General features: G+C 47.5%; 4 protein-coding genes across 6 annotated transcripts in view; 2 read left to right on the top strand and 2 right to left on the bottom strand.

The window, feature by feature from the left end:
- Positions 1-12,080: 12,080 nt before the first annotated feature.
- On the bottom strand, positions 12,081-21,770 carry kras (v-Ki-ras2 Kirsten rat sarcoma viral oncogene homolog). Of its 3 annotated transcripts, none has more exons than XM_084452665.1 (6): positions 21,546-21,770; positions 19,506-19,623; positions 18,473-18,651; positions 17,169-17,328; positions 14,109-14,212; positions 12,081-12,773 (listed from the first exon to the last, which is right to left on the bottom strand). In XM_084452665.1, the coding sequence occupies exons 2-6, from the start codon at positions 19,614-19,616 to the stop codon at positions 12,746-12,748; spliced, it is 582 nt and encodes a 193-aa protein (XP_084308791.1). In that variant the 5' UTR covers positions 19,617-19,623; positions 21,546-21,770; the 3' UTR covers positions 12,081-12,745. The 3 variants fall into 3 exon arrangements, with proteins under 3 accessions (XP_084308791.1, XP_084308793.1, XP_084308792.1); XM_084452666.1 differs by having other exon boundaries at positions 12,663-12,773; positions 14,088-14,212; XM_084452667.1 differs by lacking the exon at positions 14,109-14,212.
- Positions 21,771-25,491: 3,721 nt separating this feature from the next.
- On the top strand, positions 25,492-44,174 carry rassf8a (Ras association domain family member 8a). The gene is made up of 6 exons (XM_084452638.1): positions 25,492-25,696; positions 34,693-34,988; positions 36,854-37,689; positions 38,458-38,655; positions 39,999-40,182; positions 43,927-44,174. The coding sequence occupies exons 2-6, from the start codon at positions 34,886-34,888 to the stop codon at positions 44,046-44,048; spliced, it is 1,443 nt and encodes a 480-aa protein (XP_084308764.1). The 5' UTR covers positions 25,492-25,696; positions 34,693-34,885; the 3' UTR covers positions 44,049-44,174.
- Positions 44,175-53,035: 8,861 nt separating this feature from the next.
- On the bottom strand, positions 53,036-54,955 carry bhlhe41 (basic helix-loop-helix family, member e41; the record flags this gene model as incomplete). The annotated part of the gene is made up of 5 exons (XM_084452754.1): positions 54,821-54,955; positions 54,655-54,718; positions 54,363-54,470; positions 54,149-54,260; positions 53,036-53,964 (listed from the first exon to the last, which is right to left on the bottom strand). Exons 1-5 carry the CDS (start codon positions 54,880-54,882, stop codon positions 53,036-53,038), a joined length of 1,275 nt encoding a protein of 424 aa, XP_084308880.1. The 5' UTR covers positions 54,883-54,955.
- Positions 54,956-58,965: 4,010 nt separating this feature from the next.
- The window catches only part of sspn (sarcospan (Kras oncogene-associated gene)), a gene marked incomplete at its 3' end in the record, with an annotated part of 5,318 nt that continues 1,487 nt past the window's right edge, over positions 58,966-62,796 (top strand). Inside the window, exons 1-2 of the mRNA XM_084452601.1 lie at positions 58,966-59,115; positions 62,594-62,680. Coding sequence (XP_084308727.1) covers positions 59,056-59,115; positions 62,594-62,680 — 147 coding nt within the window. The 5' untranslated portion in view covers positions 58,966-59,055. The remainder of the gene's footprint in view (positions 59,116-62,593; positions 62,681-62,796) is intronic.

The following is a 62,796-nucleotide window of genomic DNA, read 5'->3' as shown; positions in this document are numbered from 1 at the left end:
TCAGGGTTGTTGTCCAGGAGAGTTCTTATGTTCTGTGCAGCCAATTTCAGGGGAACTTGATTATTTCTTGTTTTTCGACCACTGTAGTGGAATGTCCCAGTACTGTAGGTGCGGTAAAGTTAAAGTTAAAGTCCCAATGATTGTCACACACCCGACCTGAGGGTGGTGAAATTAGTTCTCTGCATTTGACCCATCCCCTGGGGGAGCAGCAGCGTCGCGCTCGGGAATCATTTGGTGATTTAGCCCCCCAATTCCAGCCCTTGATGCTTTTAGCTACCATTATAGCCCTGTATCGCTGACGTGCAGGGATCTGACAAGAGGCTCCCAGTTCCTTCACACCTTCCTCCGTTACCAGATTTCTTATTGCCGCCAGACCAGCCGCACTATCTTCACCATGAAGAGATGGAGCCTAGTGGCAAGGGGGAGACCCAGGACAACCAGCATCTCTTCACAGCTGTAGGAGGCTGCCGGAACCCCAATCTGTCATGGCAGATGGAGAGGTTGGTAGGTACAGTAATAAGGTGAGGTTGGACTGTAGTGTTCAGAAGCAGTTGGTACAGTAGTGTGGTGAGGCTGGACGATATATATTTAATTCAGGAAGGCTCACATCAGAGGTTGATTACCATTCATTGCCACAAATGGAATTCAGATAATTTTGGCACAGATGGCTCAGCTCTAAGCTCTTCCCTGGATTAGACAAGCAGCATGCTAAGATAAAACAGGGAGCATGCTACAAACCCCCCACAGGGACACAGAGCGGGCCGAAGTACAGTAATACATGAAAGCAGTTCAGTACAACACAATACAAACAAAAGCAAATGGAAAGTGACAGACAACGGGGCATACAACACAGCAAAACACAGAGGCACAAATTCCAGAACAACGGCAAAACAATGGAACAAATGCAAGACTGGGCGAACCCAGCAGCCAGGATAGTGCAATAGTGCAGTCCAGTCCAGAAGGGTGGAAGACAGAGAGGTGGAGGCAAGCTTGCCAGGAAAGGTAAGTACGCAGTATAGGAGACCAGAGAGCAGCGTACTAATAGGAAGTTGTTTAAATAGACTGCCTTTCTATGAATATGGGCTGTGCTTGGATAATGAATGACTGAATGATTGAAACACTGATTTGCTCAGCTGAGGCGCCTGACCCGTGTCCTGCTTGAAATTACGCAAGGCTACAAAAACAGTACCATCAAAATCACCATCATATATACTATATCCCATAGCAAGCGGATCTGGGCCATATACAGGCCAAATCTGGCCCTTGTGGCTTAGTTCCGGCCCATATATGGCCCAGAATCATTACACATCCGCTTGCTATCTGGGATACGTCACCATCCAGAGTTCAACAGGCAATCTCTTCATTCAGAATCCTGATGGTCTGAGAAGCTTCTTCTGAGTCTCTCCGAGTTGATCATATGTACGCGGTACCTCCTTCCTGACCTGAGCAGAGAGAAGAGGCTGTTGTCCGGGTGGCTGGGATCCTTCAGGATTTTCCTGGCCCTGGTCCTGCACTGCCCTGTGTATGTCCTGGAGATGTGGGAGAGTCTCCCCTCTGATACGTTCCGCCGACCATACAGCTCTCTGCAGTGCCTTCCGGTCTTGCATGGTGCTACTCTCATACTAGGAAGTGATGTTGCTGGTCTAGATGCAATAGTGCAAGTGTAGAAACTTATGAGGTGGATCAGACTCTGCCTTGACTTCCTCACCACCACGTTTGTAGTCCATGACAGATCCTTGGTTATCTGGACACCAAGATACTTAAAGTTGCCCACCCTCTGCACAGGGGGTTCCACCGATGTTTAGGGGGTTGTAGATCCTCGCCTGCCTCCTCCCGTAGTCCACTATCATCTCCTTCGTCTTGTGCCTCCCCAGATACTCCCTCCTTGCTGGGGTCCCGGCGTCACTAAACCTCTGGAGCTTGTCCAGAAAGCTGCAGCTCACCTGGTGTTCAACCACCCCAAGTTCCCCCACACAGCTTCCCTTCTCCGTTCTCTACAATGGCTCCCTGTAGTAGCTCACATCCAGTTTAAAGCTCTGGTACTAACCTATAGGACAACGAAAGGAACAGCTCCCTCCTACCTCCAAACCATGGTCAAGCCCTACACCCCCTCCCGACCACTACACTCTGCTACCTCGGGGCGATCATTTGCCCTGTCACTCCGTGGCCCCTGCGGTTGATCAACACGGTCACGGCTCTTTTCTGTCCTGGTCCCGCAGTTGTGTTAGGGACTGCCCACTGACGTCAGGACAGCAGGCTCAAAACTCACCTCTTCAAGAAGTGCTATCCGGATCCTTCCGCTTATTTATATATTTTGCTACTCTTGCACTTTGGCTTTACCGCTAGATTATGCTCTTAGTCACTTGTTTAGAAAGGAGATGCAGTTGTGAGTTCTGGTGAGTAGTAGTACATTGACTACCTACTGTGTTCCTGGACTGTGGTGGTCAGCAGCAGTAGGTACAGTAGTATGACGAGGCTTGACTGTGTCTGTCAGACTACAGAATATCCTGTCAGAGAGACACCCACAGGAAGGCTAGCTCCACACTGTTCCTAGCTCCTGAATTGCCCCTCTCTCTCTCTCTCTCTCTCTCTCTCTCTCTTTCTCTCTCTCTCTGCCCCCGAGTCCCCTCTCTCCCTTCTCTTTCTGCCTCTCTCTCTCCCTCCTCTCTCTTTTCCCTCTTCTCTCTCTCTCTGTCCTCTCTTTCTCTCCCTCCTCTCTCTCTCTTTCTTTATATGTAGCTATATCATTAAGAGGCTACCCCTCTCTACAGTATTTGTGTGTTTGTGTGTGTGTGTAAATCTTTTCTCAGCGGTGAGTGTAGATGGGTGTTTGGGGGCAGGTTGCAGAGCAGCCCAGGGGCCCCAGATGTATGGTGTGATGGTGATGGATGGAGGTAATACCAGCTTGGATGTCCTGTCCGCTGACTGTGATGGGGCTGGTATGAATCACCCATCTGGGAGCCCTGAACATGACGCCATTCACTCCCCACCTCCCTCATCCATCCATCGCTATATCCCTCCATCCCCTACATCCCTCTGTCACCCCGTCATCTCCTCTGCCCCTCCACCGTTCACTCCTTTACCTCCATCCCACGTTCCCTCCATCCCTCCATCCCTCCATCCCTCCCTCCATCTCTCTGTCCCTCCATCCGTCCATCCTTTACGTCGGTCCCTCCGCCCCTCAATCCATCCCTCCTTCCAATCTCTCCATCCCTTCGCCCCTCCCACCATCCCTCTGCCCCTCAATCCATCCATTCATTCCTCCGCCCCTCAATCAATCCCTCCCTCCAGCTTTCCACCCTTCATCCCTCCGTTATTGTAAGCTGCGTTGGATAAAAGGGTCGACTGAAGGACTGTAATGTAATGTATTGTAATTTAATGTCCATCTCTCCATCCCTCCCTCCTTCCCTCCTATCTCTCCATCTTATCCCTCCATCCCTCCCTCCTATCTCTCCATACCAGGGCATCACACCGCTGTGACTTCCCGTAATCATGGGGTCGGCACCAAGAATAAAGAATCAATTCGTTCTGTTTGTCATGAAAGATGATAACATTCAAATCACCATCTTTGTGATACATCAAAGGCAGGCGAAACAACAGCACATGAAGAATAGCTTGCTAAATGGCAGGCGTTTTAAAGCCATGCCCCTGAGCTAAATAATGGTGTGTAGGTTTGCATACCTGGGTGTCATGTTGTTGTTAATCTGGGAGCTGCTTAATGCTCTGTTATTTGCGCTCAAACTAGTTGAGTGATTACAAGGCGAGAGAAAACAATCCAATCAGCGCCACTGCCCTGCACTCATGAATAAGGGTCATTAGATTATGTGAGGGCATCTGAAATGAGGGTGTTTGTGTCACCATAATCAGGTGATGATGTGAGATGATAATTGCTGGATGTCGTGGCGTGGCCCGATGGATCCGGCTGCGAGGCCACCCTGATAAAAGAGCCGGCGGCGCCGGGGCCTTTGAAAGAGACACGGAGCTGGAGGCCGCGCAATTCATCACCGCAGCCATGAATATTAATTGCGCCGCTCGCCCTCGCCTGCCTGCGGGCTTGGCAGCAGTGCCTGGCTGTGTTCTGTCTGCTCTGTGTGGACCCGTTTGAAGACACCTGGCCCTCCTGGCATCTCATTACAGCGCTGAGCCCAGGCTGCCCCCCACCCCCAACCCCCCCCCCCCCCCCCCCTCTCTCCTGACGCAGAGGAAGCCACACTTCATTAAAATGAAAAGGAAACTCTCTCTTCCTCAGCTGTAACGAGGCACGGGTCAGACAGACGGACAGATCCGTGGTGAATTCCCCCGGCGCTGCAGTCAGGCAAGCCCATGTGGTCGTGGCGGGGTGGAGTTGCCCATCTGGACTGAGAGGGTAGTTTGTGTGGAACCTGACTGAGGCTTGTTGTTACCAATTTTGGAACATTTGCTCTTACTATGCTCTCCACCTCCCCTCGCTCGCCCGCTACCCCCCCAAACCCCCCCACCCCTGGGCCCTGCAGTGCCAGGAATTGGTTTCTGGCTGTCTTTTTAGTGCTTTATCAGACCTGCAGGCTTCTCAGTGCCATCCCCAGATTACAGCTCAGGGAGGGGGGGGCGTGACTGACAGGCCTTGGCCTAAGCTGTCCCTGGGGGGTGGGGGCGGGGGGGGGATTTGTGATGGCTGCTCTGACTTGCACTTCTCTTACAATTTTCTTCAGGCTGGTTTCAGACTGTCAGATTGAGAGAAACGCTCTCTGCATTATTCATTGGATCTCCCTTCTTTTTCTCTCTCCCTCTCACTCTCCCTCCCTCTCCATCTCTCTCTCCCTCCATGTCTTTCTCCCTCTCTGTTCCTTGGTGGTATGGTACCACACTACTGTTGTTTAGAGTAAGAGTAATGGATCTTGTCAGTGAATGTTCAGATAGTTTATTCTTCCCCTTTATGTAACAGTCTACATCCTGCTATACTGAATACTGCTACACTCCCCTTTAAATGTAACATATTGCATCACACCTGTAACAGAGATGTAGCAGATGCACAGAGACATGGACATTAAGAAACAATTATCCTCAATATCATCAATTATTTTACTAATTCAGTTAGACGCCCACTGTTCTTACTGTAACGCTTACATGCATAAAACTCTTAAGAGAACATTTATCGACGATAACTGGTGGCCAATAAACACAATCCAACCAGACACTTTGGTGTGGTTGTATTTCAGCCATGGCAGGTTCACAGCCACATCTTTATAAAGCTGTCCGGATGGGATCCCTCTGGCATTTAATACAGCACAAACCACTGGTGAAAATATCAACCCCCTGGTGTTACATGACAGCCCCTTTCACAGAAGATGACAAAACAAGCGTGCTCTTTTTCTAACGCTCCAGTCAGAGGGAGCTCTCCCTGACACCCAGGGGCAAGTCACTGGGGTAAAGTAAGTTTAGTTTTTAAGTTTTCATTTCAGTTTATGTGATTGTCAAGTTTATTTCAGTTAAAAGTAAGTAACGAGGGGAAGCCAGCCTGGTGATAGTGCTGCTAGTAATAATGCTGCAAGAGAGACTGCTGCTACAGAGACTTCTACTAGGGAGACTGCTGCTACAGAGACTTCTACTAGGGAGACTGCTGCTACAGAGACTACTACTAGGGAGACTGCTGCTACAGAGACTACTACTAGGGAGACTGCTGCTACAGAGACAGCTGCTACAGAGACAGCTCCATGAAGGACTGCTGCCAGAGAGACTGCTGCTAGAGAGACTGATGCTACAGAGACTGCAGATACTTCTGCTATGATACTGCTGCTACAGAGACTGCTACTAGGGAGACTGTTGTTAGAGAGACTACTGCTAGTATGACTGCTGATACAGACTGCTAGGGAGAATGCTGATACAGAGACTTCTGATACAGAGACTGCTGCTAGAGAGACTGCTACTAGGGAGACTGTTGTTAGAGAGACTATTGCTAGTATGACTGCTGATACAGACTGCAAGGGAGAATGCTGATACAGAGACTTCTGATACAGAGACTGCTGCTAGAGAGACTGCTACTAGGGAGACTGGTGCTACAGAGATCGCTGCTAGAGAGACTTCTGCTATAGGGACTGGTGCTAGAGAGACTTCTACTAGTATGACTGCTGATACAGAGACTGCTACAAGAGAGACTGCTGCTAGAGAGACTGCTACTACAGTGACCTCTGACTTCTGCTAGAGAGACTGCTGCTAGTATGACTGCTGATACAGACTTCTGCTACAAAGACTGCTTCTAGAGAGCCTGCTGCTAGAGAGCCTGCTACAGAGACTTCTGCTAGAGAGACCACTGCTACAGAGACTTCTGGCTTCTGCTAGAGAGACTGCTGCCAGAGAGACTGATACTACAGAGACTGCAGATACAGAGACGTCGTCTACAGTATGATACTGCTGCTACAGAGACTGCTACTAGGGAGCCTGCTGCTACAGAGACTGCTACTAGGGAGCCTGCTGCTACAGAGACTGCTACTAGGGAGCCTGCTGCTACAGAGACTGCTACTAGGGAGCCTGCGGCTACAGAGACTGCTGCTAGGGAGATTGCTGCCGAAGAGCGCTGCTATGAGAGACTGCTGCTATGAGATTGCTGCTAGAAAGACTGCTACTAGGGAGACCACTATTTCATGTCCTACGCCCTCCCCCTCCCCTCTTCCCCCGTAACTCCTCCTCCTACCCACATGGTTACTACCCGTATCCATCTCCGCTCGCTCTCCCCTACTGACTTTTCCTCTGCCGTCACCTCCGCCCTCCCCACCCCTGAATCCTTCTCTCTTCTACCCTCTGATACTGCGACTGATCTTCTCCTCTCTACTCTTTCCTCTTCTCTGGACAATCTCTGTCCCCTCACCTCCAGGCCAGCACGCCCAACTCCACCTGCCCCATGACTGTCAGACTTAGTGCGTACTGATAGACGGAGCCTGAGAATAGCTGAGCGTAAATGGAGGAAAGTTAATGATATCAGATCCTGTTTCCCGCCTCCCCTGGTCAACGCCCCGTGCACCAACCTCACCTCCCCACCTCCACCCTCTCTTCCCTCTCCGCTCCCCCCTCCTCTCCATGCCCCACCTTATCCCACTTTTCTCCCCTCTCCCCCAACAAGGTCCTCAACCTTGTAACATCTAACCGCCCCACCACATGCTCCCTAGACCCTGTTCCCTCGACTCTCTCTCTCAACAGTCTGTTGCACCCGAACTCCTTCCCTTCCTAACCCACCTCATCAGCGCATCTAAAACACTTGAACGTGCTATCTTTAACCAACTGTCTTCGTACCTCCACCAGAACGACCTCCTAGATCCCCACCAGTCCGGGTTAAAGGCCGGCCACTCGACCGAGTGCAGTGATAGAGTCACTCAATGCCGCGAGAGCGAACTCTCTCTCCTCTGTCCTGATACTCCTAGACCTGTCAACAGCATTTGATACAGTAGACCACCAGATCCTCCTCTCCACCCTCGAGGAGAAAGGCGTCGCTGGCTCTGCATGCTCCCTGTTTGCATCCTACCTGACGGGCCGCTCCTACCAGGTGACATGGAGAGGGTTGATGTCGGAACCGTGTAGTCTGACTACGGGGGTCCCACAAGGGTCTGTCCTGGGTCCTCTCCTGTTTTTCCTCTACACTACATCTCTGGGCTTTGTCATTCGCTCGCATGGCTTCTCATATGACTGCTATGCCGTTGACACCCAACTGGTCCTGTAATTTCCCCCTTCTGATACACAAGTGGAGACACGCATAGCTGGGTGCTTGGCTGACATCTTGGAGTGGATGACGACACATCACCTCAAGCTCAATCTGGACAAGACTGAGCTGCTGTTCCTCCCGGGGAAGGGCCGCCCGCACTGGGACCTGGCCATCACCATTGAAGACACAGTGGTAACCCCGACTCGGACTGCGAGAAATCTGTGTGTGACCCTGTGACCCTGAACTGTCGTTCTCCGCACATGTCACATCCATCACACTCTCCTGCAAATTCATGCTCTACAACATCAGGAGGATTCGCCCTTTGTCACTGATGAAACGGCGCAGGTGCTCATCCAGGCCCTGGTCATCTCGCGCCTGGACTACTGCAACTCCCTCCTTGCTGGGGCCCCGGCGTCAGCCATTAAACCTCTGGAACTTGTCCAGAAAGCTGCTACTCGCCTGGTGTTCAACCATCCCAAGTTCTCCCACACAACTTCTCTTCTCCGTTCCCTACACTGGCTCCCTGTAGCGGCTCGCATCCACTTTAAAACTCTGGCGCTAGCCTAGAGCAATGAAAGGAACAGCCCCCTCCTACCTCCAGGCCATGGTCAAACCCTACACCCCCTCCCGACCGCTACGCTCTGCTACCTCAGGGCGACTGGTTGCCCCGGGCACTCACGCGGTCACGGCTCTTCTCTGTCCTGGCCCCGCAGTGGTGGAATGAGCTGCCCACTGATGTCAGGACAGCAGAATCACTGCCCATCTTTCGTCGCAGGCTCAAAACTCATCTCTTCAAGAAATACTACAACGATCCTCCCTCTTAAGCACCTATTGTATTTTAGATTGCTATTCTTGAACTTTGTAAAAAAGTATGTAATGTGTGTTCTTTGTAAAAAAAAATGTAATGAGACTGCTGTTAGAGAGACTACTGCTAGTACAACTGCTGCTACAGAGACTACTGCTACAGAGACTACTGCCAGAGAGACTGCTGCTAAGAGACTGCTGCTACAGTCTGCTCCTGGAAAGACATCTGCTATGAGACTGCTACTAAGGAGACTGCTGCTAGAGAGACTGCTGCTATGAGACTGCTGCTAGAGACACTGCTGATAGAGACTTGACTTCTGCTAGAGAGACTGCTGCTAGTATGACTGCTGATACAGACTTCTGCTACAGAGACTGCTACAGAAACTTCTCCTAGAGAGACTGCTGATAGAGAGACTGTTACCAGAGAGATGGCTGCTGTAGAGACTGCGGCTACAGAGACTGCTGCTATGAGACTGCTGCTAGAGACACTGCTGATAGAGACTGCAGCTAGAGAGATTGCTGCTAGAGACTTCCGCTAGAGAGACTGCTGCTGGTAGAACCTGTTGATAGACCCATGCCTGAAAGAACCATGCCTGTTGGAGCTTGATACTTTAAAACAACACGCATCGTGGAGAGCCAGTCAGACAAGACAAGGTGTCAAAACGTCGTCTGCCGGCTCCTTTAATGATGCCCATCCCATCCAACCTCCTGGGTGTCAGACCTGCAGACCTGTCCCTCCCACTAAAAATAGGCCTCTGAAAAATTGTGTCAGAGAATAACAGAGACTAGGGAGGGGAGGGGGGTAGATGATGGGAGGAGAGGGTAGGAGGGGAGGAGGAGAGGAAGGAAGAAGAAATGGAGGGGAGGAAAGGGGACAGAGCAGAGGAGGGGAGTGGAGGGGGAGAATATCTATCAAAATATTAAAGCAGTACTAGTATCACTTCATAATAATAATCCTTTATAAGCAGTTCATAAATCAATTATACATTATCAGTAAATTATTATTGAGTATAACCATTGAATGATCGTTATTGAAATCGTGCCCAATCAAATCCAGTTCTACCTGTAGTGATGCTCTGATATCGATCAAACGCAGTTCCCCCTGTAGTGATGCTCGAGATCAAATTCAGTTCTCCCCGTGGTGGTGCACTGGTATAGAGACCATCCCTCTGGTAGACCAGGCTCCACCTTTGGTTTGATTCCTCCTGAAATCTACATCTAATCTTACATCTGGTCTGTCTTTTCTCTCTACCTGCCAGTATGTCTGTCTGTATGTATGTCTGTAGTATGTATGCATGTATGTATGTGTGTATGTGTGTATGTATGTATGCATGTATGTTTTTACTCACTTGGTGATGCAATATGCTACAAAGTACAACTCAGCGAAGCATGGAGAAACAGTGACCCCTACTGGCCAAACCCTTCATTTCAGATAAACCGGCAGTTAACAAGACTCATTACATCATATGCCAACTTGTCATCTTAATGGAGTGGTCATTCAAAACCATGTTTTCATGGTTTATTATGATGCTAGCTGTTGGAAGAGGAAACCAATTCATAATGAAGAGTGGTCATAGGTACAATACTAGAACCAAGCAGTACAGCCTCCTTAGGCTGTTGAAACAGTGTTGATGATTATCAGGGGCCAAAACATCATGTGTGAATGTAACTATTCTAGAGAATCATATAAGACAGACAAAACTTTGCAATGAAAATGACAAGTCAATTACTTTTTCTTTTTATTACACATTAAATAGGAGTGGTGAGATTCATGGCAAAAAATAGACTGATTTGAGATCAGATTACCACTCTACACACTGCCCATGGAGAACTCCTGATGGATGTGTTGAAAAGTGGTCATTCATTCACTCCCCATATACCTGGACCCACACACACAGACACTCCCCAGTCCCTCTATACCTGGACACACGCGCACACACACACACGCCCCAGCCCCTCTATACCTGGACACACGCACACACACGCCCCAGTCACGTACACAAACAGAGAGCAGTGGGACTCTGTTAAAGCAACATTCATTTAGACACACCAACAAAGTGAAGCACAATTTACAAAATATGCACCTTTCAGTATCACAACAATACAAAGGTTGTTAAAAGACGATCCAGGTAGAAATGATACAAATCAGAAAATCAGCCGTTGGCACGCAAAAAAACGAAGAGTTTTTTTAAAAACATTTCTGCGGAATTAACTTTTGAAACAGTATGGTTAATAAATGGGCTCTATAATCAAAAATGCATTAACAGTTAATATCTATGTAATGAATAACCAGAGCTAATAGAACCGGGCCAAAATCATTAAATTCTGAAAACAAGTTTTAGCATTGTTTTCTCTGTATCACTTATAACTCAAACATCAGTGTGTGTATGTGTGTGTGTGTGTGTGTGTGTGTGTGTGTGTTTGTGGCCAGGCTGCCGTATTAATTGTAGCATTTAATGCTACCATGACAGGCTGTGTGTATGAGATCTGGCGCTACCTTGGTGAAATATGTTGACCCTGAAACAACTATTAGGTTTTTTCAGACTAAAAACTAATTTAATGGCAATTATTGCCTAATTTATAGACATCAGTTCCAGTTCCATCACTCCAGAGGACACACAACCTTTGTGAAAGATTAAAATGACATAAAAATTATTTTACTGGACAGTAATTTCAGTTGAAAGGCAGCCCAGCAAACCATTCCAAGACACCTTTCCAAGCACAAACAAAACCCCTTCTTACGAAGCTCCACAAATAAAACCGGAGGAATTATAAAGTTCGTAAGAAGAATACATGTTTAAAACACCCATCCATGACACCACACTTGGGGATGCTTTTCTGGTACGACTAAAACAAATAAAAGAGAAAATAGCTTAAGAAAAGAGCTGCTGTTTGACAAAAAAAAGGCATTCTTTTTGTTGTCTAGCCAATCATCCAACTAAACCAACAGAGCTGAGGATGTTTATGACAGAAAGAAATAAGCAGCACAGGCTCAGAGACGCGCAAGGCATATTGTGTTACCCTCAGAGAGACGTGCGAGGCGTATTCTGTTACCCTCAGAGGCTTTCACTTCCACACCTGCTTCCCCAAGATAGAGAACTATACACAGAGATGGAGAATCTCTTTTAAAACGAGTGATTCTCTATCTTCAGAAGTAAACGACAAAGTTGTGTGGTTAAGATGACATAGAATCCAACTTTGTAGCATGCAACAATGGTGATGCTAAGCTACTTGTACTGTATGTATAGAACCCTAGTCTCCTCTAACCGTCCGTTTGGGTGGACTGTCCCTTTACTCGGAGAGGCGTGTCCCATATAGCGAATGACGTTGAACTAACTACAACCAAGCCTCTTCAGGTATGAACCAGAACATGATCAGCGTGAGGGAATGCTTGTTTAGTGGCTCTAACGTAGTATCAACCACCGTCTGCCACTCCCAGTTAACAGAGACCACAGTGCATGCAAAAACAAAGAATCTCTTTTAGGGCTGGATATCATTACCTACAGATTACTAAAGCATCATCGATAGGTAGATCACAGCTGAGTGAGTGAGTCAGATCCGGGGGGTGGGGGGGGGGGGGGGGGGGGGGGGGGGGGGGGGGCGTTAGACTTTCACATGAATGCTCTCATCAAAGCATGAGGTTATTAATCCGTATCTGGAGGTCTGGAGACTGGGATGGGTGTCAGTGGTCTGGACAGGATTGGATTTTGCCCATCAAGGTGTGTTGGTCCTTCCTCCATTACTAATAACTCCTTGTCCAATTGAATGGGATGGAACTCATCTTTGGCATCCCGTGCTGGGTAAGACTGATCTAAACCTCAGCAGGTCATGGCCCTCCAGCACAGGTTGTTACTAAGTGTCCAATATTTGTGCAATTATTAACTATAAATCCTGTTGTTACATAAAATCCTCCAACATGAGACAGTAGCCTCCTACATGCTTAGTTGGGCTGCTGGACCAACACGTGGGTGACTGGCACTAAACAGAAAATAAAGCTTATCGGTTTCCAAAATATCAAATAACAGAAAAGGCAGAAAAATAGGGTTGGTTTTAGTATTCAGTATTGTGGGTATTGAGATAGAGAGGCTAATAATTTAGTGTAATGTACAAAATGTATTATTTTAACGGTTGAACACATTTTTTGTTTTGAGTCTGTCTTGGAAAGGGGCGGGGTGGATATTCACATGAGTATACACTTTGTCTTGGACTTCTTCTTCTTCTTCTTGCCCTCCTTGCTCATCTTCTCCTTGTGTTTCCGGATTTCTCTGACTAACGTATAGAAGGCATCGTCAACTCCCTGGAAGAGACACAGCACAGCGTTGGGGTTAGTTTCAGCACTCATCGACCCGTCAGTTAACACACTAGAGATGCAAATGTCATGGAGAATCTGCTCTGCTTCACACTACATTCCTAGACATCCAAGGTGAGCAGCACATGTTGATTAACAGTGGGAGCTGACTCCTCCACTAACCACAGGGACACACTGCATGAGTCTGGTGGCACACAGGCAGGTGCAGAGCAGAATAATCACAGCATTGCCATTCAGAGAGTGGGACATTGCCAACCATTGCATCAGAGGGGAAACTGAGGAGGAAAGTGCCAGAAGTCACTTCGGAGTGTGACGGGGAGAGAGAGGGAGTAGGAGGAGAATTAACACACTAACAAAAGAGGGTTGTGCGTAGGGGGGGGGGGGGTTGCAGTAACACACACACACACACACACACACACACACAGTTGGGCTGGGCTTCGGCAACATCTTTTTCACCCGCCAATCACACTTCCTGGAGACCTTTTCAACACATGATTTCAGCCCAGATGACTGCAGTCTTAGTCTCCATCAATCACAGCAGTGAGCTCACCCACTCCCTCCTCCAGGTACCCTCGCTGATTGCAGCCCGTTGCAGAGCGATCATCACCCACGATACGCACAGAATCATTCACCCACAGAGGAGGAATCAGAAGCTTCAGCAGCAGGCCGAGGAGAACCCAAGAACCCAGCAGATCCCAGGTGGTTAGCTTGGAGACCCCCGGGACAGTGTCTTCATCCCCCACCCAAACCCACACAACACACACATCGGGCATACGCACACACACGCCTGCCTCCGCACACACACACACACGCGCACATACATCCGCATGCACACATCTACCCACACCTGGCAAGAGCGCAGCTGCACACACTTGCCCCTTTCACACACTTGCCCCTCCCCTTTCACACACTTACCCCCTTTCACACATTTACCCCCTTCACACATTTACCCCCCTTCACACATTTACCCCCCTTCACACACTTACCCCCTTTCACACACTTACCCCCCTTCACACACTTACCCCCCTTCACACACTTGCCCCTTTCACACACTTACCCCCTTCACACATTTACCCCCTTCACACACTTACCCCCTTTCACACACTTACCCCCCTTCACACACTTACCCCCCTTCACACACTTAGCCCCCTTCACACACTTAGCCCCCTTCACACACTTACCCCCCTTCACACACTTACCCCCCTTCACACACTTACCCCTTTCACACACTTACCCCTTTCACACACTTACCCCTTTCACACACTTACCCCTTTCACACACTTACCCCTTTCACACACTTACCCCTTTCACATCACAACACACTTTTTAAGCTTGACGCAGCGCGGGGTCTTTTCCTCCTTGCTGATCTTATTGAGCCGGTAGAGCCTGATCTCCCGTACCAGGTTGTAAAAGGCATCCTCCACCCTCTGCAGTACGAAACACAACTCCCTCAGTGTTAGGGAATACAGGGTACCTCTCCCTCAGTGTTAGGGAATACAGCGGACCTCTCCCTCAGTGTTAGGGAATACAGGGGACCTCTCCCTCAGTGTTAGGGAATACAGGGGACCTCTCCCTCAGTGTTAGGGAATACAGCGGACCTCTCCCTCAGTGTTAGGGAATACAGGGGACCTCTCCCTCAGTGTTAGGGAATACAGCGGACCTCTCCCTCAGTGTTAGGGAATACAGGGTACCTCTCCCTCAGTGTTAGGGAATACAGGGTACCTCTCCCTCAGTGTTAGGGAATACAGGGGACCTCTCCCTCAGTGTTAGGGAATACAGCGGACCTCTCCCTCAGTGTTAGGGAATACAGCGGACCTCTCCCTCAGTGTTAGGGAATACAGGGGACCTCTCCCTCAGTGTTAGGGAATACAGCGGACCTCTCCCTCAGTGTTAGGGAATACAGGGGACCTCTCCCTCAGTGTTAGGGAATACAGGGGACCTCTCCCTCAGTGTTAGGGAATACAGCGGACCTCTCCCTCAGTGTTAGGGAATACAGGGGACCTCTCCCTCAGTCCTATGTAATAGAGGGGCTATGGGTGGGGGGTTATATAGGGGTCTATATTGGTGGGGGGTTATATAGGGGGTTATACAGGGGTCTATGGGTGGGGGTGTGATATAGGAGGTTATACAGTAGCCTTGTGAGACCATCCTGATCTAGCAAGCTCCGCAGATCAGTCTGGCCTTCTCTCCATCTAGAATGATCTCAATAGGCCGGAGTACTTTCCTCGATAGACAAACTCCTTCAACCAATCAGTGTAACAAAACATTAGTCAAATCCAGTCAGAAGAACGGTGAAAAAATATTTTCCTCTGAGAAACTCTGCTAGTGCATAATCTTTTTTAACTGTTATTGAGTCTATTTCTGCAACAGCTGCACTGCTGTGTTTATTCTATTAACGTTAACATTAACACTCGTTGCTTCGGGAGACTTGTTTCGCCACTGGTCTGTATTTCATTTTTGTGCATCAACTAAAGGAACAATCGGGAAAAAAATATACTAATCACACTAGTCTTGGGCAGCGCTGAGCTTGTTGTTTTTTTATGGTGCCCATGCACAGTAGTGTCGGGGGACTGAATCCGATTGGCGCTGCTGGAATTGAGCGACACCAATGAGGCCTTTCTCAAAAACCTCCATCCTGTGAGTCAGTCTATACAGGGAGTTATACAGGGGGCTGTGGGTGGGTGGGTTGTACAGGGGACTATACAGGGGGCTGTGGGTGGGTGGGTTGTACAGGGGACTATACAGGGGTCTATGGGTGGGTGGGTTGTACAGGGGACTATACAGGGGTCTATGGGTGGGTGGGTTGTACAGGGGACTATACAGGGGTCTATGGGTGGGTGGGTTGTACAGGGGACTATACAGGGGTCTATGGGTGGGTGGGTTGTACAGGGGACTATACAGGGGGCTGTGGGTGTGGGGGCTATACAGGGTACTATATGGGTGGGGGATAATGCAAGACCTCAGTGCTAGGACATACAGGGGACTGTAGTTTGTGGAAAGTACATCAAGCTAAGTGTGTGTGTGTGTGTGTGTGTGTGTGTGTGTGTGTGTGTGTGTGTGTGCGCGCGTGTGTGTGCGCGTGTGTGTGCGCGTGTGTGTGTGTGTGTGTGTGCGTGCGTGCGTGGATCACAGCAGTGCTGTCAAATATTTCAGTGATCGGTCCAGTACGGCTATAGCAGTGAGTTCCCTCACATGGTGAGAAGCTGTGGACAGAGACCAGGTGCCAGCCGCAGACCAGGAACACCACCAAGATTCCACTGAATTACAGATGTCGCCGACGTGACGGAGGGATTGGAGAGGAGGGATGGAGGAGGAGAATCACTGAGTCCTAGTGTCCCCAGCACCAGAAGGATTTTGATTGTCTCAATGCAGAGAGGAGAGTCTGACGAGATCACAGTGCCAGCCAACAGACCAATCACACGCCCCGGCAACACACACAACACACAACAATAACACACACCACTGATGTCACCACAGGCTGCCCATCCAGCTCAGTCATCATCATTGTCGTCGTCGTCGTCGTCGTCGTCATCATCATAATCATCATCAACCCCCAAATAATTACCAACCATTCTCCCTGCCATGCAGATTCAATGACATGTATTTACCGATTGGTTGATTCGTCCCAATGCCAGATCCATTACGGAACTCATTAATGGGAGAGAGAATCCCACATTTCCCTGACAGAAGTGCATGCACTGATTCCGTTATCACCCATTCGTTAAAAAATGCAATTAAGGAAAGAAGCTTTAACGAGGCACAGTACATTACCCTGCACGTTCTCAAGCACCGTGAGGAGACAGAGCGCACACAGCCACTGATGTTGACACAAATCAAGAGCGGCCGGAGAGCCCAGAGCCGGCGGCGATCGGTGGGATTGAAGGAGTGTGATTATAAAGCCATTGAAGGGACACCTGACACAGCTGCTCTGGGTTCATCTATCTGTCATAATGAGAATTGATCTGCTGCAGAAACCCTCCTGACTACAAGCATCTTCTCTCTGTACAAACGCCTCTCCTGGGTATATGGGCTCCATCTTGTGACTAACAGGGCAGGCCAGTTGGCGCCGTCTCAAATCAGGCCCTGGGCCCTACTCCATCTACGTTTGTAAGGGGGTTCAACACAGGATGTGGCGGCAGCTCCAAGCAGACAACTGATCAGCCGGTTGGATAGTTGGAGTTGCCGCCACACTGCGTCCTCCTGTCCGACCCGGTCACGTGTGTGTCAAGGCTTGGGCTGAGGGTCTAGATGTGGAAGAGAGCCATGGCTTCTGGGTGTGTGAGGGTGTGGTTGGCTAAAGTGTGTGTGTGTGTGTGTGTGTGTGTGTGTGTGTGTGTGTGTGTGTGTGTGTGTGTGTGTGCGTGCGGTGCCTGTGCCTCTCACCTGTCTGGTTTTGGCTGAGGTCTCGATGAAGGGGATGCCGTAGCTGCGCGCCAGGTCTTGGGCCTGCTTGGTGTCCACCGTCCGGGACGGTAGGTCACACTTGTTCCCCACCAGGACCATGGGCACGTCCTCGGAGTCCTTCACCCGCTTGATCTGCTCTCTGGGCGGGGAGACAGAACCACGGCGGGGTCAACGACACCGCTCAGTTACCCGTCAGCGCATCTGAGAGCAGTGGCGCTTATACCTTGGTCCGGGTGAATACTCGATTCTGATTGGCTGGAGGGGTGGTGGTTAAAACCGTATATTGCACACCTTACAATGCACACCTCAGCTGAAGTTTGATCACCGTTCTAAATCATTGTGCCATTAAACCCATGTTAACTATGGGATGTTACATAACATGTTTCGCTGTTTCACTGTTTCAACGTTCCAATGTAACAGCCTTTTAATGTGAATTTTAAGACTGTCCGTCAGTTTATCTAGTCTCAATTTTTTTTTTTTCACCGGCCAAAGTAAACATGTAGATTCCCAATATGTGGTCCGTTTATCAAAATAAAGCCTGTTTGAAAATATGTTGTAACTTTGTCGGTTCCCCTTAGTGTCTCAGATGTAGTAGCCGAACTAGTTTCATCCACCGCTGTATCTATAGCAACAGTTAATGGCTTTGATTGCTGAGCTCTTTGATGTTTCTATGGTGATTGGTTACATGCTGTCTAGCAAGTGGCAATTATAAGCCAGCTAACATTATAACGCATGGAAATGGAATTATTGATTCTGGGATTTTACAAACCAGTCTTTTGCCAAACATAGGCCTACTGTCCAATGACATTTACCGTTAACATTAGTTCATGGCTAGCTCGCAATGTAACCAAGGAAGGTGCAGATTTGTCCAAGGCGTCCATAGCAACGTGTTCTAGTTCAGATCGAGGGACTATATCAAAGCATAAACTGTGTATTTCTCTATATTTTAATGTACAAAATGTGAGTAAATGGCACATATTGTTTTTGGCAAAATGACCATGGTATAAGCGGGATAATCACCTCGGAACTGCGCATTATACGGTTAGGATGCACTCCGCTTCGCGTCGGGTTGTTATCCGCCTCCGCGTCCTGTATAATGCACAGCTCCTCGTTGATTATCCCTTACTTATGTGACTGCTCCATTGGTTTCACTGCAGCAGGTAAGATTAAACAGGTGAAGGATAGAGCTGCCACCACCATCTGACCTTCAATTTGATCTTGACGAGGGTCATTAGACGCCAACATCCCCTACATAGGGTTCCGTTCTGTCCCTCAGACCTCACCTATAGTGGTGGATGTCCTCGAAGGACTTGGTGTTGTTGATGGCGAAGACACAGAGGAAGCCCTCTCCTGTCCTCATGTACTGGTCTCTCATGGCGCTGTATTCTTCCTGACCTGCTGTGTCCAGGATGTCCAGCAGACACGTCTCCCCGTCAATCACCACCTGCTTCCTGTATGAGTCCTGGAGGACAGAGGGAGGGAGGGAGAGAGGGAGGGAGGGAGGGGAGAGAGGGAGGGAGGTTGATTGATTATTACATCACGTATCTTCAAAGGTGCTCCGCCCACATTGATCAGGAGGGTTGGGGTTAACATTTATGAGGTGGACTGGACTCTTTCTTTAAGAAGTAGGTCACAGAAGTATACTGTTAAGTCTTAAAGTGCAACATCTCCTAGGGTAATAGTCTATAGCGTAATGATCAGAGACACGGACTGGAATTCTCTCGGATCAAATGAGAGACAGATGGGGAACACTGTGAGTAGAGTACTCTATCTTCTTGCAGTCTCCCAAACTAAGGACTTTCATAAAATATAATGGGGGTTTTAATTTCCAATGTGTCAAAGCACTCAAGCATTTAATCACACAGATAATCAATTTGACCACCATCATCAATTTGACTCAAGCCACATAATTACACAGACCGATAACCTTAACTAAGAGACCATGTTTCTCATAGAATAAAATTCATACACTAATATAACTGAATCCAGAGTTTAAATCTTAATCAACATTAGCGCATGCATAATTGATAAACTATGATATTCTGATTGCAGTTATTTTTCCACACAGTTAAGCATGTCCCTCAGAGTGAGGAATGCAGGCACACACTGGGGAAATAATCAAAAACCTGTTTGGCGTCTTTTTACTCTTCAACCAGAAAAACCTGCTACAACACCACTTTTTACACAGTTAAAAACCTGCTACAACACCACTTTTTACACACGTATTCTTACAATTGACTTTCACAGGCCGGCTGCAAAACACACTCAGACACACACACACTCTCTATTAAAGACAAACACACAACTTAGTTGTACCTCGATGGTGGGGTCATATTCATCCACAAAGTGGTTCTGGATGAGTTGGATGGTGAGGGCGCTCTTGCCCACACCTCCTGCTCCCACCACGACCAGCTTGTACTCTGTCATGATTCACCTGGGGGCGCAGAGAAACACACAGAGACGGTGGTCAGTTGGTCAGAATAACGTACACAGTAAATAAACATGATGTTCTTATTTCACGCCTCTGTTCTGATATGTATTCACAAGCCATTTAAAAAGAAAAATACCCCCAGGTCTCAAAAGCTCCCCTGTATAAATAAAGGAGACATAAATGTGACAGTGATTAATGCTCTAGTACATTAAGACCCAACTGGCTCAATAAGGAGTGTGTTAGGAGACAGGGGGATGAGGAGCTCCACAGCCAGCTGGTGTGGCTGTTCTCATTCCCTACTAGTTAGGAGAACAGAGTCCTCATGTGCACATAGCCTGCCAAATTAACAAAATTAGATTTTGTCTGAATCTCCCGCACATTTTTGTACAATGGCCATTTCACATCCCCCTGGTCTGAGGGAAGTAATGGGTTGCCATCTTTAAAACACATATGAACATACAGTAGTACTACAAATAGTAGGCTACACAGAATAGCATTTTTTCTCAAACATAAATGTGTCTGTAAATCTGGTGACAGAAATCCAATATTGTGATCTGGGCAGCCTTCGCCCAGGGAACATTCCCAGGGGGATATCCATGATGTTACATTAAGATCCTAAAACTGACAGCCTACTGGGAAATGCTCTCCCATGCCCAGCCTGACCAGAACAAACCACCAATAGCATTGGTCAAACAGCTCCCATAGCTAAACAGGCCTCGCCTAGACAAAGCAATAGGAAATCCAAACCCACAGGAAACCCATAACTAAACAGGCCTCATATAGACAAACCAACAGGAAACCCATACCTATATGGGCAACCTCTGGTATAAACATTTACTGAGCAAGTTAGTGTTTCATGACACTTTGCAAACCCTCCTTCAGAACGACCAGTGTTCTCCATACCTGCCACTCTCCTCCATAGCCAAGGCCCCCTGACCCAAATGAAACATTATCATCTGAATGAACTAAGTTACAACAAATCAACTAGGCGGCCACGATGACACAATGTCACAGGCCGTTTTATAGGCTACGTCATATCCTCACACTGGCAATGGAAAGCTTGCCCGTGATTGGCTAGTCCTGACACCTGTACAGTCAGTCATTTCCAGTCATCAACAAGGTTGTTATGGCCAATCAAGCACTCGCCCCGAGTTTCTCTTTCAAAATCGTTGACAGGTCGCTTTTGAATACTCTTTCTATTGCAAAACAGTGAGTAGTCTATACCATTATTAGATAGTAAAACCGTTGCAGGCCTAGTCTTCAAGACTCAGTGTCCATAATGATTGGTTCGGTCACCGACACACAGGGCCGAGGCATATCGATGCCTTATCAATGAAACCTTTCAAGGGCCTCACTAGCACCCCTGTTCGTGTGTGTTATAATAACGTAGCATAGGCTACAACGCAACTGCACCAACTAGCCTACAACTACAACTGTATCGAGTACGAGAAAAACATGAGCTCGTGATTCTCCACTAGCAGATGTGCATTTTTTTCAGTTGAGAGTTGAATAAAATAGAAGGTAGTAGCCCGAAGTCCACATGGCTAGACTAGCTGCTTTGCAGGTTCCCTCGGGCACTACAACGCTGGGGTGAAAGTGCCCATAGTTTAAGTAAAAAACCCGTGTCTAAAATAATGCAGAATGTACTAAATTATATGCATTAACCTACATCATAGGCTACTCATAGGCGAGTTTGGGCGATCATATACCGCATACATCTGCATTGCAGGGCCGGGCTGTAGGTTAACAATTGGGCGTAGTTTTCATAAACAACGATATACTTTTAGCAGCGAATTTCTTACGATTTGTGAAATAATTCAACGCCCAAAAATTTCACTAAGTTTGCCAACGAGAAGATACAAGATCGCGCGTGTGGTCGTTGTCTAAATGGATACAAATGTAACGATCCCGTTCAATTGTTCTACCTTTTGAGTGAGTGTGGAGTTCCGCGTCCGAAGTAGCGACCAAACAAGTCAAACCGATAATCCTCCTTTTTCACACGATCTCAGCATTTCCTTCTTCACACCGAAACGACCGCATTTGTGTTGATGTAATGGTTTAGAAAGCTAGTGAGCTACAGACAAAAGATAGGAAATTAATCGATAGAACTTTCCATTTGATCCAGCGTTCGGCCTGCTGCTCCGGATTCAGCTGAGGGTGGCCTAAGCGCGTCTATGGGCGGATACCGGGCGCAGCGTCGTTCAGTCTCTTTACCCAGAGATCCTAGCAGGGGATTTACACCGGTTTTCTGGGTTTCGGGGGCATCACATCACACTACTTGTCTTGATAAAAGTCCCAAATATGGTAGCCTATATTAAGACAGATACAAAACCACTACTCTGCTACCCTCTATATCGCCCCTGAAACTAGTCTTTTGTCCCGGTAGATGTTTGTGTTGCAATACTGGACTGACATCTCAAATGTGTTCTCACTGAAATAGATCGAAAAGGGCGTAGCCGTTCGGAATCATTTAAACAATATGTTTTGTTGGCTATACCTTGTGAAATTATGCTAATTGTGTCAGTGGGACCTCAGTGGTTATGTAGACTGACTACTATGAGATCCATTTCCGAACATTTCCCGTGGAACAGGGTGCTCTCCCGACTGCAGGAGGCTCAACAGCGCATAGAGGGCGACTCCACTATATATAGGGTCTAAATATAACTGGAATGTGCTGGAGGGACGTCATTCCCAAGCAAGGAAATGATTTGGCAATACCATGGCAGGGTTTCTCAGCCATCCCTAGTGTGCCGCCTGCGCTGTGCATGTGCATAAAAACATATATCAAACTAGGCATCCTGGATTTGCATACGGGGTTAGTCTACCAGACTGAAAAATGAACAAATTAGATAAACTAGAAAAACTCATCGTATAGGCTACAGCCTGGGGCGTGTACACACACTGCATGTACAATGAGGAACGGAACGGTGTTCCAAACTGCGCAATATTTCGCAGCTCGGCTATGCGACATCGACAGAAGCAGCGCACAGACAGCTTTCATACACTCCCTATGCTGCTGCATCGGCACTATCCCTGCCATGCTCATGCTAACTATTCGAGGTAATCTTGATCTAACATGATGAAATCGGTCAAAGCAAAGTGCTCTACACGACATTGTTTTTCATCTTGCATATCATGTCAGAGCTGTGATTTATTCTGGTTAGTTAGGAAGGGTAAATTCCAAACGTACTCTCCCAGTGCCAGTTTTTGTGAAAGCAGTTTGTTTTTTGCCACATTCCTCTGGAAACACTTACTATAGCCTACAGAAATACGAACATGACTGGCTGATCCAACTCTGAGGGTGGTACATTTAGGCTATAAATAGGCCTATATGGATAATCTTCCTGATTTAGATAGGCTATATCAGATATTTGCATGAATCCCACACAATAACTGATATTTCAAAATTGTTATAATATATATAATTTCACATTGTGTAGGCTGCAAAGTAATAGACTATGTGATCAATTAACAATCAATTGTTTTTCAGACCCTTAATATACTAAAATCACATGATATTCACAAGTCATTATAAAAAGGCCCTAACGAGTGTGATTTCTATTGCATTAGTTTCATTCACTGGAAATTGTAAAAACCTTGGATGTGAAGCTCCAAATAGCCACCAAGGGGCGCTAGGCAGCTATTTGTGAGGCCCCTAAAGCCCCTTACGCCAGCTGTTTTCAGACGGCGTATACAACCTTACGAACCTAGGCAACATATCACTGGACAAACGTCGCTTTGGCGCCCTGACAGCATGTCATGCGTTCTGTGTTGACATGCAGCTACGAGGTTACTTAGTCTACATACCAAAATACAAATTTAAGGTATATTTACTTAACTGTTGTTTCTTAAATTCTCCATCTTCCCTTGAAACGAGGAGCTACAATTAAAGCTAAAACTCCAGTGTGTTTTCTCAATTTATGTGGTTGCTGAGTGAATGATTAGTCTATATGCCATTTTCTTTACATGTTGGTCTATGCGGATTAAAAAACATTTTCCATATAGTCATCCCAGATGTGTTGGTTACCTCCCTTCTCCACTAAACCAGACACCGTCTCACTGGCACCTTAGCCTGTCAACACTGACAAAGTGGTGTGGGAAGAGATCCAGTCCATTTAGCTGAAGTACAAAGCATATCTAAGAAGATAAGACTAACTTTGTACACCAGTTCCCAAGTCATAGGAGACTACATAGGTGATTCACTGGTAGGAATACGCCCAATAGGTATAGCATGTAGTGTCCGGGGTATAACCATCACTCAATTCAAGAGTCAATCATTGTTTCACTTCATAGAATAAAAAGAAGAAGAAGGCCAGTTGTTTGAATGGGCCCGGCTCATGAAAATCATATCTTATAAATTATTCCCTAGCCTATTTGACCTCTGTGAGAGGTAGTTGCTATTGCCAGTGTTTTTTGTATTTTTTTTACAGAATAACCTTGGGCAGTACCTAGGTCGATGCGCCAAATACACCACTTTTTGTGCATGGCAACACGCACCAAAGATAGCAAATGTCCGGTTGTCACTCCCTCCCTCTTTCCCTCCGTCTTGTTGTTGGCCTGCAGTTCTATGTTGCCACCACAAGAGGTAGTGGTCCCAGAATACCAAAACAAAAACACTAGGACACCACACATTTTCCATATCCTCGGTGGTGTAGTGGATAAAGCGCCTGACTCTCAAGGTCAGGGGTTCAGGCCTCAGTGTGGGAGATTTTTTGTCACTGGATGTTATAGAAGCTATGTAAAAATGTGGTTACCTGGTGGTGCTATGTCAGTTATTGAATTTCTGTGCAGTAATTGAACACTTGAAATACTCTTGAAATTTTACCTACAGTATAGGTGTCTCAGTAATTACCCATTATATATTAGGCTATACTTTGCATGTATTTACCAGGTAAATGTTTAGTAATTGGGGGACTATGAAAGGAAGGGTTACCCAAAAAATGTTCAGAGTAAGTTAATCTGGCAAATCCATAAGCCTAGAGCTAACGGGCCTAAGATATAGACAATAAACTACTGGTGGAATGGTGGTGAAGCAATAGCGGGAGCATTTCGGATTACTAGCGGACCGCTGTCCCTGACGCTAATAATCCACCAGAGGTCCGCTTGCCATTCGATGTACAAATGGCCAGGAACCCGCCAGCGGATTCCGCTGGAGGTCCTCCAGCTCGTCCATCGGGGACCCGCTGTAGGTCCGCTAGCCTTGCGTTATATTCCGCCGGAGGTCCACCAACTCGTCCATCGGGGACCCAGTAGGTTCGCTAGCCTTGTGTTATCTGGGTTTATCCCTTACCTTTGTCCAGAAACAGAAGTTGAACCAATTGCAGCAAAATAGGTAACGTTACAGGAATCATCAGTGTAACTGCTTTAGCCACTGACCGCTACCATTAATGTTATAGAAGCTGCTGCTAGTTGTTGTGAGCTCATGAGCTAACTGGCTATCCCGCTCTTATTGTGCTGGATTAGGATTGGAAGCATTGGAACTGATGTGTCCAGGCGACAAGACCTATCTTAATTTATCAGACATTATTTCATGTCATTTCAATTCACAACTATTTCAGTGGCATGACTAGCTTCCGTCCTACCAGTCCTGAACCGAAACAAGCCAGCTACGCACATAAGCCAGGCTGGACCTGGCCTGGTTCTCGCCAACCCCGACTGAGTTCTTGGGATCCCCCCACCCCCCCTCATCTTTTAGGTAGGTGTTGCAGCTTTAAAATGGTCCACAATGCCTTGCGGTGTCCCAGTTCCGATGCAATGTATTTACTAGCAAGAGTGGTGGAATGGGGAGAGGGTGATTTTCCGCAGCTTTAGTAGTGAGACCGCAAGGACTAGCGCACAGACAGCGCAGCAAGAAACTTTCACACAGCGGCTTGTGAGGAGCCTCATCTCTCGGTGCGGCGGGTCTGTGGCGCGGTACCGTTACTTTGTCGCAGTTCGCTGCTCTGATTTATTGGATTGCGCTGAGAAAGTGACGTTTTTTGCAGATTCTCTGCTACCACCGCATATATTACACCTAAACTTCAGTTCGGATAATATTGAGCCCGGATCTCCGTTGCCTTATCGTCGGCTATAATAGGTAAGAAAGCGTTGGTTTTCTTTCTGAAATTGTAACACAATAATGTAAGCCAGATGTGTGTGATCAGTGATCGGGGGAAAGGATAACCTTAGGCTACTATAAGGGTACGTAGCGGTTTCTTTTCTAGCTTTGGATAGCGTCACACTTTCAAAACAAGATGATATATCCAGAGCAAGGAGGCCGACTTATTTTTTGAAGGAGTAGAAGACAGATTCAACACCCGATAGCCATAGATCAAAGCAACACAATTCATACGCGTTCGCCAATAGCCTAGGCAATATAGGCTAATGGTTTATAACGAATCCATGATGCATTATGTCTTTAATTTGATTTTCTGTTTATTGTTTGTGCTATTACATGTTTCCATACCTGACCCCATTATAGTAGGCTCACTTCCACAACAGATGATTATAACTTTAGGAATTTGATTTCGACTTTTGACTCAGATGTTGACGAAGTTGGTCTCCACTCATCTAGGCCTGCGAGATATAATGCAACCTGTGGAGTGAACAGTCTATGGTAGACTAGATAGTCGTATTACAGTGGTCTGGTGGGGCCAATAGCATCTGGGTATTACCATTTCTGAGAAAAAAAGATCAGTGTGACGCCAAGCACATTACATCATACTAAGTAGGGTATATATTTAGTGGCAATTCATCTTAATGAATGTTCAGGAATGCCTTATGCAACACACGAAAAGGGAAACATCCTAAAAAATCCTTTTCTCAAAGCATATTTTTGTTTTGTATAGAAAACCAGTGAACTAAGTCTAGTATAAAACCCTACAGCTGTTGTAAAGCATGTGTTACTGTTCCTACGAGCTGATGTGAGACTTCCATATGATGTCTAAACTACTCGCCAGCCTGGTTTGCTGCCCTATCGCCCCAGGGCCTGGTGCTCTGTTCTACAGAACTCTGTTCTACTCGGCTCTGCTCCACTCTGATGTATTCTGCTCTGTTCTACTCTGCTCTGCTCCGTTGTAGCCTACTCCGCTCTGCTCTTCTCTGCTCTGCCCTACTCTACTCTGCTCTGCTCTGCTCTACTCTACTCTGCTCTGCTCCACTCTGCCCTACTCTACTCTACTCTACTCTACTCTGCTCTGTTCTACTCTGCTCCACTCTGGTTTGCTCTGCTCTACTCTGCTCTGCTCTACTCTGGTTTACTCTACTTTTCTCTGCTCTACTCTACTCTGGTTTAGTCTGCTTTGCTCTACTGCTGCCAGGCCAGTCTACTCTGCACTGCTGTCCCCTGCTCTCCTCCATTGTGCTCTACTCTGCTCTACTCTGCTCTGGTTTACTCTACTATACTCTATTCTGCTTTACTCTGCACTACTCTACTCTGCACTACTCTACTCTGCACTCTGCTTTATTCTACTCTACTCTGTACTCAGCTCTACTCTGGTTTGCTCTGCTCTGCTCTGCTGTACTGAACTCTATTCTGCACTCTGCCCTACTCTGGTTTACAATGGTCTACTCTACTCTAATGTACTCTGGTTTACTCTACTCTGTTCTGCTCTACTCTACTCTGATTTACTCTACTCTACTCTGCTCTGCTCTACCCAGCTCTACTCTGCTCTGCTCTGGTTTACTCTACTCTGCTCTACTCTGCTCTGCTCTGGTTTACTCTACTCTGCTCTGCTCTACCCAGCTCTACTCTGCTCTGGTTTACTCTACTCTGCTCTGCTCTACCCAGCTCTACTCTGCTCTGGTTTACTCTACTCTGCTCTGCTCTACCCAGCTCTACTCTGCTCTGGTTTACTCTACTCCGCTCCACTGCAGCCAGGCCAGACTGGCACTTCAAAGCCAACATGGCGGGGGAACAAAGGCGGCATTATTATCGCCTAAATGTGGCGTCCAGATGTTGGGGCTCCTGCCAGTGCTGACCTCCCTACTGATGTGTGTGGGTGGGGGAGGAGTCTAACATAATAACCAGCAGCCTGAGATACTGGAGCTGAGGGTGCTGCCTGCCAGGTGTGAGGGTGTTGTCTGGGAGGGTGGCTGGGTGACTGGATTTGGTTTTAATCCCATGTGAGGGATTTCTCAGCCTAGGCTAAATTCCTGGCAAGTGCTTGGCATCTGAACTGTGCACTTGTGCTTCATCCTGCTCACAGTATGTTTGTGTGGGGGGGGCCTTCCCGGCATATTTCAGTTGTGAGGATTTACACAGGCCACTGAGCGTTCATATAGGCCCTATATCAGGGGAATAAGCAGTGTGTAATTACTTTGTAGTACCGGCAATATGTGTAGTAAACGCCTTGTACCGGGGAGCTTTGCGGCTCCCTGAACATAAAGCGCTGTCTTCTGTCCTTCTAAAACCACCCATCCTGGTCTTAAACGATTAATCCTGGAGTATCATCTGCCTTGTGAAGTGGCTCTCTGACATCACCATCTAGAATCCCTCCTCTACAAACAGAGTTCTGTTCTGAACAGCTACAGTACTCTAATGTCATTCATTTAATGGTCTGTATTGAAGGCAGTAGACCAGCCATTGTGCAGAGGATAATCTAATAGATGGACTGACCTGAGAGGAACGCTGGCGGCCATTGTGGAGGTAGGCTTTTAGTAATTACACACCAGACGACCTCAGCACTCCTGACTGTCCTGCTGCCTCTGTTTAGGGATAAATGTGAACCAGATTACTTAGTGATTACTGTAGATGCCCATCTCATACACCTTAGTTTTCAGATTCAGCAAAACAACCCATCAGTTAGTTTACTACCCTCCTCTTCCTCTCAGCCAGTGGGATTGTGACTGGGTAGTCGTCCGGGGTAGTCCTCTGGCTGTGAAGCAGGGTTGTGTGTTCACGTAACACAGAGCCATGAAATCAGCAATGTTCTAACATTTACTATGGGACCCTTATCTGTGAGTCACGGTCCATTGCATTCTCCCCAGGCAGGAAGGCTCGTGCTCGGTGATACAGTGGGGTGGAAGGATTCTTTTACGGCTACCTCTCGTGCCCTTAGACCTCTGTCCTTGCTGCGTTATTTATCCCCCTGCGTAGAACAATGGTCAGTAAGAAGAACAGAGAGCTCATGTGTATTATGACTCTTTTACACCGCATTTTATCGGCTCAACTCGACTCTACTTTCCTAGTTTATTTCTTTTTTTTCCCACTTCGTTTTCCACTGCAGATAGTAAGGAGTTCAGGCGCCACGCCCCCCGCGTCAACGGGAGTTCCAGAGTTCACCAAAAGGATTAAAAAACATTTTTTTATACTTAATGAGCGGAACAGTGAGAAACTGGTGTACATGTTCAGCGATGTTATCGTAACATTTACGGTTGAACCCCGGCGTGCTTATCTGTGAGTCACGGCCCATTGCATTCTCACTAGCCAGGAATGCCCATGCCTGATGCTATCAGCTTCCACAGTGCAGGATCAAGGCCCATCTCTAGAAGGCCCTGCTCTGGAACATTCACACTTGACAAGGGGCATAGCATAGAGGCCTGTATGCCTTTTGGTATGCCTGTCGGTCTGCCTCCCTACCTGCTTGCCTGCCTATCCCACCCCTCTGTCCACCCCCCCCCCCAACCCTCACCCCTTCCTCCACCCCTATAGGCTGCTATACCAGTCTGTGTAGTGTTATGTTGTACTGTAGCCTCCACATTGCCTGGTGTAGTTTGTTGTAGTACTGTAGCCCCACATGGTCTGATGTAGTTTATGTTGCCTATGCAATTATGCAGCCTGGTGTAGCAGTGTGAGGAGGGGGCAGCCCTGTTTATGGCAGACTGGGGAATTGAAGAAGAGTCCTCAGCGTTGCTCCCAGTCTCTCTCCACCACAGTAACCCTGTGTCTGAGTCTGGCTGCTCACGGGGATCCATTTCACCAGAGGTCTGTTACCAATTACACCGTGGTGTATAAATGACTAGTAATTACATGTAGCCCTGGCAGGAAGTGCAATTTGAATTAAAGCTCAGTTGGAAATAGACAAGGAGATTTCTAAGCACCAGAACCCCCCATCGCCCAACAGTCTGTAAAAGAGACCCCCGTCTTCCCAGAAAGAGAGAGATAGTCCTTTGTTTGGGGTGGAAGGATTATTTTACGGCTACCTCTCGTGCCCTTCGACCTCTGTCCTTGCTGTGATGTTTATCTCCCTGCGGTGAACAATGGTCAGTTAGAGGAACAGAGAGCTCATGTATATTATGACACTCTTTTTTTTTTTTATGCCACACATTTTACCGGCTCAGCTCGACTCTACTCGCTTTTATTCACTTTGTTTTTTCCACTGCAGATAGTAGGGAGTTCAGGCGCCACGCCCCCTGCATCAACGTCAGTGGGAGCTCCATAATTCATCAAAAGGATTAAAAAAAATAAAACAAAAAAGTATACTCAATGAGCGAAACAGTGAGAAAATGGTGTTCAGCGACGTTATCATAACATTTACTATGCCAAGGAGTCTTTTCTCTTCTGTAGCGTTTAGTTAGTAGTCTTTCAACTAGCATATAGGACAGCGACCTGAGCAACATCCGTGTTTAATTGTGTATATGAAAAACATTCCACATAAATAGCTGTCAATTTGAGGATTTCATGTGACAATAAATGACAAAGAAACGATCTGTTGGTAAATTTGTCATTATATACCTGCAGCTTTCACTAATGTAACGTTACCTCTAGTAGGCCACGGCCTGCTGCTGGTGCTACTGTACGAGATGTTAGAATTCTGCTGATGTTTTAGAAGCGGAATGGACACAAAAAGGTTTCAGCACTCCCCTCATTTAACTCAAATGTCCCTGGTGAGTTTTTCAAGTTGGAGACAAACTTTTTAGAGCTGTGCGAATTTTTTTTGTCCCTTTTTTTTTTTTTTCCTCTATGTTCCTGTGTACAGTGTCATATACAGTGGCTGAGTTTCCTTTGTCGTTTGCCTGACCAATCAGTAGTCTGCAGTCAGTGTTTTCACGGCAGCTTTTGGCTCGCCTCAGCTCACTTGGAACCTTGTAGGAGATTCTATTGGGCAAAAGTTGAGTTGAGTCGAGCTGTGGCTTTTTCATGTGCCGTTAAAATGGAGAGAGCAGTTTTGGAACAGTTCAGCTAATCCCTGGGGGGGGGGGGGTCTGGTTAACGCTCCAGACAGACTGATACCCCTTTCTTCCCATAAATTGCCATTAGTTCATGGAAAATGGAGATTCACGTTAATTATGCTAGTTCACCAGTTTACTTAATTGGCAGGGAGTAAGGGAGAACATGCAATGCCTTGCAAAATAGAAGGCAAACCAGGGTTATGCTCTAGAATCTTGCTGGGTCTAGTCACTAGTCACTGTGTGTAGCCCATCATCCCCGTGTTCCCAGAATAGAGATTTAACATGTAATATGATAGTATGATAGGGATCTGTTGTTGTTTGAACATCTCACAGAGATTTGTGTGTGTTAATTCCTGTGTGCATGCATGCACGTGTGTGTGTGTGTGTGTGTGTTTGGCACGTACAGTATGTGTGTGGGTGGAGACGATCCAGAGGAGCATATGGTGGCTTGTTTACACTAGTAGTGGAAGCAGTGGTCTGTGCCAACCCACTGGGGCTCTGCTGGCCAGGACCTCTGGCTGATGACATGGGGTCCAGCTCTACCAGCAGACAGGAGATGGGGTCCAGCCCCACAACAGGCAGGACATGGGCTCCACCCCCACCTGCAGACAGGCTGCTCACACAACCGGCAAACGGATTCTGAACCAAGGACTTAGTGAAACAGCCAAACCAAACGAAGCCTTGGTCGGCTCAGCTCAGTTCTGGTGCCGTTTCACTGCAGTGAGCAGACGCCTCCTAGCTGACCTGAGACGGGCACACGGCTCACAGAGGGAACATAACGCTCCTGGCTCCTGGGAATGCTCTCTGGCAGGACGATGAGCAGCTCAGGAGGTGGGGTGGTGGACCGTGGGCACCCCCCCCCCCAGCTTGGCATGGCCTGGCAGGACTGAAGGTGGCACCAGGCCCGCTGCTACTGTGCGGCCCTGAACCCAAATACACTGTGTTCTGAACCAGCGCTACTGTAACACGTTCTTTAAGAGGGGCTGGCACTGTTCCTATTTAGCTATGTCTACGTAGACTATGTAGCCTAATATGGATCTGATTGTAAATGCCCCTCTCTAATGTAGTGTATACGTCATACTGAACGGTACCCACAAAATAATTTAGGATTACTCCCAATGTTGTTTTTTTGTGCTTTTTTGACCGCGGTGACAAATTCATTATGAAACCAAACCTCTTTTTCTCTGATAACCTTAAATCAGTTGTATATAACCTCCCCCAGATGATTGTATTGGTTATTCTGTTTTATCCCACCACCTTCAACATTCAGCATCACCCATCACTACAGTATCACAATGAAATCCCCACTCCCCCAAAACCAGACCTCACTGCCCTTAACAGTATACTACATCCCATATCACAAAACATTCCTTTGTTTTTGTGTGTCGGGTGTATTGTGTAGTTTGATCCCATTCAGGCCCTAATCTCCTCCTCACACTCCCACCGATGAAAAAAGCCCTGGAAATAAAGGTGGTAGAGAACGGTGACAGAGTTACGGGTCGCTGCGGGGAAACGGCGGCTTCTTTGTGTGTGTAACTCGCTTCACTCAGCTCTCACCCCCATTTAAGGGCAATCTGGACCAAGGACAAAAGCACACTCTGCCCAGCTGTAAATATGCCAGGAATAGAGAGATCATCAGCCAGGCCGGACACACACACACACACACAACACACACATGGACTTAGCACATATACAGACAGACACACACACACACACACACACACACACACACACACACACACACACACACACACACAGAGAGTAGGAGGGTTTATTGAAGTCCCCCAGCCTTCCTCTAAAAGGGGGATTGTTCTCTGGAAGCCACAGCCTAGCGTAGTGTTTGAGTTGTACTGATGGTATCTGGAGCTCTGGTCCTCACCCACTGTGCTTAGCACCGCACTCAGAAAGAGGCAGCACAACCTGGACTGGGGTAGGTGACATTGCGGGTGCGGAGAGGGAATACGGTGTGTGTGTGTGTGTGTGTGTGTGTGTGTGTGTGTGGGTGTGTGAGAAAGAGAGAGAGAGATTTTGAGTAACCGGCAGGATCCCTTACCTCAGCAATGTAGTGTGAAGGTCAGACCCCTAGGAGGCACCATAGAGGCCATTCATCTCTCTCCCTCGCTCTCTCTCCCTCTCTGTCTCTCTCTCTCTCTCTCTCGCTGTCTCTCTCTCCTTCTCTCTCTCACTCTCCCTCTCTCTCTCTCTCTCCTTCTCTCTCTCTCTCTCTCTCAGTAGCCTGTCCTTGAGCAGGATGGTTGTACAGCGTACAGAGCAGTTTTCTTCTTAGATATCCTGACCTGGTGTGATTGTGGAATTCCATATTTCCCAGCCATCTGCCCCCCCCTCCCATACCCCCCCATTGTCATTGAGGGATATAGAGGTGCAGTGTGTTAGAGATATGGGGGGGGTGGGGGGGTGCGGGGATAAGGCCAAGGTCATGGTTTCGGCTCTCTTCCATAGAGCGGCATTGTTCACAAAAGCTGTCTTGTTCATTATTCTAGAACTAGCCGGGATGGGAAAGTCTGCTCAGAATGAAAAAGCTCTTCCTCACAATGCTGGTACATGCATGTCCTTGATTTTCAGAAAACATGCTTTTGTTGATACCACACCTTCTATTGCACAACTGTATTCCAAAAAGCCTATGAGCCATTGAGGTGAGGTTATGTTGAGTAATGCAGAGAGAGCTGAAGGTAACGTATGACCATATGTTAGTCATCAAACTGAAGCAGACGTACAAACATAGACGTCTCCTTTTTAAGAGAGTCAGAACATCTGGGCCCTGATCCAGAGGTCTCCCCAGTATTCTACCCAGTCGGCCAATAAAAAGTCTCGCTTTTCTTTGGATCCCTGCATAAAAAACTGCCACATCTGCGACAACACAGGGGAACTTTAATCAACTTTAATATCAAAAGCCCTGTTCGTGTCTTTCTGTCCTTCCTCTGCATTGTCTCTCTTCCTGCTGCCCCCCCCCCCCCCCCCCTCGCTCTCTCTCTCCCTCTCACTCTTCCTGTCTTCTCCTGTTCTCTCTCTCTTTTCCTGTCTCTCTTGTTTCTCTCTCCTCGCCACTTCCTGGAGATCCTCTGGACAAAAACAGGAAGTTGGCCCGTGAAGGTCTCCTGGCAACACTTTCCTGTTCCCCTCTGCAGACACGAACCTCGTTACAGAGAGCTGAGCCCGACAACAACAGTCATGGACCAGCTGGTCCTGGTGTGCCTGGCTGGCCAGTTGGTTCTGGTATGCCTGGCTGGTCAGCTGGTTCTGGTATGCCTGGCTGGTCAGTTGGTTCTGGTGTGCCTTGCTGGTCAGTTGGTTCTGGTGTGCCTGGCTGGTCAGTTGGTTCTGGTGTGCCTGGCTGGTCAGTTGGTTCTGGTGTGCCTGGCTGGTCAGTTGGTTCTGGTATGCCTGGCTGGTCAGTTGGTTCTGGTGTGCCTGGCAACTCAGTTGGTTCTGGTGTGCCTTGCTGGTCAGTTGGTTCTGGTGTGCCTGGCTGGTCAGTTGGTTCTGGTGTGCCTGGCAACTCAGCTGGTTCTGGTATGCCTGGCTGGTCAGTTGGTTCTGGTATGCCTGGCTGGTCAGTTGGTTCTGGTATGCCTGGCTGGTCAGTTGGTTCTGGTGTGCCTGGCTGCTCAGCTGGTTCTGGTATGCCTGGCTGGTCAGTTGGTTCTGATATGCCTGGCTGGTCAGTTGGTTCTGGTGTGCCTGGCTGCTCAGGTCCAGGGCCGACTGTTTGAACCGCCCTCTTTTTCCTCAACAGGTCCTAAAAATAGCATACGCTTTTATCGCTGGTCTTGTTTTTCTACGCCAATGGAGCATCTCCCACATGTTAGCTGGTGGCAGTCTAAACCGGTGGTTAGTCGGTGTTCATAGAAGAGCAGCACAGGAATAGGTTGTCTTGCTCGGGCTATACCTCATACTTAGAGAGGCACCCAAACATGCCCTTCCTGACCAGCTCTTCCTGTCTGGCGTGTTGCTCTTCCTCAGCGAGGAGGAGAGGAGACCAGAGGGACCGTAGCTGCCGCCCTGCCCAGGCTCCGCCCACCCTCTGCTCTGCTCCGCGCCACCATCTGGAGGTCTGAGGCGGGATGGGGTCAACCCACCACAGCCGCCCCCCACGCACCTGACCAGCCGCGTACGGCCCTGACCCCGACCTGACCTGCCCTGACTCCACCCCGACATGGAGCTGAAGGTCTGGGTGGACGGTGTCCAGAGGGTCGTCTGTGGAGTCACCGAGGCAACCACCTGCCAGGAAGTGGTCATCGCTCTGGCCCAGGCCATAGGTGAGTAGTCCAGGCATTTAGAACCAACTGTAACTAAATAGAGGAACACTCTGAAAAAGGTGCCTTGTAGAACCCTTTTCAGCTCTGTAAGGTGCTGTTTGGAACCCCAAATGGTTCTTTCTAGCTGGAAATGGTTCCATATGGAACCTCAAAGGGGTCTTCTATTGGTACATGGTTCTATATATACACAGTGCAATTTGCTGGGAGGGATGGAGGGGATTTCCACGTCTCTGCTTTTGATTTCCCCTCTGATCATTATTTTTTATGAGTTTTAACCCCCCCGTCTGGTTGTGTGTAACAGACTATGTTCATTCTAGTACTGAATTAAATACATGGATTTCTCAAAATCACCCACAGACGGGAGGGTTCCTCCTCCAAAATAGATCAACATGCTGAAAGCGGCTTCCCGCATTCACCTACTCCTGACTAACCGTCAGAATCCGGCTCCCCTATGCGTGAATGTACCTTCTCAATGCGGCCTGTTTTCATTTAGATGATCTGCACTCTTTCAACAGAACAATGCTTATACAGTTTGTACTACTCAGCAAAGACCAACCACAAGAGGAGCAGCTCATTACAAAAAAGCGATCATCGCAATGTGAACCTCTGCACTAATGATGGGTGACTAATGAAGCCTGCCTACGCGATAATGAACTATGAGAATACAAAATAGTTTACTTTTATGTATTATATTATTGATCCCCCTGACATTTATTATGGTCAGCCTATATTTTAGGATGGTAGCCTACCTTAGAAAGCAGTATGCCTAGTGTATCCTAGTTGAGGGTAGGCTATACTCCTATACAGAGTAGGCACTCTTTATTCATACTCCACTTTGCTCCATTCCTTTGTCCACAGACTGACAGTAGGCTATATACTCACTTCTTATCTACCGCTGACATAAAAACTGAACATTTCAGAATAGTTGTTGTTATATTTGGCCAGTGGTCATTTCCGACGTCGCAATCTGATGTCTGCGTTCACGCTGCCGGGGATCGGAATTCAGAATTTGCACTCTGATGACGCTGGGGGGTATTTTACTGGCTGTTTTACAGTTGTGTATTTAGTCATGTGACTTGGTTCTGAGGTGCCTGTGTTGGTCAGAAGCCATACGGTGAGTGGGTGCTAGTCAGGGTGCGGGTATAGTGTGCGGCAGTATGTACTGTACGGTAACTGTGGTTCCCTGACGGAGGCTCTCATCTCAAGAACAGAAACCTGGGATGTAAGCTGGTCATCTGACGTCTTTCAAAGGGACGCCTGTTAATGGAACGATCAGCAATCAATGTTCAGCTTAAATCACAGGCTTTCATAATATCCTGTCAGCGACTGCATGAAGGCTTAATGAAATAGACCAGTTTTAGTTCCGGCCTTGGCTCCTTTTTAGCCCCCCGTCTGGGCTGGTGGGAGATAGAGAGAGCATTAGTCACGGGCTGTTTATAGTACCCCCCCCCCCCTGTTTGTCTCAGAGCCGGGGGGGGGGGGGTGAGGAGCGTTGGAGCAGGCCGCATCGACATCACTTCCCACAAAGCACGGGGCGGGAGAAGGGAAACAATGACTCATCGCTCCATCTTTCGCCAAGCAGGGGAATCAGCCCCCCCCCCCCCTCCCGGAACGACACGGAGGCGGGGAGGAGATACGTGGTCATCTGAACTGTTCTAATTATTGGGGGGGGGGGGGGGGGGTTGGAACCTGTCCTCTAGTCTAGAGGCTGTCAGTTGCTCTGCGTCTACGGCCCCTGGAGATGAGGAATCGCTGGTGATTATCCATCAGACAGAACTAATGTCTAAGGCGCATAAACGGCATTCGCAGCTCACACGGTTCAACCCGGGACGAATTCTCTCTCTGTTTTTGTTTTTTTTACCCAGGTCGCACCGGGAGGTACACCCTGGTGGAGAAATGGCGTGACTCGGAGCGCCACCTGGCGCCCCATGAGAGCCCGGTGGCGTCCCTCAACACCTGGGGCCAATACGCCGGCGACGTCCAGCTCATCCTGCATCGCACCGGCCCCTCCCTGACCGAGCGCCCCCCCTCCGAGGGCCCCCCGCTGCGTGCGCCGGAGCGCGGCCTCCACCGGCAGAGCCTCCCGCCGCTCGCCAAGCTCCGCCACCCCAGCGACCGCTCCCTCCGCCGCCGCGAGCCGCGCCGCAAGTCGCTGACGTTCACGGGGGGGCCGCGTGGCCTCCGGGACATCCTGAGTGGCGGCGCCCGGATGGGGGAGGCCGAGGCCAAGCGCCGTCTGCTGCTGAGGAATGGGGCGACCCTCCCCCACCGCACAGGTGGAGGAGGAGGAGGAGGAGGAGGGGCCGGAGGAGGAGAGGCGGGGCCCTCAGGCCTGTGGGCGTGCCGGATGGAGGACCTGGTCAGACTGGTGGGGCTCCAGAGAGAGACCCTGGGAGTGCTGGAGAAGAGGCTGGAGGCCTACGAGGCCGAGCTGCAGGCCTGGGGGGACGCCCGGGGAGGGAGGGGGGGAGCAGGAGCAGCAGCAGGAGGAGGAGGAGGAGGAGGGCTGGCGGAGGAGATCCTGCGGCTGGAGAGGCGTCTGAGGAAGAACGAGGTGGAGATGGAGGAGGAGGAGTTCTGGGCCAGCGAGCTGCAGATCGAGCTGGAGAGCGAGCGGCAGCTGGAGGAGCGGCTGCAGGAGCTGCGCGGGCGTCTGCAGGGCTGCGAGATGGAGCTGGACGGCCGCATGGCCCTGGTGCAGGTGAGCTGGGGTCCCTGACCTTTATCCCCTCACTGGGTCATGGGGACTGTGTAGTAAGTGTACGGGCGGCTCTCGTCGTCTGGAAGACAGCTGGCTCTGACCGGTGTGCTGGGAGCCAGTGTCCCAGGTGTGACATCACTGCTTCCTCCTTCAATCCAATTTCAATTAAAATTCAAACTTTCTTGTCAGGAAACACATTACATACATATTGTCAAAGCATAGAACCAACCATCCAATCAGACAACAAAATAGGCAACAATAGACATAGGGCTGCACGATTAATGACAACAAATAATAATTGCAATTTTTTTCATTTCAATTAATAATTCACATTTTAAATACTTTTTTGTGGTGCCCCTTCATATATATATATTTAAAAATTAAAAAAATCTGAGAAATGTATGCTGTCTACCTGTAATATCAGTGAAATTGCTCACAGCACACTCAGTGGGAACGCATGTGACTTGTCAGACAGCATATACTCCCATGATTCACCACGTGCCTCCAGCACACTCAACTACTAAACTATTAATTGCATTAATTGCAGCCTTTTGAGAACATAACAACAATACACAGGAGAGAACAAAACAGACCTCTGACTTATGAACACACCTGACCACCTCCCATAAACACGGCTTCAAAACAAAAACAAAAAAGCTAGCAATCCCGTGGTGTGGGCGGTATTTCTACTGAGGAGTGAGTTGAACCAGTTCAGCTGGGTCACAGCAGGGTGTGGGGCCAGTTGTAACGTGTGTGTTTGTGTGTCAGGGCGTGGAAGCGGGCCTGGCAGAGGAGCGCCTGCAGCGGGAGCACCAGGAGACCCAGCGGGTCAGTGAGGCGGAGGCCCGGACCCAGCTTCTGAGGGCCAGAACCGAGCTGAAGACCCAGGAGAGACAAGCCGTCCAGCTGGAGAGCAGCTGCAGAGCTGTGGATCGCTCTCTGGGGCAGAACGGGAAGAGACTGCAGGTCAAACACACACACACACACACACACACACACACACACAAGACTGCAGGTTAGACAGACACACACACACACACAAGACTGCAGGTTAGACACACACACACACACACACAAGACTGCAGGTTAGACAGACACACACACACACACACACACACAAGACTGGAGGTTAGACACACACACGCACGCACACACACACACACACACACACACACACACACACACACACACACACACAAGACTGCAGGTTAGACACACACATATACACACACACACAAGACTGCAGGTTAGACACACATACACACACAAGACTGCAAGTCAGACACACACATACACATTAGAGGTCTGCAAGTCCGATGGGGCCCGACTCCATGGACAGATTAGGGCCGGGCTCGGGACGAGTTTGAATGCATAGTTAGGGTTCTGCTCGGGCTCTGTGACACAGACACACATGATGTACAGTAGCGTTCCTGCGCCCAAGATGTGAAATGTACACAGCTGTGACCGAATGTACACAGCTGAGCTGGCTGCGCTAGTTGGCTACGTAGCCAACATTACTGTACCTTAATGTGGCTGTCATCCCTTTCCTGCACAGCACATAAAAATGGAACAGCGGAGTGGAATTAACTGTAAATAGTTTTGCCTGTGATTGTCTTTGGATTGAACTGGTTGGCGAAGATTTGTGAGCAATGTTAAGGCTATTCGACGCAAGCAGTTTTGTTGTTCATCTAACAGAAAACTGGTGAGTCTGACATGTTTCAGTTTGTGGGCATGTAGTCTAATTGTTGGCTAGGAAGAGAGACATTTCTTATTTAAATTATTTTGTTATTACCTCCATGCACACGGTACTTGTATTAGCTCATTACATTTTCAACCTGATCGTTCCTGTTTCACTTGATTCATTTTCCACGAGAGCGTAATTCTCTGTTATTGTATAGTGCATTTTTAGTTGTAGGCTAATGTAGCTGTGTGTAGTAATATTGGCTTCGGGCGGAAGTCGGGCTCGGGCTGAGTAATTGCTTAACTCGTCATGCTAGGGTAGGACCAGGCCAGAATGCCAGGGGCTTGGACCAGGCTGGGGCCCACATTTCAGGCCCCTGCAGACCTCTAACACACATACACACATACATACATGAGAGGTCACACACACACATATATATATACATACATACATACATACATACACATACATAATACTGCAGGTCACACACACACATATAGATACATACATGCATACATACATACATACACACACACACACACACACACACACGGGTCAGGAGGACAGGTCATTGCGACCACAGGTCCAGCCTGATCAACACCCCCCCCCCCCCCCCCCTCTTCTCCAGGATCTGCAGGCCGAGCTGGAGCAGCTGACCAAGGAGCTGAGGCAGGTCAACCTCCAGCAGTTCATCCAGCAGACCGGTACCAAGGTCACCGTGCTGCCTGCCGAGCCCTGCGAGGAGGAAGGGGAGGAGGAGGAGGGCCCCGCCACCAGCCAGGGGCCCGCTCAGGGCCCCGCCCAGGCTATAGGTAGGTAGAACACCCCCTCATTCAAAAACAAAGGCCCATGGCGTAGCTAACAGGACATTGGTCAGTTCAGTCAATTCAGGAAGGGAGATTTCGCCGGGACACAGTGCATTCATACAAGACAACACACAAAAAGTCAGCAGACAAGACCAGTACAAAAGCAACATTAAAATAGTATAGTCGTCAGTAATAAATTATATTAGTAGTAACGTTGCCATTCTTCAGACTTCATACTGAATTCTGGTCTTCGCCTGCTCACGGCAGCCATTACGGTCGAGGCTGACTCCCGGTGCCTGCCGTCCCTGTATGAGCGGAGGAAGTGTGTGTTGTCAAGGTAAACGTTCAGCCATGACAGCCATTCACAGGTGACGTGTGACACGTTGAAGTGTTCTCAAACTAGCTCTGTGGTGTAGTCAGGTCAGTCTGCTGGTATTCAAAGTTATTTCCTCTCTATGTCGCATTACTCCGCCAGCAGGAGAGGATGACTCAGCTGGAGAGAGAGCGAGTGGTGTGGGGGGTTGGGGGTGGGGGGATTTGTTTTGCCCCCTCCAGTGGCACTTATGGTCCCCATGCCAACGGCTGCCTGGATACGGGCGGGCCAGTGTCACACGCCTCAGCTCTCCACCCATCATTCCCTCCATCTCTCTCTCTCTCTCGCTCTCTCTCTCTCTCTCTTTCTCCCCCTCTCTCCCTCTCTACCTCCTCAGTACTTTCTGTGATGGAGTCAATAGAGCCTGGAGAGACTAGCAGAGAGACTAGCAGAGAGACTAGCAGAGAGACTAGCAGAGAGACTAACAGAGAGATTAACAGAGAGACTAGCAGAGACTAGCAGAGAGACTAGCAGAGAGACTAGCAGAGAGACTAGCAGAGAGACTAGCAGATAGAGACTAGCAGAGAGACTAGCAGAGAGACTAGCAGAGAGAATAACGGAGACTAACAGAGAGCTGAGAGAGAACTGAGAGCACAGGGAAGATTTAACATAGTCAAAAGGGCAATGGAGGCTGTCAGACAAAAGCAAATGATTCTAGATCCACCAGGGGGTCTCTGGTCTTCAAGCTCCCCTTATGTTCCCTGTCTGGAGCGCACAGTGTGAGGTCCTAGGGGTGATAGTGTAGGTTATATGGTTGCGTTCCTGGGTGTTCAAGGTTGAAGACTGCAGGTATATGACGGTTTGATATACTAGACCAGACCTTGTTAACATCCCCACCATATCTACCTCACAGCTGTGCCCCTCTAAAGTATATAGTATTTTTTATGATTCCCTTGGACCGTTTGCTCACCATGACATCATAGTCATGGTGGTTGAGTTTTATTTGATATTAGACTTCACAGTAATGGTTTTCCATTATGTGCAATAAGGGCTTTAATGCCCATGTCCTTCTAATAACTCACCAGGACATGTTTGTGTTGAATCAGCAAGGGTTGTCTTCTGTGGCACGGTGGCATAGTGCACCGCCGCCTCACACAAATAAGTTCCTGGGTTCAATTCCTGCTGGGGGCATGTTTTCCCCAAGGTACCCAGGTAGGGTATCTCCCGGGCCTTTCTGTGTGGAGTTAGCATGTTCTCCCCGTGCTCATATGGGTTTCCTCCACATAGAACCCCAATATAGAGACATGCAGAGGAACAGATATCTGTCCTGTATCTGTCCCTGCGTGTGTGTGCGCGTGCGCGTGCGCGTGTGCGTGTGCGCGCATCATTGTGGGATGATCAGTTAAAGTCTTTGTCTTTGTCATGTTTGGATGAACTGACATGACTAACACTGCCTAAGTCAACACTGACATCTTGTGGATTTCTCTGGTATAGCACATGGCATGGCAGCAAGCTGTAAGGAGGATTTGAAAGTAGAAAACAAGTAACTACAAGTAACTCCTTCTCTCTCTCTTCTCTCTCTCCTCTCTTAACTTAGTCCCCACCTTGCCTAGTAACTATAGACCAATCCCTAAACTTCCATTTTGGCCAAAGATTCATGAAAAGTTCATTCTCTGTTAATTGCTGCACCAAAATAATATCTTGGACAGATTTCAGTAAAGTTTTAGGATTCATAGTACAGAATCTGCCTTGTTTAAAGTGTCCAGTGGACACTTCCTTTCTATCGACTCCAGTGACTGTGCGGTCCCGATTCTTCTTGACTACAGCGGAGCATTCGACACAGTGAATCATGACATTTTATTTGACCGTCTCCAGCACGGGGTTGGTGTTGGTGGCACTGCCATTGACCTGGTTCACACCCTACCTCAGCAATAGACGTTTCTCTGTTGGTTTACAAAGCTACATGCTTCCTCTTGATAAAATCATTCAAAACATTTCCTTCCATTGCTATGCAGATGACACACAGCTTTATCTCCCCCTGAAACCAAACGACTGAGGCAATCTAAACTGTCTTATGGACTGCCTTGAGGACATCAAGTGTTAAATGGCACAAAATGTCCTGCAGCTGAATGAAAGCAAGGCTGAAGTTGTCCTTTTTGGTCCCCCTGACTCCACCAAATTGATCTCCAAAAGCCTACGAAATCTGTCCACTCTTGTCAAAACCACTATGTTAAAAAGCTTGTTGTGATTTTTGACTTCGCCTTTAAGTTTGACAAGCAGGTCAATGCAGTACTTAAAGGAGTAGTAAAGGGAAAATGCATGTTTAGCCCTGTTTTAAGGTTACTTATGATCATATGGTTCAGATCAAAACGTTGACAAAACTAGCATTTTCGAGAAAGTTGATAATTGCTCTACCACCGTTTAGGTCATACAATGGATGTGGATGGGCATCTTGAAAAATCATTCGAATAGTTCGATGCTAGCTTTGTCAACGTTTTGATCTGAATCATTGTATATGATCATAAGTAACCCTAAAACAGGGCTAAACATGCATTTTCCCTTTACTATTCCTTTAATAAAGAGAGGAACTGGCGCTCACGAGATAGACAGCATCTGATGAGGACTTATGGCCGAAACACGTCCATTTGCCTATTAAACTTTAAAGACGACAGTCTCGTGACGTGACGTGCCGGTTCTTCTCTCTGCCTACTGTATCACCCCACCGGGCACCCGCGACTGTTCATTTAAACAAGGAGTTGCTCGCACTCTCACGCTTTACCCCAATGCAGTAGTAGTTTTTTCTAGCTTCGTACTATTGCCAAAGTCAAGTCTTTTCTCTTATTCAAAGATATTGAGAAAGTCACCCAGGCCTTCATATCCTCCCTCTTACACTATTGCCGTTCGCTGTATACCGGGATTAGTCAGTCGTCCCTGTCCTGCCCGAAACTGGTCCAGAATGCAAGAAATTTTTACCTATGTGCTGTGTGTATTAATGCCTATGTGGGTTTCTTTTTTATTGTGATTTTACTGCCTGCTCTGATTTGTACAGCACTCAACGTGAGTTGTTAGCACTCAACGTGAGTTGTTTTTAAGTGTGCTTTGGAAATTTGACTTGACTCCCTCTCTCTCTCCCTCTCTCTCCCTCTCTCTCTCCCTCTCTCTCTCTCTTTCCCTCCCTCTCTCTCTCTCTCTCTCGCTCTCCCTCCCTCTCTCTCTCTCTCTCTCTCTCTCTCTCTCCCTCTCTCTCTCCCTCTCTCTCGCTCTCTCTCCCTCCCTCCCTCCCTCCCTCCCTCTCTCTCTCTCTCTCCCTCTCTCTCTCGCTCTCCCGCCCTCTCTCTCTCTCTCTCTCTCGCTCTCTCTCTCGCTCTCTCTCTCGCTCTCTCTCTCGCTCTCTCTCTATCTCTCTCTCCCTCTCTCTCTCTCTCTCTCTCTCTCAGAGTTAGTGCCTCTCTCTGGTTCTCTGAAGCGTCCGGTCTCCTCCCACCCGATGGCAGGTCACCTCCGAGTCCTGCACAGCCCCCTGACCTCCGGTTTGAATCCCGAGGGCATCTACGTCTGAGGCACGACACGACACGGGTCCCAGGGAATCTGTTCCCCCCTCGGACCCCTCACCCCCACCTCTCAGCCCAGGTGTCTGGACCCTGCTGTACCCCCCATCAGGAAGCCAGATAACGGATACCTCAGTATTAGAAGCACTCCTGTCTCCTCCCATCTCCTCTCCTATTTCCTCCCCTCTCTCCTCTCCAGTCTCCTCCCCTCTCTCCTCTCCTATTTCCTCCCCTCTCTCCTCTCCAGTCTCCTCCCCTCTCTCCTCTCCAGTCTCCTCCCCTCTCTCCTGTCCTGTCGCCTCCCCTCTCTCCTCTCCTGTCTCCTCCCCTCTCTCCTGTCCTGTCGCCTCCCCTCTCTCCTCTCCTGTCTCCTCTCCTCTCCAGTCTCCTCCCCTCTCTCCTGTCCTGTCGCCTCCCCTCTCTCCTCTCCTGTCTCCTCTCCTCTCCTGTCTCCTCCCCTCTCTCCTCTCCTGTCTCCTCCCCTCTCTCCTCTCCTGTCTCCTCCACTCTGTCCTCTCCTGTCTCCTCCACTCTGTCCTCTCCTGTCTCCTCCCCTCTCTCCTCTCCTGTCTCCTACTCTCTCCTCTCCTGTCTCCTCCGCTCTCTCCTCTCCTGTCTCCTCCACTCTGTCCTCTCCTGTCTCCTCCTCTTCTCTCCTGTATCCTTGCCTGTCTCCTCTCCTCCCCTCTCTCCTCCCTGTCCAGCTCTGAGCCAGCCCCACCCACACACACACACCCATCAGGACTTGTGTGAAGGAGACCCAATCTGAGACCTGTACAAGGATACCCATTTAGAGACCTCAGTCACAGAGACAGAGGCAGGGTCTCCAGCGATGGAAGACAGACATATATGACTTGGGGGGGTAGGGGGGGGGGGTTGGGGGGGTAGGGGAAGGGGAAGGGGCTCTGAAGGAAGGAGACAGACAGGACTGGAGCATCGTCACGGGCAACAGCATGAGTGGTTGCTGTGGAAACCCAGAGGACACAATCATTGTACATCTCTGTCCTCTCTGAAAGACATATCACATTACTGAAGCCTGATGCAGTAAAGCTCTGTGCTATTTTTATGAGTCCGATTTTGAAAGATGTCACTCCGAACTGAAACTCTTGCTGTCTGAAACCTGTGAACTATGTCTTTGAAGAGTTGATCATTTTAAAGTGTTATTCTGTGGTGAGTAGCTGCATTTCACCCGGTTTAGTGATGTATGTAAGGACTTTACTAAATGACAGGGAATATGTATGAAGTAGCTGAGACAGATCACTCTGCATATCAGATTCACTCACACACACACCTCCCTCCCTTCTGTCTCTGCTCTGACGGTCCCTATACACACACACACACACACACTCACACACACACCTCCCTCCCTTCTGTCTCTGCTCTGACGGTCCCTATACACACACACGCACACACACACACTCCCACACACTCAATCACACACACACACACACACTAGCTCACACATACGCACACACACATACACACAGACCGCCCCGCTGTCCCTGCTCCGACGGTCCCCTTCCTCCACACACACACACACACACACACACACACACACACACACACACACCTCCCTCCTGTCTCTGCTCTGACGGCCCCTACACACACACACACACACTCACACTCCCAGACATTCAATCACACACACACACACACACACCTCCCACCTGTCTCTGCTCTGACGGTCCCTACACACACACACACACACACACACACTCCCCCAGACATTCAATCACACACACACACACACACACCTCCCTCCTGTCTCTGCTCTGACGGTCCCTACACACACACACATACACACACACATACACACAGACCGCCCCGCTGTCCCTGCTCCGATGGTCCCCTTCCACCACACACACACACACACACACACCTCCCTTCTGTCTGCTCTGACGGTCCCTACACACACACACACACACATACACACACACCTCCCTTCTGTCTCTGCTCTGACGGTCCCTACACACACACACACACACACACACTCCCCCAGACATTCAATCACACACACACACACACCTCCCTCCTGTCTCTGCTCTGACGGTCCCTACACACACACACATACACACACACATACACACAGACCGCCCCGCTGTCCCTGCTCCGACGGTCCCCTTCCACCACACACACACACACACACCTCCCTTCTGTCTGCTCTGACGGTCCCTACACACACACACACACACACACACACCTCCCTTCTGTCTCTGCTCTGACGGTCCCTACACACACACACATACACACACATCTCCCTTCTGTCTCTGCTCTGACGGTCCCTACACACACACACACATACATACACACACGGGTCAGGACGGGTCATTGCGACCACAGATCCAGCATGAATACCCCCCCTTCTCACAACTATGCAGTATGCACAGACATACATACCACCAAACCAGACTTTTGTTACTGAATGAAGGATAGATTGTATTTTGCCTGTCAACAAGGGCAGATATTGATATATCAAATGGTGTCATGTTGTAAATAAATACTGTAATGTTTTATCATATTATATATATACTTTTATTTGACATCACATTACTGGTGAAGGAGTACGTGAATGCAATGTTTTAACCCCCAGCAGTATGAGAATGACCCAGCAGTGTTACGTTTCTCTGGTTGACCTTGTTCGATTCTGCATTATGAATGTTACTTTGCCAAATGTTTATGCTTATTCATCTGTTAATGTGGCCAAAGAGTATGTGGTCTTGTGTTGCATGTTTTGTGTTGTTCCAAATAGCCATATCTGGAGGTCTATCCACAGCTAGGTGGCAGAGCTGTTCCATGTCTCACCAGTAGAGGGGGGTGTTGCTGTAGGCTCAGATTTCCCACAGCACAACTCTGATCAAACCTGATTGTAAAACTGAAATTGGACATATAATCTTGTAATATTGTGTAGGTTCTACAGATGAACCCAACACTCCTCTTCAGGTCTGATGACACATGACCAGATCGGCGTTTTTCTAGCTGCTGATAAGCTCTTCACAAGTGCCTTACCCTCATGCCTATGTCACAGTGCATATATACAGCTCCTGTAAAGCTTACCAGCTCCTTGCCATTCAGTCAGTGACCTGCATTAGCGTGTGACTAACACTGACGGATGGAATGGTAGTATTGACTTAGTAATACCTCTGTATTGTACTGGATGACAAACAGCTTGGATGACAACCCATATCGTTTATTAATCACATGTTTTGTTGAAAGGCAAGGTTGGCTGTGCATCACTAGGAAACCACTAGTCTGTGTTTTTCACCCACAAGGTGAGAGACTGGTGTGGTCAGCGTTGACCGGCCTGCCTGTGTCCAGACCACTCCTACACCCCAAGGTGAGAGACTGGTGTGGTCAGCGTTGACCGGCCTGCCTGTGTCCAGACCACTCCTACACCCCAAGGTGAGAGACTGGTGTGGTCAGCGTTGACCGGCCTGCCTGTGTCCAGACCACTCCTACACCCCAAGGTGAGAGACTGGTGTGGTCAGCGTTGACCGGCCTGCCTGTGTCCAGACCACTCCTACACCCCAAGGTTTGGACTGGTGTGGTCATCCAGAGGGGTCAGGTTGGTGTGGTCAGTGTTCTGGACCACTCCTACCCTATCAGCTGTTTTCTTTCTCTGCCTTAATTTACAGCAGGTTGTTGGGAGGTGAATGGCTTTAACTGGCTGTTGGTATGACATGGATTGCATGATTAAATAAATGAATTTATAAATGTCTTGTGTTTTCTTGATGTTAATGACAATGGAATCCTCCCTGAATAAGATACTCTGGACAGGAATGGGAGTTTAGAGTCAGCGGAACGCTCTCTCTGTGACATGGTATGGTATGAGTGTGAGGTTAGGGTCACTGGAACGTTCTCTCTGTGACATGGTATGAGTGTGAGGTTAGGGTCACTGGAACGTTCTCTCTGTGAAATGGTATGGTATGAGTGTGAGGTTAGGGTCACTGGAACGTTCTCTCTGTGACATGGTATGGTATGAGTGTGAGGTTAGGGTCACTGGAACGTTCTCTCTGACATGGTATGGTATGAGTGTGAGGTTAGGGTCACTGGAACGTTCTCTCTGTGACATGGTATGAGTGTGAGGTTAGGGTCACTATAACGTTCTCTCTGTGACATGTTATGAGTGTGAGGTTAGGGTCACTAGAACATTCTCTCTGTGACATGGTATGGTATGAGTGTGAGGTTAGGGTCACTGGAACGTTCTCTCTGTGACATGGTATGGTATGAGTGTGAGGTTAGGGTCACTGGAACGTTCTCTCTGTGACATGGTATCAGTGTGAGGTTAGGGTCACTAGAACGTTCTCTCTGTGACATGGTATGGTATGAGTGTGAGGTTAGGGTAACTGGAACATTCTCTCTGTGACATGGTTGAATAGGTGCTGGTGCTCACGGGTACTGTTTGTATCCCGACGCAGGACTATCCAGGTGCTCCACAATACTTAAGAGCTGATATTCTATAAGACATGCAGGACCTCAAACAGTATAACGTGAGATGCTTGTACTGTACTCAGCTCTGATGAGCTGTCAGCACCGGTGGGTACACTGGTTCTAATGAGTGAGTCAGAGTAAGACTTCACCACTAGATGTCGCCATTCGACCAGTAATCACTGAGCCACCACGTAGTCAGGCATTTGACCAAGCCTTGGGTTGGCAGTTATATATATATCTGCAGTCTGGTGGTGATCAATATTAACTCTCCAAGGCAAAGCTGGAAAAAAAGAAAGTTTTAGTTCCGATGTACATGTATTTTACCCATGGTGGTGTGAGTGTTACTACTGTGACTTGGTAAATGGACTGCACTTGTATAGCGCTTTTATCCAATTCACTCATTCACACACCTATGGCAGAAGCTGCCATGCTAGTAATTGGGAGCAATTTGGAGTTCAGTGTCTTGTCAAAGGACACTTCGACATATGGACAGTAGGAGGCGGGATTCGAACCACCGACCCTACGATACCATACGACAATTTCTAGATTTTTCCTCATTCCTCTACTATAACATGTATATTATCATCATACTAACCAAAAATGGACAGACTTTGTTAAAAGCTGCTATTTTTCAATGTTTTATCTACCCACACCCATGAAAACATCTACAGACTAATATTACTTTTTTCCTTTAAAGATATCCTAATGAATGTCTACCAGTTTAATCTTCACATTAAAATAAATGTATTTTGTATTACACTTAAAAACATTTTTTAAAAATGTATCAAAAAATGTTTAATACAAATTACACAATATCTCATTAAATATGCATACATTTGTATATTTTTCGGTATCAAATATGTAAACAATGGATAAAGTCAGGTTTAAAGTTTTACTTTTGTTTTGACAATCACAGAGTGATAAGATATGGACACTAATACAGAGGGGTAAATACATGACACTGAGCATGGGTGCATGTGACCCACCACTCAACTCAACGTTCGGGAACCACTGCTGGATGGTTATTAACCTTAAATCTGACAGCAATTGAAAAGAAATGTGTAAATGTGTTAAATTGTGTACTGAGACAAGAGAGATGCAATTTAAATTTGTTTTTAAATGTACTTGTGATGCAGCAATCTTTCATCACAAATAGTTATATCTGTGAAATAAACATTAATTTATAATACTTATCTTTATTGGCCATTTTCTCAAAATGACATTTTTTCAGTAGACAAGGCCAGATGGTCAGTGTTGTAGAGAGATGGTCAGTACTGCAGGGAATTCAGTATTGCAGGTGGTCAGTACTGCAGGTTGGTCAGTACAGCAGGCTGGTTAGTGCTGCATGGTGGTAAGTACTGCGATCAGTACTGTAGAGTAGGCAGTGCAGTGGTCAGTACTGTGGGTTGGTCAGTACTGCAGGATGATCAGAACTGCAGGATGGTCAGAACTGCAGGGTAGTGGTCAGTATTGCAGATGGTCAGAACTGCATTGTTGGTCAGTACTGCAGGATGGCCAGTATTGCAGGGTCGTGGTCAGTACTGCAGGATGGCCAGTATTGCAGGGTCGTGGTCAGTACTGCAGGATGATCAGTATTGCAGGGTAGTGGTCAGTACTGCAGGATTATCAGTATTGCAGGGTAGTGGTCAGTACTGCAGGATGGCCAATATTGTAGGGTCGTGGTCAGTACTGCAGGATTATCAGTATTGCAGGGTAGTGGTCAGTACTGCAGGATGGTCAATATTGCAGGGTAGTGGTCAGTACTGCAGGATTATCAGTATTGCAGGGTAGTGGTCAGTACTGCAGGATGGTCAATATTGCAGGGTCGTGGTCAGTACTGCAGGATGGTCAATATTGCAGGGTAGTGGTCAGTACTGCAGGATGGTCAATATTGCAGGGTAGTGGTCAGTACTGCAGGATGGTCAATATTGCAGGGTAGTGGTCAGTACTGCAGGATGGTCAATATTGCAGGGTAGTGGTCAGTACTGCAGGATTATCAGTATTGCAGGGTAGTGGTCAGTACTGCAGGATTATCAGTATTGCAGGGTAGTGGTCAGTACTGCAGGATGGTCAATATTGCTGTCTGCTCCTCTGGTTCCTGGACAGAGCTGGGAGCTGAGAGGACGTCTGCTCATTAGGCAGCTAACATAACGCACTACTCAGACCACTTATGCATGTAGATAACTGTATGTAGATAATTGCTGTTTGGATGATACTGGTCTGTCATGATGATGACATAGTGTGTTGCCAAACAATTGCCCTACTTGATCAGATATCAAGTAATTTTCTCAACTTAACAAGAAGGGAATTGAGGAAGTGGTGTATCTTGCCCAAAGCAGCAAATGAGTTGAGGAAGTCCTGTTTTTCAGCAGCCAGTCAGGTGTTGAGTGAGCATACTGTAAGCAACACAGATCATCATCCTCCTATCACATGACTCTGGCCTTAAGCCTTAGCTTACTGTACATTCCACAACTGTGACTGCCTGTCAGCTGATCACAGTGCTGATAACAATACAGTTAGGAATAGTAGCTTACAGTGTCAGGGTCCTACATGTTCTGATAAGCCATCTTATATAAGAACCCTAACACAAGCATGGCAGGTCCTGTGTGGGTTTTGATAGACCACAATAATTCCTGAATTATTCAATAAAATACTACCTACCTACCTACAGTCAGTTATATTCATAGAAGACTTGTAGGAATCAATCTTGTGCAAAATAAAAGATAAGCAATAGATTATATACTTTTTTATATATTTATTTTACAACTCATCAGCAATAATTTAGAACAGCAGATGTGTAAAGCATTAACGAAATGTGCAACAGTTGCTCAGTTAAATCGTTTTTAAAAATCCATAGACTTCTTCTACAACATTGACATCAGACAGACAATATATTCCATGGTATATTCACAAAACTATTTACATACAAGTGCCATGTCATATGACAATCGAAAAAACATGGCAGATTTTAGGCAAGAACAGCTGAACAGAACAGAAGCTAAAAAAGCAACACTGGGCTTGCAAAATAAAATAAGAATTATCTTTATATGCACTCACATGGGGAACTCCAAACTAAACACAACACTGGTGGGAGTCTCTTAAAAAGAAAGATTTAATACATATTTAATGGACCAAGATCACCACTGTGGGTCACAGGACCAGGTCACCACATCACATGTCCTGAAGGCCAGTTTGTTTATGTCATTGTTAGAACATGATGTTGCTGTTAGTGGCCAAGTTGTTCCATTATCTGAGGCAGATGAATTATAGAGTCATCAACCTGAAGCATGTAACACTTCTGTCTGATTGAAATATGATTAGTGGTTCAGCAAGTCTTAACAATGCTATTTTAAGGTGCACAGACCACAAAAGCTTTAAATATCTATCTGGTTATTCTCACATATACAAAACTCTGCAGTCCAAAGTGAGATTGCTGCCCTCTAATTTAAGGAGCGTTTCTGAATGTCAAACTAAGGGAAAAAAGAACATACAGTGGTGGATTGGGGGAAGCCATGAGGAAGGTAAAAACAAGTGCACTTCACCTAACTTGTATCATCTTACATATAAAGTTCCATAGCTAATAAAAATACAGGTAGTTACATTCAATATCAAAGATCTAAGGTGCTATCATATATCTATATGGTTTTACTGGAGGTGCAGGTCACTCGCTATCTCAACATGTGGAGATACCTGTCATCAGGGACACTCAGATGTCCAATACGGTGCCAACTATTCCTATTGTTCGTTTGACATTTCAAACAGATTAACATTGGAGAAAGATTGGACATGGTGTGATTACAAATCTTAATCAAGAGCTTAAACATACAAACTCAGATCTGAAATAACTGAGTTTGCATGAAAAGAGAAAGGGTAGCCAGCAATAACACTCCAGTACTTCTCCAGTTAAACCTGTGTTTGGGGGTTCTGTATGGTGTCACTAAGTACCATAAGTTGAATTACCCCCGGAGGCGCGTCTGGAGGATGAGGTATGTAAGTAACTCTTTCAAGCACTTAACACATAGACTCATTTAGTGCACAAGAGAAATGATAAACAACAGCTCGCCTATCAGGGTAATCATATATACAGTCGCAGTCAGCAATGTTGATGATCGCCTTGGCGCAGGTTGGTTGCAACATAACACATCCAATGTGACTGATTGGGACACTGGAGAAATTACGCAAATCTTTTGGCACATTTTTATTGCCATATTAAAATGGAAATTTAAAAAAAATGAAATAAAATAAAAATAGAATTCCAGCACAATATTCCCTATACACAGACATGTTAGTGTCAACCATTGTCGAAAATCATTCAGATTAATTAATCTAGCATTAAGTGCAAAAGGCACACGTCCCAACTTGCCTGTCTCGCCAAGGTAGCCTACATTAGAAATTCAACTATGAAACTTTAGTCTCGACAATAGCCTAGCCTATACTGCAATAAAAAATAAAAAATAAATGAAAGAATACGAAAATACAGAAAATCTCAATGCACGTAAAATTAAGATACGCTGATAAATTAGCCCGTTTTTTTACAAGCAAGAAAAAAATAGTTGCAAAATCCATGTGATTATGTACAGTCATTGTCGTTGTCTGGGGAGTCATACCCTGCACCGTCATCCTCCGGACCTTCCTCTCTCTGCTCGGGGGAGCCCGACTCAGCCTCGTTTGACGCGTCACTGTCAGGATAGGGAGAGTAGGATCCGAACCCAGCACAGCCCTTCTCGGTAGATATCCCGGAGAAAGACGCAGCTGCAGCAGCCGCGGCCGCAGCTGCCGTTGCGTGTACGGGGAGCCCTGGGTACAGCCAGGGGAACGGGGACGTGAGCGCTGCCGCGGCTGGGTACACATACTTCTCTAGGTTACTCTTATCGAATAAAGGCATATAGGACGCTGCCGCCGAGGGGTTGATGAAGTAGAAAGGCATGCAAAATGGAGTCTGCTGTCCTACACCGCCGGTTATTCCCATCAGAGAGTTCATGAAGGCCAAGTCAGGTCTGGCGGGGGCGTCTGCGCCCACCGTGCTGGTTCCAACCCAGTTCATCTTTGGTTTTTTGGCGACGCTATCATCTCCAAACTCCTGCTTTATCTTTACCGCCTTGGTTCCTTGCCCTTTGCTGCGGTCACATCCTTTGTCAACTTTGTTCTCGTTCTTTTCGGCCTCGCCCCCATATCCACTGTCCGTGTCGGTGTCATTCTCATTAAGTTCCCCATTCTGGGTCCTCTGTATGACCGGTACGCAGTTAGCTTGGCTGTCACCTTTCTGTGCGTCGCGCTCCTGCGCGTCCCCAGCAGTGATCTGCTGGAGCAGCGGCGCGCCAGGCTGGAACTGCGCGGAGACTTTGTGCAAGTGACCGATGAGCTGCGCACACCTCTGCTCGCGGGCTGTCCAGTTCTCGACCTTGTTCAGGTACTGCAGCACCTCTTTGGCACACGCTTCGAACCCCGAGTGGAAAGCGTCCAAATCAGCGTGGATGGACGATTTCATCGACCGATCACCTGGAAAGCACACATGGACAAGTTGGTATACGGGAAGCTATCAGGCCAGGAGCTCACTATAACTAGCCTATTTAAAACACCAAAGCGACACCGCTATCATTTTTAAATACGTGACCAAAACGCACTTTAAATTCAGAAAAGTTCCCAAGTAGCCTTGTGCACACGTAGTGGTTATGCAACTCACCGCTCTGCAGAGCGATAATCTTCTGGTGCTGTTGCTCTGTCACAGCAGTCAAAGCGTTTAAATGCTTCAACGTCAACTCCAGGACAACTGCTTTCTCCAAATGCCCAAGAGTCTAAGGGGACGAATGAATTTCCATTAATCTACAACGGCAATTTACAAAAATAACACATAGGCTGAACATAAAAAACACATCTGTATAATGTCAGGATCTTACCGTCAGTTTTAAGTGTTCGGGTAGCAGATCCTTCAGCTGGCCGATACATTCATTGATCCTGTCTCTTCGCTTCTTCTCGATCAACCGGTGTGGTAACTTGTATGCGTCCTGCTGGAGAGGACAAGATAACAGGTCTGTGCCTCAAGAAAGAAGGGACAGCAGGGAGGAAGAAGGGACCCCCCCCCCAGTTGACTTTCACAAATTGATCTGTCGCGGAGTCAAAATTATTGATCTATCACACTAATCTACGGAGTCAAAACCAAGTTAAAAACTCCCGCGCGTAATAGCCTACCTTGCCATCCTCTCGCTTCATTCCCCTTTTAGACTTGCACACGTACAGCGAAGGGTATTCCATCCTACAGCCAGGAACAAATCACATCAGATCAGTAGGCTAACACAGTCATGACAAATGGAAACACTTGACAGAACCCACACGGAGTGATAAAAGTAATATTTACCCTAGGAAATCTGCCTGATCCATAAACTGTCTGTCTTGCAGATGAGGTATTCTTTCATCCATAACTCTTCGTATTCCTCTTCGTCTCGGGAATGTTTATATTTCCTAGACCAACAGACAGACGGGTCGAGGAGAGATGTTGCACGGTGACTGTTCTCCGGTAGTGCTGCACTTTAGAATGATGTCTGGTTTCCTCAACTGCCACTTTGCGAGCTGTCCTGGCGATAGCGAGAGCGCACGCGCGTCCCCGGTATTGAAACGGCTTCCAACTCACGTGTTAACTGCACCAGCACAAAGTCCGGTAATTATGGAGACTTCCACGGGTTAGAAGGCAGCTGGCGGCGGTTTCTATAGCAATGCAAATAGAAACTGGAACGATTGATTACATAGTAGCCTAGTCTATCGATATTCAGTATCACTGTGTGAACCAAGAGAAAAAAGAGGATCTCTCCGGTCTGTCAACACACTCTGATCCGCAATGACTAGGCTATGGAGGTGGACGTCAAGTAAATGCAGCGCGCACGCTTGGTACAGCCCCTTTGTGTGTGCGTGTGCGTGTGTGTGTGTGTGTGTGTGTGTGTGTGCGTGCGTGCGTGCGCGTGTAGCCTATGCATGTGCGTGCGTCTGTCATTCTCCTCACTTCCTTGGGGAAGGGTACTCAACATACTTAACCCTTCTCGCGCCCTCATATCTCCACCGCCTCGAGGTGCGTTGTCAGTAACCATGGCAGTGTGGATGTGTGCTCAAACACGTGCACCGCAGTTCCTTATCCCACCGGCTCGTTGGTCGTGTCGCCAGCTTAAATGAGCGCCTATTAGGCCCCTACCCACTGAGCAACTACCCACTGAGCAACTACCCACTGAGCAAAGACACGGCTAAAAGACGTCTTTTTCGAACGTCCAAAGACATCCAATTAGGAGCCAGAATGAAAGTTTTTTTTAGACGTTCCTATTCATGGGTTTTAAATGTAGTCCTAGACCTGCCATATTGGGGACCAACACAGGTGTTTCAATTTATCTGATTGGCTCTACTGCATAGAATCCTATGCAGTAGAACTAATTCAGGTCTAGGACTACATTTGAAACCCATGTTTCAACCTGTTCTGCACGTCCAGAGAGGTCGTCCTAGCCAGATATTCAGATATTTAACCCGTTTTGCACATCCACAGATGTCCAAGCCAGTCATTTGAATATTGAGGGGTCCAGTAGACGTACAAATGGGGTTCTGGACCGACGGATGTTATTAAGACATTATCTAAATGTCTCCCTGATGTCGCATGTTTGCTGGGTAGCTATAGGCTACTTGAGTGGCCTGTCATTAATTTCAACAAGGTAAATAATATAATAATGACATCAATCATTGCCTATTATGGATGACAATAGATGTAAAACACTGACACTTCAGAATAAGAAGAATGGACTAATTCTTAACATTAATCAATTCACTGATGCTAATTGAGATATAGGCCCATTTGGAGTAGCTTAATTATGTAGCTTTAGCCTATTTTTACCACTCATGCATCTATTTATGTCATGCCATTGGTTGGGTCATGCAAGGTGAATAGACAAACTTTGTAAATAGCCGTTAAGCAGTTTCTAATACTGTTTTATAAATTTTAGTACGACTGGGTATTTAGAGATTACCATAAATAGTTTATTAAGTAAATTAGATATTCATAACATCCCCACACAGGATACAAATAGGATAGCCACAAGTCAAACTTTGAAGTCAAACTTTATTTGCATAGCACATTTAAAACAACTATGGTTGACCAAAGTGCTGAACAATAATACAAAAATCAGGTATTAAAGAAATTACAATAAACAACTGCTGCACTCACAGCACATGGCCACATTGGTAGTGTGTCTTTATTTGAGCAAAGACTGGTGAAATCGTGTGAGTCAAGAACCCACCCCTGTGAGTCAAGAATGCAGTTTGCATACCAAGCCCAAATTAGCATGGACGATGCCACCATCTGCCTACTCCTCAGAGCCTACTCACACCTGGAGGGACCAGGAAGCTCAGTAAGAGTCATGTTCTTTGACTTTTCCAGTGCATTCAACACCATCCTGCCTCTCTGGCTTACAGAAAAGCTCCCAGCAATGCTGGTAGACCACAACATCTTTGCCTGGATTACGGATTACCTCACCGGCAGGTCCCAGTATGTCCGACTGCAGGGCTGCCTGTCCGATGTGGTGATGAGCAACACGGGCGCCCCCCAAGGAACAGTCCTGTCACTTTTCCTGTTCACCCTCTACACCTCCGACCTCAGCCACAACTCTGGAGTGTGCCACCTCCAGAAGTTCTTGGATGACTCCTCCATAATTGTGGGCTGCATTAGGGCAGACAATGATCAGGAGTACAGGGACGTGGTCAGGAGATTCGTTGAATGGTCTGACCAGCTCCAACTCAACATCAACAAGACCAAGGAGCTGGTGGTGGACTTCAGAAATAACAAGAGGCCCCCATTACCATCCAGGGGGAGGAAATTGAGATGGTGGACTCATACAAGTTCCTGGGAGTGCACCTAAACAACAAACTGGACTGACAACACTGAGGCCAACACTGAGGACAGAGCAGACTGTTCTTCCTCAGGAGGCTCAGGTCCTTTGATGTGTGTAGCAGGCTGCTGCGGATGTTCTACCAGTCTGTGGTAGCCAGCACACTGTTCTTTGCAGTTGCCTGCTGGGAAAGCAGCACCAGGTCTGGGGAGACAAACAAGCTGAACAAGCTGATGAGGAAGGCCAGCTCTGTTGTGGGGCAACAACTGGACAGCCTGGAGACTGTGGTGGAGAGGAGGATGAGGGACAAACTGAAGTCTCTTCTGTACAACCTCTCCCATACCCTCTATGGTGAACTGTGGCAGATGGGGAGCACCTTCAGCCACAGGCTCATCCCACAGAGCAGTTCTGACGTTCCTTTGTGCCAGCGGCCATCAGACTAACAGTACCTGAGCATTCCTGAGTGTTGTGGAGGGTACATATTCTATACTTTACACATGCTGTATGTATGGATATTCCTTATTCTATTTATGCTTATTGCTACTATGTATATTCTGCATTTCCAACCTTTTGCTATACATTTTTCTACTGCTGAAATGCCAAATTTCCTCCTATGGAATAATTAAAGTTCATATCTATCTATCTATCTATCTATCTATCTGTCTGTCTGTCTGTCTGTCTGTCTGTCTGTCTGTCTGTCTGTCAATCTGTCTATCTAATCGATTTATTGTAGATTACAGTATACTTGTGTCCAATGCTATCATGTTGTGAATAAGCAGTTCATCTTGAATAAGTCCCTCACATTCCTATCCCTGGAGCCTGTACAGTATTCGGACCAATGATTTCATGTTTTCATCCCAGCTACAGTAATGCCCTCACATGACTCCAGATCACATGACTTCTTCCTCTAAATCATGACTCTGCCTGGCCTGCCCCCACTGTATGTGTGACCATGGAGATGAGAATAATCTGACCACTCTGCTCAGAGGAATGTGTGTGTTTGTCCTTAACCCATCATGTCAGAACTCTCTCTCTCTCTCTCTCTCTCTCTCTCTCTCTCTCTCTCTCTCTCTCTCTCTCTCTCTCTCTCTCCCCTCTCGATTTGTTATTAGAATAAACATGCTTCTCCTGCCTTCTGTAAACCAGTGGTTGTTGTACTGTACAGTGCGTCTGGTTGTATGTTGGAGTCCCCCTTAGTGCCCCCCCCCCCCCCCTCCTCCTCTCCCTCCTCTTCCTTTCCTCTGCTCTAAATGTAGCTCTGCAGCCACTGGAGGAATCCGCTCCAAATGTTTTCCATATTAGTTCAGAGGCTTCTCTGGTTGCACCTAGCCACCAACCCGAGCAAGGCTTCTGGTGAGAGGAGCCAGGCCAGAGAGGGAGGGAGGCAGTGGGGGGAGCAGGGAGCAGACACACAGGCTGGGCCGTCCACACCAAACAGAACCACGGCAAGAGAGGCTGAAAGACAAACGAGAGATCAGAGAGAGAGAGAGAGGGAAAAAAGAGAGAGGGAGAAAGCAGCCGTCCAGAGAGCTTGAACAAAGGCTAATCTGAGGACAGGAGAATGGGAGAAGGGAAGAGTGGCATGGAGAAGAAAGACAAGAGGGGGGAGGAGAGGAATGAGGGAGGCCCGGAGGAGGCGGAGGAGAAGCCCAGGTGCTGTGGCTGTCGCTTCCCGCTGCTGGTCGCTCTGCTGCAGCTGCTGCTGGGGGTGACCATCGCTGTGGTGGCCTTCCTCATGGCCGCCATCAGCCCTTCCCTCCTGGCCAGGGAGACCCCACACTGGGCCGGGATCATCGTAAGAACTCCTCACCTCAACTCATGGATGCATGGCCTGGGCCTTCAGCTACCTGCATGACTCTGTTTCTGTCTTTAGGCTCATCACATATGTAGCTGCATGAATCTCTGCATGGTAGCCTTTATCCATCCTCCGCTCCCTGCATGGACTCCTGTCCTGGCTCTCTTCAGGTGGGCCAGAACTGGATCTCACTCCACTGGTGGGCTCCCTGCCCCAGTGATATAAATACACACCTTTCTGTGTGTCCTCCATGTCCACCTCACTGCACGTGTAGCCGGTGTTGTTTGGAAAAACGCCAGTGTAATGTATAACCCTGCCTGCAACTAAAACCCCAAAATATTGGGCTCTGATCTGGGGGAATTCCTCTTTGGTCTAGCGGTAGATGTTTAGGTTCCCATGCGGAAGGTTGTGGTTCAAATCCCACCTCACGTGTCCTTATCTTGTCACATATCTGTCCCTCACTTACCCCTTGCTTTGTTCCATTTTGGGTCCTATGACTTACAAACAAACACGACCACCTCTCATAAACACTGCTTCCGTCAGCTATGCCACAGAAGAACTAGCAATCTGGTGGCGCTGGTGGGTGGTGTTTATACTGAGGAGTGAGGTTAGCCAATTAAACTGGGTTACATGTGCACGTGTACGTTTGGAAACCTAAATGGTTCTTTCTGATCTGCAAAGAATTCTATGTAGAACCTTACAGAAAAGGATTCTATATGGAACTATTTGTTCCGGTTATTCTATTGTTACAAATGGTTCTACAGTGTATAATGGTTCTGCAATTCTTTATAGAGTGTAGTGTGTCATCTCCAAAGTGCTCCTCCTGCTGTTGACACTCCTCACAAGCCCAGTCATCTCTCTTTCGCTCTCAGCAAACACCTACACACACTTCCTGTATACCTGAGCACCAAAGTAGGACGATGTTAGTTCACTATCTCAAACATTGTTCAACTGTGTTCACTTGTTTCAGATCCACCTGGTAGAGTAACTCCTGTACAGGGTTGTATATCATTTCATATCCACCTGGTATGGTAGGTCCTGTACAGGGTTGTATGTAGTTTCATATCCACCTGGTATGGTAGGTCCTGTACAGGGTTGTATATAGTTCAGATCCACCTGGTATGGTAGGTCCTGTAAAGGGTTGTATATAGTTCAGATCCACCTGGTATGGTAGGTCCTGTAAAGGGTTGTATATAATTTCAGATCCACCTGGTATGGTAGGTCCTGTAAAGGGTTGTATGTAGTTTCAGTGGGAAAGCGTCTCCACCCCCTATGAGTCAGGAGCAGCACATGGACACAGTGAGTCATAGCTGTTGCCTGATGCCTTACGGATTTGTACACGGAGGGATTTCACATGTGCACCAATTTGGACATAGAGTCTGGTGTCATAAATCTTCCAGATAGTTCATCTCTCATACACAGTAGCATTATTTCAGCCAATGATAGCATAACCAATTATAAAAGAACTTTCAGTTACACGCTCAGAATGTTTTCTGATGAGAAATACAGAAAAATGTGAGCCTCTTCTGTCTAAATAAAAAACAAACATTTAGTATGTCAACATGTTGACTTCTCACAGTAACAGTAATTTTATTTTCACATTTGTCCACATCAGTCTCAAGTTGCAGATTAAATTTAACTATCTCATCTTGATACATTTAACTGACTTAAATATAAAGGGCTACTGCCAGGACCAAACACTTCCCCTTCCCTTCTAAAGCCAAGATATTTACAGGGAAGGAACAACAACAATCAAGTCATGCTGTAGGGCCAACTGCCCCAGCCCAAAGGCTGCTTATTTTAGACCTAACGCTCACGTATCAGTGCAAGAAAAAATGTTATTTCTCTCTATCTGTCAGACCCTCATACACGTTGATCTGATGTCCAGCATGAAATAATACAAAAAAACATCTCTGGACACTTCTGAACATCTCGAGGTAGATCTTCACGAGACTCATCAGAGGGGAAAACACTGAGGTCATCCAGATCCAGCTTGCTCAAGAAGCAGGGAAAAACAATTAAATTAGATGCTTCACGTTAGTCACAAGACTCAAACTGCCCAGGGACTGGAGTGTGTTTCCCCAGAGAGTGGTGGGGGGGTTACTGAATTCACCATAGCCGTGATAATTTTATCAGATGACGAGTTGCTGAATTGCAGAATATTAATAGTGACACTCGTGAAACTTTGGCATAAACAGAAAATTAGACAGACCCTCATATTAGACAGACCCTCTCTGTGCAGCAGAGAAGATAAGGGGTTTGCTTGTGTGCACAAGCACTGTAATCCTGCCTGACGACACTGGGCTCTGCTGTAATGAGACATGCTTCAGCTTCTATGCCCATGACTTTCAAACTTCACATCACAGAGTAGGGGCGGTGGTAGCCCTGTGGTCAGAGAAGAGACTCTGAAGGGACAGATACTGAAAGGACAGATATTGAAGGGTCAGCTATGCTGAAGAGTCAGTTACTAAAGGGTCAGCTATACTGAAGAGTCAGTTACTAAAGGGTCAGCTACTGAAGAGTCAGTTACTAAAGGGTCAGCTATACTGAAGAGTCAGTTACTGAAGGGTCAGCTATACTGAAGAGTCAGTTACTAAAGGGTCAGCTATACTGAAGAGTCAGTTACTAAAGGGTCAGCTATACTGAAGAGTCAGTTACTGAAGGGTCAGCTATACTGAAGAGTCAGTTACTGAAGGGTCAGCTATACTGAAGAGTCAGTTACTAAAGGGTCAGCTATACTGAAGAGTCAGTTACTGAAGGGTCAGTTACTAAAGGGTCAGCTATACTGAAGAGTCAGCTACTGAAGGGTCAGCTACTGAAGAGTCAGCTACTGAAGGGTCAGATAGTGAAACTGCTGAAGGGTCAGCTACTGAAGAGTCAGTTACTAAAGGGTCAGCTATACTGAAGAGTCAGTTACTGAAGGGTCAGCTATACTGAAGAGTCAGTTACTAAAGGGTCAGCTATACTGAAGAGTCAGTTACTAAAGGGTCAGCTATACTGAAGAGTCAGTTACTGAAGGGCCAGTTACTAAAGGGTCAGTTACTAAAGGGTCAGCTATACTGAAGAGTCAGTTACTAAAGGGTCAGCTATACTGAAGAGTCAGTTAGTGAAGGGTCAGATAGTGAATGATCAGATAGTGAATGGTCAGTTTTACTGAAGGGTCATATAGTGAAGGGTCAGATACTACAAGACCACTGCAGGTCCATCAGGGAAAATTCTGGGTTGTGTTCTGGCTGCCAAGCAATTGCTGGTTTCACTATGTGACCATCGCTGTCATTGTGCCCTTGAGCAAGGCACTTAACCCCCTACAGGTAGCGTTGTGCTGTGTCCAGCTGTGTGTGTGTGTGTGTGTGTGTCCCTAACACCCCCACCCCAGGCTGTTGCTGCAAAAAAAAAAAAAACATTCTCAGTCAACTTTAAATAATGTTTTTGTTTTTAAAAGTGAATGAAAATGCAGTGTGTTGTGGTTGTGTCGCAGCTGTGCGTGGTATCACTGCTGGGCTTCTTTCTCTATGGAGTGACTTATCTTCCGGACGAGAAGACCTCCATACAGTTCATCGCCAAGGTGAGACTAATGTTAGATCGCTCTCTAATAGCCAATAGGTCCTGTTGACAGAGCAGTCCTGTTCACAGAGCAGTCATGTTAAAAGAGCAGTCATTACATCACATGCATGCCTCTAT

The sequence above is a fragment of the Borostomias antarcticus genome, assembly GCF_949987555.1.
Source record: "Borostomias antarcticus genome assembly, chromosome: 18".
Taxonomy (NCBI): domain Eukaryota; kingdom Metazoa; phylum Chordata; class Actinopteri; order Stomiiformes; family Stomiidae; genus Borostomias; species Borostomias antarcticus.
This window is presented reverse-complemented; position numbering and strand designations above follow the sequence as displayed.

Excerpts from the sequence above, each read along its gene's own strand:
- kras (XM_084452665.1), bottom strand. The coding sequence starts at position 19,616 with ATGACAGAGTACAAGCTGGTCGTGGTGGGAGCAGGAGGTGTGGGCAAG. Across the intron at positions 18,652-19,505 it reads AATATGACCCCACCATCGAG|GACTCATACAGGAAGCAGGT; the intron begins GTACAACTAAGT and ends TCTGTCCTCCAG. Across the intron at positions 12,774-14,108 it reads CGCTGCGTCAAGCTTAAAAA|GGAGTTGACGATGCCTTCTA; the intron begins GTGTGTTGTGAT and ends TGTCTCTTCCAG.
- rassf8a (XM_084452638.1), top strand. The coding sequence starts at position 34,886 with ATGGAGCTGAAGGTCTGGGTGGACGGTGTCCAGAGGGTCGTCTGTGGA. Across the intron at positions 34,989-36,853 it reads CGCTCTGGCCCAGGCCATAG|GTCGCACCGGGAGGTACACC; the intron begins GTGAGTAGTCCA and ends TTTTTTACCCAG. Across the intron at positions 37,690-38,457 it reads GCCGCATGGCCCTGGTGCAG|GGCGTGGAAGCGGGCCTGGC; the intron begins GTGAGCTGGGGT and ends TTTGTGTGTCAG.